Source organism: Mustelus asterias, chromosome 22 (assembly GCF_964213995.1).
Source record: "Mustelus asterias chromosome 22, sMusAst1.hap1.1, whole genome shotgun sequence".
Lineage (NCBI taxonomy): Eukaryota > Metazoa > Chordata > Chondrichthyes > Carcharhiniformes > Triakidae > Mustelus > Mustelus asterias.
Window position 1 is genome coordinate 7109536 of NC_135822.1, and position 72089 is coordinate 7181624.

A 72089-nucleotide genomic window follows, 5' to 3' on the forward strand; every position below is an offset into this window, starting at 1 on the left:
TTCCAAACCCATCACCACTTCCGTCTAGGAGGACCAGGGCAGCAGATACATGGGAACACCACTACCTGCAAGTTCCCCTCCAAGACACTCACCATCCTGACTTGGAAATATATCGCCGTTCCTTCACAGTCACTGGTCAAAATCCTGGAATTCCTTCCCTAATGGCATTGTGGGTCAACCCACAGCACGTGGACTGCAGCGATTCAAGAAGGCAGCTCACCACCACCTTCTCAAGAGCAACTTCTCAGTCCAAAGATGTGCGGGTTAGGTTGATTGGCCATGCTAAAAATTGCCCCTTAGTGTCCTGAGACGTGTAGGTTAGAGGGATTAGTGGGTAAATATGTAGGGATATGGGGGTAGGGCCTGGGTGGGATTGTGGTCGGTGCAGATTCGATGGGCCGAATGGCCTCTTTCTGTACTGTAGGGTTTCTATGATTTCTATGAACTAGGGATGGGCAATAAATGCTGGCCTAGCCAGCGACGCACATGCTGCTATTTATGCTCCTCCCACACCTCATCTAATCCAATCAGCAAAGCCTTCTTTTCCTTCCTCCTCATTTGCTTATCTAACTTCCTCTTGATACACCGATGTGATTTGTCTCATCCATTTCTTGTGGTTCCACATTCTCACCACTCGCTGGGTAGCATGGTTTCGCCTGAATTCACTGTTACTTATTGATTTATTAGTGATTATTTTCTACAACAACCGGACTGACTGCAGATGTGGTGCCACTGACATTCTTTCAAAGCATGAATCTTAGCTCTTCACAAGAAATGGCTGCATCGAAGGCGAAGATTTATCTTCATGTTGCTCCCCCCCCGACTCCCTGCATTGACTCAGGTCAACAGCATCAGACTGGGTGCTTTGCAACCATAGCAACATTGAAAGTTCAAAGCAGTCCCATTCTGCAGCCCTAAGCTGGTTTGTACAAAATACTAGAATGAAACTGTTATGTATTATGGGGGCATAGTCCCTTTAAGGGAATGGGTCACGTGACCCTGGGTGTGGGACCGCCTGGGAGGGCAGTTGTAGTTTGGAGTGAGGAGCGAGTAAGACCTGCAATAGATACTGTGCTCCCTGATCCCTGTCGCTGAGTGAGTTCCTGGGGATGCGCCACAGTTGCAGAGAATTCAGAAACCTCTCCGTAATCCAACACCAAGCCATGCTCCGTTGATGTCCAGGTGTGATAAATCGGATGTGAATTTTAATATCGACATGTTTTCACTTTCTCATGAGATGTGGGTGTTTGTTGCCCGTCCCTAATTGCCCTTGAACTGAGTTGGTCGGTCGGCCATTTCAGAGGGCAATTGTAGATAGGTGAAAAATGCATCAACAGCATTAGGCTGGGTGCTTTGTAACCATAGCAACATTGAAATTTCAAAGCTGCCCCATTCTATAAAGGGCCCTAAGCTGGTTTGTACAAAATACTAGAACAAAACTGTTATGTATTTTGGGGCTGTGGTCCCTTTAAGGGAATGGGTCACGTGACCCTGGGTGCAGGACTGCCCTCGGAGGGCAGGCCAGCATTTATTGCCCAACCCTAGTTGTCCTTGAGAAGGTGGTGGTGAGCTGCTCTGGAGTCACATGTAGTCATGATGTGGAGATGCCGGCGTTGGACTGGGGTAAACACAGTAAGAAGTTTAACAACACCAGGTTAAAGTCCAACAGGTTTATTTGGTAGCAAAAGCCACACAAGCTTTCGGAGCTCCAAGCCCCTTCTTCAGGTGAGTGGGAATTCTGTTCACAAACAGAGCTTATAAAGACACAAACTCAATTTACATGAATAATGGTTGGAATGCGAATACTTACAGCTAATCAAGTCTTTAAGAAACAAAACAATGTGAGTGGAGAGAGCATCAAGACAGGCTAAAAAAATGTGTATTGTCTCCAGACAAGACAGCCAGTGAAACTCGGCAGGTCCAGGCAACTGTGGGGGTTACAGATAGTGTGACATGAACCCAATATCCCGGTTGAGGCCGTCCTCGTGTGTGCGGAACTTGGCTATCAGTTTCTGCTCAGCGACTCTGCGCCGCCGTGTGTCGCGAAGGCCGCCTTGGAGAACGCTTACCCGAATATCAGAGGCCGAATGCCCGTGACCGCTGAAGTGCTCCCCAACAGGAAGAGAACAGTCTTGCCTGGTGATTGTCGAGCGGTGTTCATTCATCCATTGTCGCAGTGTCTGCATAGTTCCCACTCACCTGAAGAAGGGGCTTGGAGCTCCGAAAGCTTGTGTGGCTTTTGCTACCAAATAAACCTGTTGGACTTTAACCTGGTGTTGTTAAACTTCTTACTGTGTCACATGTAGGCCAGACCAGGTAAGGACAGCAGATTTCCTTCCCTAAAAGACATGAGTGAACCAGATGGGTTTTCCTGACAATCGATGTACTTGGTCACCATTGACTGAGACTAGCTTCAGTTCCAGATTTATCAATTGAATTTAAATTGGGATTTGAACCCGTGTTCCCAGAACACTAGTCTGAGCTTCTAGATTACCTGCCTCGTGATAGTACCATTACGCCACCATCTCCCTTTGCCCTGATACCTCATAATGATGTGTCAGTAGAATGTAAGCAGACACCAGTTCCTGGAGGATTTCTCCACGCTGTTTAAGCCAGCACATCTCAAGCTCCGGCTTCCCAGCCCTAACAGGAGATCCAGCTATCAGCAGTAAGATAAAATACTGCGGATGCTGGAATCTGAAACCAAAACAGAAAAATGCTGGAAAATCTCAGCCGGTCTGACAGCATCTGTGGGGAGAGAATAGAGCCTCGATGACCCTTCAAGAGTCATCTAGACTCGAAAGGTTGTCTCGGAAAATGAGAAAGAGATGTTTGAAACTCTAATGGAGACCTTTAATAAATGTTTTTCCAGCTCAACCTCTAGGCACTGATTGAAAGTATCCTTTACATTCCTCCTCATCTTGGTCCATCATCTTGTGACAAAAACACTGAGGAACAATCAAATAAAAATACAGGAACCTTAGGAGCAGCAACGAAAAGCTTGCACAAAGACAGGGGCTGGCGAGGCACAGGGTTTTTTCGGGAGGAGTGGGAGTTGGCGAGGCAGAGGGATTTAAAGAATTCCAGAATGTGGACAACTTTGACCAAATTATTATTACACATCTTAGCTTGCTGTCTTGCTATTGGTGCCCGGTGAAACATTTTGGAAAGTTTTTGAGATGGTGGTTTTTATGTAATTACCATATGTTTCTGCAAAATCAGATCCTTCAACAGCACGAGTGTGTGTTAAATGTTAACGGCCTGAGACTGCCTACAAGGGTCCCACAGTGCCTCATACACTGCCCCACACACACTGCCCCGCATACTGTCCCGCACACACTGTCCCACACACCCTGTCCCATATACACTGCCACACGCACACTGTCCCACACACACACTCTGTCCCAGATACACTGCCTGCCACACACACACTGCCACACACACACTGCCACACACACTGTCCCCGCATATTGTCTCGCACACACTGCCACACACACACTGTCCCACACATTGCCCCACAGTGCCTCACGCTGCATCACACTGCCCTACACACAACCCCCACACACTGCCCCACACACTGACCCACATGCTGTCCCGCACATGTCCCACACACACTGCCTCGCACACTACCCCACACACTGCCCCCACACTGTTGTACCTGAGTAAATATCTTGAGGTAAAATATGAACCTTGTTAAACACTCTCAGTATAAAGCTCTCCACAATTCATGTACAATCAGTTGCTGCAATTCAGCCAAGATGATAAACCTGTAAAGTCAGTAAATGTGCAGTCACATGCTGCATAAATAAGGAAGTGAATCAGGTTTATGACACTGTGCTGGGAATGTAAAATTGGGTGTGAAATTTCATTTGATTTTGGCAGATTTGCTCCCATTCTGCTCTCTCCCTTGAAGATGCTGACTCGCTTGTCAGAGAATATCACACCAGATATTATCGCACCAGGCAATATTACACCAGGCAATATCACACCAGGCAATACCACACCAGGTAATATCACACCAGGCAATATCACACCAGGCAATACCACACCAGGTAATATCACACCAGGAAAGGTCAGATCAAGCAATATCACACGAGGCAATATCACACCAGGTAATATCACACCAGACAATATCACACCAAGTAATATCACAGCAGGTAATATCACACCAGGCAATATCATACCAGGCAATATCACACCAGGAAATATCACACCAGGTAATATCACACCAGGCAATATCACACCAGGCAATATCACACCAGGTAATATCACACCAGGCAATATCATACCAGGCAATATCACACCAGGCAATACCACACCAGGTAATATCACACCAGGTAAGGTCAGATCAAGCAATATCACACGAGTCAATATCACACCAGGCAATATCACACCAGGTAATATCACACCAGGCAATACCACACCAGGTAATATCACACCAGGTAAGGTCAGATCAAGCAATATCACACGAGGCAATATCACACCAGGCAATACCACACCAGGTAATATCACACCAGGTAAGGTCAGATCAAGCAATATCACACGAGGCAATATCACACCAGGCAATATCACACCAGGTAATATCACACCAGGCAATATCACACCAAGTAATATCACAGCAGGTAATATCACACCAGGCAATATCACACCAGGCAATATCACACCAGGAAATATCACACCAGGTAATATCACACCAGGCAATATCACACCAGGCAATATCACACCAGGTAATATCACACCAGGAAATATCACGCCAGGTAATATCACACCGGGCAATATCACACCAGGCAATATCACACCGGGCAATATCACACCAGGCAATATCACACCAGGCAATATGACACCAGGCAATATGACACCAGGCAATATTACACCAGGCAATATCGCACCAGGTAATATCACACCAGGCAATATCACAACAGCCCATATCACACCAGGTAATATCACACCAGGCAATACCACACCAGCCAATATCACATCAGGCAATACCACACCAGGCAATATCACACCAGGCAATACCCCGCCAGGCAATATCACACCAGGTAATATCACACTGGTAATATCACACCAGGCAATACCACACCAGGCAATATCACACAAGGCAATATCACACTGGGCAATATCACACCAGGCAATATTACACCAGATAATACCACACCAGGCAATATCACACGAGATAATATCACACCAAGCAATATCACACCAGATGATATCACACCGGGCCATCTCACACCAGATAATATCACACCGGGTAATATCACACCAGATAATATCACACCAGGCAATATCACACCAGATAATACCACACCAGGCAATATCACACCAGGTAATATCACACCAGGCAATATCACACCAGGCAATATCACACCAGGCAATATCACACCAGATAATACCACACCAGGCAATATCACACCAGGTAATATCACACCAGACAATATCACACCAGGCAATATCACACCAGGCAATATCACGTCAGATAATATCACACCAGGCAATATCACACAAGGCAATATCACACCAGATAATGCCACACCAGGCAATATCACACCAGACAATATCACACCAGGCAATATCACACCAGGCAATATCACACCAGGCAATATCACACCAGATAATACCACACCAGGCAATATCACACAAGGCAATATCACACCAGGCAATATCACACCAGGCAATATCACACCAGATAATACCACACCAGGCAATATCACACAAGGCAATATCACACCAGGCAATATCACGTCAGATAATATCACACCAGGCAATATCACACAAGGCAATATCACACCAGATAATGCCACACCAGGCAATATCACACCAGGTAATATCACACCAGACAATATCACACCAGGCAATATCACACCAGGCAATATCACACCAGGCAATATCACACCAGATAATACCACACCAGGCAATATCACACAAGGCAATATCACACCAGGCAATATCACACCAGATAATATCACACCAGGCAATATCACACCAGGCAATATCATACCGGGCAATATCACACCAAATAATACCACACCAGGCAATACCACAACAGGTAATATCACACCAGGTGATATCACACCAGGCAATATCACACCAGATAATACCACACCAGCTAATATCACACCAGGCAATATCAAACCAGATAATACCACACCAGGCAATATCACACCAGGCAATATCACACCGGGCAATATCACACCAGGTAATATCACACCAGGTAATACAACACCTCGTGCTGGTTCCACTATTCAATAAAACCATAGCTGGGTGTGAAATTTCATTTGATTTTGGCTGATTTGCTCCCATTCTGCTCTCTCCCTTGAAGATGCTGACTCGCTTGTCAGAGAATATCACACCAGATATTATCGCACCAGGCAATATTACACCAGGCAATATCACACCAGGTAATATTACACCAGGCAATATCACACCAGGTAATATCACACCAGGCAATACCACACCAGGTAAAATCACTCCAGGCAATATCATACCAGGCAATATCACACCAGGCAATATCACACCAGGCAATATCACACCAGGCAATATCACACCAGGCAATATCACACCAGGCAATACCACACCAGGTAAAATCACTCCAGGCAATATCATACCAGGCAATATCATACCAGGCAATATCACACCAGGCAATATCACACCAGGCAATATCACACGAGGCAATATCACACCAGGCAATATCACACCAGGTAATATCACACCAGGCAATATCACACCAAGTAATATCACAGCAAGTAATATCACACCAGGCAATATCACACCAGGCAATATCACACCAGGAAATATCACACCAGGTAATATCACACCAGGCAATATCACACCAGGTAATATCACACCAGGTAATATCACACCAGGTGATATCACACCAGGCAATATCACACCAGATAATACCACACCAGGTAATATCACACCAGGTAATATCACACCAGGTAATATCACACCAGGCAATACCACACCAGGTAATATCACACCAGGCAATATCACACCAGATAATACCACACCAGGCAATATCACACCAGGCAATATCACACCAGATAATACCACACCAAATAATATCACACCAGGCAATACCACACCAGATAATACCACACCAGGCAATATCACACCGGGCAATATCACACCAGGTAATATCACACCAGGTAATACAACACCTCGTGCTGGTTCCACTATTCAATAAAACCATAGCTGACTTACCTTATTACACCTGTGATAATATATTGAATGTCAGGAGAGTCTCGAGGGCTGAGTGGAGTACTCCTCTTCCTATGTTCCTGGTCCATATGGTTTGATGCAGCATTTGGGAATGTTGTCTTCAACCAAAACCATATGAACATTACACAAGATGGGGGCTGAATCAGCTGGTGAACTATCTGGGTGCAGATAGTCTATGACTATACATAGGAGCAGGAGTAGGCCACTCAGCCCCTCGAGCCTGTTCTGCCATTCCATTTGATCATGGCTGATCACATTGTGGCGACTGGGGGATTTTCACAGTAACTTCATTGCAGTGTCAATGTAAGCTTACTTGTGACACAAACAAATAAACTAAACTAAAAATCCCCTAGTCGCCACACTCTGGCACCTTGTTCAGGTACACAGAGTGAGAATTTAGCATGGCCAATGCACCTAACCAGCACGTCTTTCGGACTGTGGGAGGAAACTGGAGCACCCGGAGGAAACCCATGCAGACATGGGGAGAACGTGCAGATTCCGCACAGACAGAGACCCAAGCCCCCCTAGGATGAAATAATCAAGTCCCGCTCAGCTCGCCATTCCAACATATTGCTCAGAACCACTTCCTTGGTGAGGGCAATTGTATTGGGTTCCTCCCTGCTTTCTATTTCCTGGGCTGGAAATCTCCCCTCCCGCCCGCCGTGGGAATTGTAGAAAATCCGGTGGACCATTTAAAGGTTTGTTGAGATCGGTCGGGAATTTCCAGTCTTTGGGGGGCCCGGGGCTGGAAAATCCTGACCTTGGTTTACAGCTTTTTCTGTATTTGTTACTTGTGTGTTCGATAATGAAGACTGATGCAAAATACCCGTTCAATTCATCTGCCATCTCCTTATTCATCGAATCCCTACAGTGCAGAAGGAGGCCATTCGGCCCATCGAGTCTGCACCGACCACAATCCCACCCAGGCCCTATCCACTTAACCCCACACATTTACCCTGCTAATCCCCCTGACACGAAGGGGCAATTTTAGCATGGCCAATCAACCTAACCCACACATCTTTGGATTCTCCATCATTAATTTCTCAGGAGTATAGACACACAGAGGGACCTGGGTGTACAAGTCCACAGATCCTTAAAGGTGGCAGCACAGGTGGAGAGGGTGGTGAAGAAGGCATATGGCATGCTTGCCTTTATTGGATGGGGCATAGAATATAAAAGTTGGCATATGATGTTGCAGCTGTATAGAACGATGGTTAGGCCACATTTGGAATACTGCGTCCAGTTCTGGTCGTCACACTACCAGAAGGGCGTGGAGGCTTTGGAGAGAGTACAGAGAAGGTTTACCAGGATGTTGCCTGATATGGAAGGTCTTAGCTATGAGGAGAGATTAGGTAAACTGGGGTTGTTCTCCCTGGAAAGACGGAGGATGAGGGGCGACCTAATAGAGGTGTATAAAATTATGAAGGGCATAGATAGAGTGAACAGTGGGAAGCTTTTTCCCAGGTCGGAGGTGACGAACACAAGGGGTCACGGGTTCAAGGTGAGGGGGGCAAGGTTCAACACAGATGTCAGGGGGACGTATTTTACACAGAGGGTGGTGAGGGCCTGGAATGCACTGCCAAGCAAGATGATTGAGGCGGACACGCTGGGATCATTTAAGACTTATCTAGATAACCACATGAACAGACTGGGAATGGAGGGATACAAAAGAATGGTCTAGTTGGACCAGGGAGCAGCGCGGGCTTGCAGGGCCGAAGATGTGCAGGTTAAGCGGATTGGCTGTGCTAAATTCTCCCTCTGTGTGCCCAAACAGGTGCCGGAGCGTGGCGACTAGGGGATTTTCACAGTAACTTCATTGCAGTGTTAATGTAAGCCTACTTGCGACTAATAAATAAGCTTTACTTTACTTCAGAAGATAGGAGCAGGAGGAGGCCATTCGGCCCTTTGAGCCATTCATCACGATCATGGCTGATCATTCAATTTTAATCCTTCTTTTTCCCTATAACCTTTGATCCCATTCACCCCAAGTGTTCCTGTGCTGTATTGTTCTTTGTTCTTTGTTCTTACTTTCTATCGTACCATGTTAACTCTTCTCTTTTTAAATTATCGAGAGCAACTCTTACTATTGGTATTCTGTACCGCCATGACACCTAGGCCCCTGTAAGATGACTGAGCGCACTTGGGGTGAATGGGATCAAAGGTTATAGGGAAAAAGAAGGATTAAAATTGAATGATCAGCCATGATCGTGATGAATGGCTCAAAGGGCCGAATGGCCTCCTCCTGCTCCTATCTTCTGAAGTAAAGTAAAGCTTATTTATTAGTCGCAAGTAGGCTTACATTAACACTGCAATGAAGTTACTGTGAAAATCCCCTAGTCGCCACGCTCCGGCACCTGTTTGGGCACACAGAGGGAGAATTTAGCACAGCCAATCCGCTTAACCTGCACATCTTTGGACTGTGGGAAGAAACCGGAGCACCCAGAGGAAACCCAAGCAGACATGGGGAGAATGTGCAAGCTCCACACAGACAGCAACCCAAGCCAGGAATCGAACCCGGGTCCCTGGCGCTGTGAGGCAGCAGCGCTAATCACTGTGCCACCGTGCCGCCCCTATGTTTCTGTGTTTCTAGAAGGCTGACATTGTCCCAAATTACAGGTGAGGTTACAGTCAGACTTCCATTGACTTTTACTTCCTCAACTTCCCCACGGCAGAAATAAAGATGACGCAGCCAGAGCTGTTGAAGAGGAGTGAGGGTGACGGGGCACTGCAGCTGTGGGTCGACTGTGCAACTTTCAATTCCTCCTGTCACTAAAAGCGAATCTCAATGCAGAATTGAAGCTCGCTGTACAATGAGCTGGCAGAATGTGCCAGGAAACTGGGTTGGGGGGGGAATTTAGATTTCCACAATGATTCACCCTAAAAGCAATAAGTGGAGTGTAAATTATGCTGGAAACTGCAATTGTCATGCCCGTTCTTGCCTGTCAGGAGGTGTGTTGCAGGAAGAACATCAAAATTTGCATTTTATAAAGACCGCGTAATGTACAGGGAAAATCCCCGTTGATTTTCCAGGATTTTGCCGAATGGAAAATTAATTGGAGACAGTACAACTCTTCCCAGCCCAGTGTTAGACAGAAATGGGCACATTAACCTCTTCTGCTTCTGTCACATGTGTTCAGAATCACTGACCCCAAGCAGCTCAGAAGTAAAGGCTTTAGTCCGAATAGTATTGGTCCGTGGGTGCAGATGAACCTGATGCTACAGGTAAACTAGGAACTCACGATCTCACAGCTGCAAGTGTCAAAGGACAGGACGCAGAACACTGGGTGAATTGTTTAGACTACTACAGCAAAAATGCCTGGTCTGCAGTGCCTGTGGAACTTGAAGGTACTGAGGTCCTGCTGGCGGTGGTTTAAAGGAAAGTGGTTTCCCCCCCCCACCCACTCCGCTAGCCAAAGAACTTGTGACAACCACATGTCTTCAACAAGCGGCACTGTAGCACAGTAGTTAGCACTGCTGCCTCACAGCGCCAGGGACACGGGTTCAATTCCGTTCTTGGGTGACTGTGTGGAGTTTGCACATTCTCCCTGTGTCTGCGTGGGTTTCCTCCGGGTGCTCCGGTTTCCTCCCACACTGCAAAGAGGTGCAGGTTAGGGTGGATTGGCCATGATAAGTTGTTCCTTAGTGTCCAAAGATGTGCAATTTAGGTGGATTGGATATGCTAAATTGCCCCTTAGTGTCAAAAGATGTGCAGATTAGGTAGGTTAGCCATGTTAAATTAAGAACATAAGAACGAGGAGCAGGAGTAGGCCACCTAGCCCCTCGAGCCTGCCCCGCCATTCAATAAGATCATGGCTGATCTGGAGTGGATCAGTTCCACTTACCCGCCTGATCCCCATAACCCCTAATTCCCTTACCGATCAGGAATCCATCTATCCATGATTTAAACATATTCAACGAGGTAGCCTCCACCACTTCAGTGGGCAGAGAATTCCAGAGATTCACCACCCTCTGAGAGAAGAAGTTCCTCCTCAACTCTGTCCTAAACTGACCCCCCTTTATTTTGAGGCTGTGCCCTCTAGTTCTAGCTTCCTTTCTAAGTGGAAAGAATCTCTCCACCTCTACCCTATCCAGCCCCTTCATCATCTCATCGGTCTCTATAAGATCCCCCCTCAGCCTTCTAAATTCCAACGAGTACAAACCCAATCTGCTCAGTCTCTCCTCATAATTAACACCCCTCATCAGTATCCAAAGATGTGCAGGTTAGGTGGATTAGCCATGCTAAATTGCCTCTTAGTGTCCAAAGATGTGCAGGTTAGGTGGATTGGCCATGGTAAGTGTGTGGGGTAACAGGGACAGGGTGGAGGGGAGGGACTAGGTAAGATACCCTGTCGGAGAGTCGGTGCAGACTTGATGGGCCAAATGGCCTCCTTTTGCACTATAGGGATTCCATGGAGCCAACTCATTCACACACGCACCCAAAACAACTCATCTCACCTGGGGCACACAGATAAATACACACACACAGAATCAATTACCTTTGTACATGAGCACACACTGAAACATGTAAACACGCAGTTAAAATCCTGCACACACACACACACATTTTTAAAACATAAAAACATACACAGGTACATGTAGTACATACATGTGGAAACACAAAAACACAGCCAGATATGTACACAAAGATACAGATTTTAAAAAACACCGAGATAATCAATTTTAACAGTTCACCAGATGGGGAACCGACAGAAACAGGTCGACCATCTGTTATCCTTTTTCTTTTTTTTCCCTTGCTTTTAAATAAGGAGTCTCCGTTTCAGATGGAAATGAGGAGGAATTTCTTCTCTCAGAAATACACTCCTCTTTCGGGCACCTTAGAATTTAGAAGAATGAGTGGAGATCAGATTGAGGTAAACAAGATGATAAAAGGTATGGATAAAGTAGACGTGGAGCGGATGCTTCCTCTTGTGGGGCATTCTAGGACGAGAGGTCATCGTCTTAGGATAAGGGGCAGCAAATTTAAAACAGAGTTGAGGAGAAACTACTTCTCCCGAAGGGTTGTGAATCTGGGGAATTCGCTACCCCAAAGTGTGGCGGATGCTGGGACAGTGAGTAAATTTAAGGAGGAGTTAGACAGATTTTTAATTGGTAATGTGTTGAAGGGTTATGGGGAGAAGGCAGGAAAATGGGGACGAGGGGCATATCAACCATGATCGAATGGTGGAGCAGACTCGATGGGCCGAATGGCCTAATTCTGCTCCTATATTTTATGAACTTATGAACCTTGCCCTAAGAGGGTGTTGGCAACCATGGGCTCCTATTGATTGGTCCCAAAGTCCTCCGGTGTTTTCGAACATCCAATGAAAGGCAGCAAGAACAGGAAGCACTCTGCTGCGGGAGGTACATGGCAAAGATTATTGGTCGTTGACTTGCCCTCAGCCAAAGCAAAGAAAGACTTGCATTTATATAGCGCTTTTCACTAACATTTCGAAATGCTGGAGCCAATGAAATAATTTGTGAAGTGGAGTCACTGTTTTAACACAGGAAACACAACACTCAATTTGTACACAGCAAGCTCCCTTAAACCGCAATACGACACTGAACTGATTACTTGTTTCTTGTGACGTCAATTAATGGATGAACGTTGGCCAGGATGCTTATCTGCTCTTATTCCAACTGGGCTCTTTAATACACCCCCCAGCAGCCAACTTGGTTTAACATTTCATCTGCAAAGCGACAGCTGTGACAGTGCAGCCCTCCCTCAGTACGGCAGGAGTGTCAGCCTTTGATTTTCGCGCTCAAGCTCGGGAGTGGGATGCGAACCTGGATCGTTGCGGTTCAGGGATGAGACTGTTAGCAACTGAGCCACGTCAGGCTGGCGCTGACAGAGGTTAAAGTGTGAATGGGCAGTTAACCTACTGAGTCACTGTGGCACAGTGGTTGGCACTGCTGCCTCACAGCGCCAGGGGTTTGGGTTTGATTCCCGCCTCGGGTCACTGTCTGTGTGGAGTTTGCACGTTCTTCCCGTGTCTGCGTGGGTTTCCTCCGGGTGCTCCAATTCCCTCCCACAGTCCAAAGATATGCAGATTAGATTGATTAGCCATGCTAAGTTGACTCTTATTTTCAGGGGGTTAGTAGGGTAAATACATAGTGTTATGGGGATAGGGCCTGGGTGGGATTGTGGTTGGTGCAGACTCGATGGGCCGAATGGCCTCCTCCTGCACTGTCGGATTCTATGATTCACCCATCTCCCATCCAGCAGAAACAATAAAGGTGGCCGTCACATACACGTGTTCCGTACACACAGATAGAAACATAAACACATTGCACCCAACACAGGTACAGGTGTGTGTGGTAAACCACTGTTAGCTTATTGCCTGTGTGTGTGTGTGACATGCCTGGACATGCCCCTGCCGGCCCTGCCTGGGACTCCTCCCCCCCTGGTCCAGGTATAAAGGTGACTGCTCCCCACCCCCTGCCTCAGTCTCTGGACCAGTTCATCGGCATGGGTGTGCTCCAAGTCTTTTGCTAATAAAAGCCTATTTGTTCTTGCATACAAACTAGTCTTTGCTTGATTGATAGTGCATCAGTGTGCACTCCGATTACACACATGCATAAATGTTCATTTACATGTAACACGCAAACGCATGTGGCGTTATGTCCATCTCCAGAGGAGTACCTCCATTTTATTTGCTTTCAACAATAACCAGAGTTATTATTTTTATGAATTAATTGGCAGAAAGGCCATTCAGCCCAATCCGAATTCCATTCTGAAATACCCATAAAAATGTGTGCAGTGAGTTGCCAGAGGTGGAGGGTGGTGGGAGGGCATCGGGCCCTGTGGAATTTTATGTGTTAAAATGCTTCCAGAAGGAAAAACAAGTGAAATATCTGGTCCGATCTGGAGTTCCACCTTAAGGTGTGGAAGCCTCTTTTTTATCTGCGGTCAGTGTCCACTTTAATTGCATCTCAGCAGAATGAAGGCTTGTGTGAATAAACAGCAAGAGCCTTCTTTACAACCTTGTCTACTTGAACTGCTGCCTTGAGGGACCTGTGTACTTGTCCACCAAGATCTCTCACTTCATCGACCCCTCTTAGTATAATTCCATTTATTGTTTTGACCTCCCTAAATGCATCACCTCACACTTCTCTGTGTTAAAATCCACCTGCCACTTTACTGTCCATTCCACTAACCCAGCGAGCTTGTTTTGTAGATTATAGCAATCCACTACATTACCCACTACACGGCCAATCTTTGTGTCGTCTGCAAATTTCTAATTCTCCAATTTTTTTTTCAAGAATCATAGAATCCCTACAATGCAGAAGGAGGCCATTCGGCCCATCGAGTCTGCACCGACCACAATCCCACCCAGGCCCTATCCCCGTAATCCCATGCATTTACTCTAGCTAGTCCTCCTGACACGAAGGGGCAATTTTAGCATGGCCAATCCACCTAACCTAAATTGGCATTCCACTGCCCCCCCACCCCCCCACTCCCCCTAACCCCACCCCCAACCCCCCGCACCCCCACCCCCCCACTCCCCCCCACCCCCCGCACCCCCACCCCACCCTCCCCCCCACCCTCCCCCCATCCCCGCTCTTCCAGGAACGATCACTGCTGCTGCAAAACACGCTCGCAAAGCAAAACTGAAGAAGTCAATTAATACTTCCATATTTTTCAGGACCTCCTGCAACCTTCTAGAGGCCGCTGTAATGTACAGCATCCTATTCTAGCTGCTTGTTATCATAGAAACCATCATAGAATCCCTACAGTGCAGAAGGAGGCCATTCAGCCCATCGAGCCTGCACCGACAACAATCCCACCCAGGCCCTATTCCCATCACCCCACTCATTTACCACACTAATCTCTCTAACCTACACATCCCGGGACACTAAGGGGCAACTTAGCATGGCCAATCAACCTAACCTACACGTCTTTGGACTGTGGGAGGAAACCGGAGCACCCAGAGGAAACCCACACAGACACGGGGAGAACGTGCAAACTCCGCACAGACAGTGACCCAAGCCGGGAATTGAACCCGGGTCCCTGGAGCTGTGAGGCAGCAATGCTAACTACTGTGCCACTGTCCCGCCCTTCTTGTTAGAGCTTGGCAAAGCAGAAAGTGCACCATAACATTCAATGTTGGCTGAATTCTGTGCATCATGTTCAAATCAATCGCAACAGCAAAGCAAGAAAGCAACGGCAATGGTTTTGTTTCCCTGCGTACCTCTGGTAGAATGGAGGTCTCCAACTGCTCAGACAGCACACCAAAGACCCGAATTCTATCACAAATCTGAAGAATGCTGCACGTGGAAGAGGAAGAGAAGAAATAAAAAGAAAAAGACAAAATAAAACAAGTGATAAAGGGAGAGAAAGAACGAAGATAGCAATAGCAAGATAAAGATATGAAGGTAAGTAAAGAGGATAGATGGACAGAGGGATGGATGCAGATGGATAGAGTTAAAGATAAGGATAGAGAAAGTGTAAACAAAGATAAGGAGGTCACACAGAAAGGGGATCATCTTAAAATTAGAACTAAAACACTTCCAAGTTAAATTGGAAAGCACAATAATGCAGAAATCAGGAACTCGCCCCCTCAAAACATAGAAACTAGAAGCAGGAGGAGGCCATTCGGCCCATCGAACCTGCTCCGCCACTCATCTTGATAATGGCTGATCATCAAATTCAATATCCTGACCCCCCCTTCCTCCACATATCCTTTGATCCCTTAAGCTCCAAGAGCTATATATTTTCAAGCTGCATCTTTCCAAGACTGAGTTTGATTGGGCAGAATTCTTCCATTTGGGACCAGGTTCCGTGGCAGGAACGAGATGTTGGTTGGTTTGTTGCTCTGCAGGCTGGCAGGAAAACACGCCAAACCGTCCGGTCAAATTACGCACCAGGATGTTTTGCGCCATATTCGTCATGGGGCGGGCCTGATTGGCGCTTAGTCCACCGTCGTATCTGGGCGCCATATTGAAAAGGTGTCTAACATCACTGACCCATTAAGAAAGAAGATGGAACTCCGGAACATTCTGAGGCTGGAAGATGGACCTCCTCCATGGTACTGGCTGGAAGTTTACCGCGAAGCGGGTGATGTTCACAGAACGGAATTCTCCATTGGCCTCGGGTGGGATATTACGAACCTCACCCAAGGGAAATCGCTAAATACCGAATCTGGAAGATCCATCTGTAGATGCTCCCCCCACCCACTGCTGTGGTGTTATGGGTCCAGGGTTGCCAACGGCCTCCATCTTGAATTCCGGAGGCAACCTCAGACATTGTTCAGGTAAGTCCTGACGTCTGCACGCACGTATGGTTCCGGCATACTATCCTGCTGGCACGTTGTAGAATCAGGCCCGTGTGATCGGGCCTTCATCTGCATTTCGTTAGTGGGATTCAAATCAGTTCCATGCCAGCCTCCAGCAGGTACCCCAGTCTGCCATGGTGGGCACCAGTGCAACGTCCTGTGGGAAATTCACGCCAACGCAAAAGTGTTTTTTGAGCTCCCTGCCAAATTCTGCCCCCCCCCCCCCACTCTCCCACCACCACCACCCCCCCCCCCCCCTCCCCCAACCATCGCCGATGGCCCTTCATTGCACCTGCCAGTGGGACATGGGTGAATTCAGCCCATAGATTATCATTAAGTCAGACACATGGAAATAATACAGTGAAATGGAGTTGTTATGGTTCAGGTTAGAAACTCCAAAGTGTTTAATGAAGCCCGCATGGATCATAAGATTTTTATGTTGAATTTGGCTAGGATAAGCATGAGATGTTCCACTTCAGGTATGAATCCAGTGACCCACCAGGGAGCTTTTATCAAACAAAGTTTATTTAAGAATATAGTTAACATGTATAGTAAGAAAATTAGCAAGAACTTTTATCAATTGCAACCCAAAAAAACCCATCACACTAATGTCTAACCCTTCATGCATATATCTAATGATGTTCCAATCAAAACCAAAACCTTCCATAGATAAAACCTTTCAAACAGTTTTAATGCAACATAGGTTAATGCTCATTCGATACAGGAATTGATTCTTTTCCTCATGAGGCTGCAGTCAAATGCTCCTGGGAATCAGAGCAGTTGGAAAACAGGGCAGGTCTCCAAGACACCTGAGAGACTCTGGTCCAGCCCCTCAAAAACAGCAGATTTTCACCCTTCAGATAAACAAGTTCTTGTTTTCAGCTAACTAATAAAACTTTCCAAATAAAAACAGAGAGAGACAAACTTCTTTCAGCTATGCTTCTAATACTGCAGCCAAAACGGAAGCTGTAAATGAGATCCCTATCACCTGAGCTACACACAATCTTTTTTTCCATCCAGCAATGACATCACCCAAGGCTGCGACCATAATTGAAAACATTATAAAGGTACACTAACATCACAGAGTTGAGGTACTAATTAGCTGTAATCTAACAGAATGGTGGAACAGGCTTGAGGGGCTGAATGACCCCTCCTGTTCCTACGTTTCTGGAATTGAGAAAGGGTTAAAGATTGCCACAGCAATGTGGTTGACTCTCAACTTCCCTCTGAACAAGGGCAACTCGTGATGGGTAATTAATACTGGCCAGTCAGCGATGCCCATGTCCCACAAATGAATAAAATAAAAGAAAGGAAGTATATCTATCTCTAGGGTGGCACGGTGGCACAGTGGTTAGTACTGCTGTCTCACAGTGCCAGAGACCCGGGTTCAATTCCAGTATCGGGTGACTATGTGGAGTTTGCATATTCTTCCCGTGTCTGCCTGGGTTTCCTCCCACACTCCAAAGGGTTAAGTTGGTTGGCCATGCAAAATTGCACCTTAGTGTCAGGGAGACTAGCGAGGTGGGTACTTAGAATCATAGAATCCCTACAGTACAGAAAGAGGCCATTCGGCCCATCGAGTCTGCACCGACCACAATCCCACCCAGGCCCTACCCCCATATCCCTACATATTTTACCCACTAATCCCTCTAACCTACGCATCTCAGGACACTAAGGGGCAATTTAGCATGGCCAATCATCCTAACCCGCACATCTTTGGACTGTGGGAGGAGCACACAGACACGAGGAGAATGTGCAAACTCCACACAGACAGTGACCCAAGCCGGGAATCGAACCCAGGTCCCTGGAGCTGTGAAGCAGCACTGCTAACCACTGTGCTACCACTGTGCTACCGTGCCACCCTCGAGATAGATATACTTCCTTTCTTTTTTTTAATTCATTTGTGGGACATGGGCATCGCTGGCTGGCCAGTATTAATTACCCATCCCGAGTTGCCCTTGTTCAGAGGGAAGTTGAGAGTTAGGGTTGCGGGGATGGGGCCTGGGTGGGCTTGATGGGCTGAATGGCCTCCTTCTGCACGATGGGGATTCTATGATTCTATGATTAAAACACATGTACAGATATATTAAGAAACTTAACTAATAGATCAAAAAATAGCACAGATGGACATCTTAATACAAAGGATGGAAACCATTAACTCAGGCACGGCGGCACAGTGGTTAGCACTGCTGCCTCACAGCACCAGGAACCCGGGTTCAATTCCCGGCTTTGGGTCTCTGTCTGTGCGGAGTCTGCACATTCTCCCCGTGTCTGCGTGGGTTTCCTCGGTGTGCTCCAGTTTCCTCCCACAGTCCAAAGATGTGTGGGTGAAGTGGATTGGTCATGATAGATTTCCCCTTGGTGTCAGGGAGATTAGCAGGGTAAATATGTGGGGTTACAGGGATAGGGCCCGGGTGGGATTGTGGTCGGTGCAGATTCGATGAGCCAAAATGCCTCCTTCTGCACTGTAGGGATTCTATGAATCTGTCCAAAGGATGGAATAAAAGATGACTGGGGATGCATTATTTGGTCTCAACACAGTTTGGGACTGACTTTGTTATCAAGTCAAAGAGGGAAGCTCACGCACTTACACTTCTCTGGGATTCCAGGAATGCATTTTGCTTTCAGTAGGAAGCTCTGATATAACCTTTCTTTTCTCATCTGCCAACTTCCCTGTTCGGGTTTCGCTGATGGAAATTGGAATTAGGGGTTTATGCCACCTTTACCATCAGATATCACATGACTCGAGCCACACAGCTGACCAGAAACCATGGCGAGGGCACAGAAGAGATTTAATCAAACGGTTGAGTTTCTCAGGAGGGTGGAAAGATTGTTCGTGAATGTCATCCGGAAAAGGCAGCAAGGTTGGACTGGCCACTTTCTAATGCGTAAAAGCTTGCAGAGGGTGGAGGTTGAGGAAAGATGAGAAGGATGCAGACCAAAGATGATGTTAGGCAACTTGAAATGAAATATGGGAAGCTCCTACAGGCAACTGTAGAGAAATGCGCATGACTTGGAGAACAACTGGTTTGATTTGATTTGATTTATTATTGTCGCGTGTGTTGGGATACAGTGAAAAGTATTGTTTCTTGCACATTATACAGACAAAGCATACCGTTCATAGAGAAGGAAAGGAGAGAGTGCAGAATGTAGTGTTACAGTCATAGCTAGGGTGTAGAGAAAGATCAACTTAGTGCGAGGTAGGTCCATTCAAAACTCTGATGGCAGCAGGGAAGAAGCTGTTCTTGAGTCAGTTCGTACGTAACCTCAGACTTTTGTATCTTTTTCCCGGCGGAAGAAGGTGGAAGAGAGAATGTCCGGGGTGCGTGAGGTCCTAGATTATGCTGGCTGCTTTTCTGAGGCAGCGGCAAGTGTAGACAGAGTCAATGGATGGGAGGCTGGTTTGCGTGATGGATTGGGCTACATTCATGACCTTTTGAAGTTTCTTGCAGCCTTGGGCAGAGCAGGAGCCATACCAAGCTGTGATACAACCAGAAAGAATGCTTTCTATGGGGCATCTGTAAAAGTTGGTGAGAGTTGTAATGGACATACCGAATTTCCTTAGTCTCCTGAGAAAGTAGAGGCGTTGGTGGGCTTTTTTAACTATAGCGTCAGTGTTTGACTCTGGTCATTTAACCTGCCTTGCACTTAAATATGAAAATACACGCACTTGAATCGAAACATTAAAACATTTTTAAAATTACATTTGTGTTTGGCTTAGCTGACATGCCAAATTTCCTTAATCTTCTGAGAAAGTAGAGACGATGGTGGGCTTTCTTAACTATAGAGTCAGCATGGGGGGACCAGGGCAGGTTGTTGGCGATCTGGACACCTAGAAACTTGAAGCTCTCGACCATTTCCACTTCATCCCCATTGATGTAGACAAGGGCATGTCCTCCACCAAGGTTCCTGAACTGGAGAAGCTGGAGTAGCTCTCCTTGGAGGACAGAAAGGTAAGGGGAGATTGGACAAGGACATTGAAAACCAGGAAAGGTTTTGATAGAGTCATCAAAGAAGGTGTCGCTTGAATACGTGCTGCCTCAAAAGAAATAATGCCAAAATCACCTGAGGGAAAATACGCCACAGCTTAACATGTTATAGCTTCTGACATCAACTTCTCCTGGCCAGTGGGGCAGCTTGGTTTTGCAAGCGTTTCAGGCACGCATCAATGTGGGAAATATTTCCACTTGATTTGATGGGACATTCTATCCAATTCGATTAATACGCATCGTAATTTTCAGTGCAACTTCAGAAGGCAGATGAACTGGAGAAACTTTAAAAAAAAGACGTATTTATATAACTAAATGTCAAAAATCAGTTTACAAATATCCTCAAAGCACAGACATTGGGAAAGGTGAGATTAAATGTTTATGACTTTAATTCCATTACTCTAAATTACTTCCCTTCAAAAATCTAGTCTAAAATAATGATATCCCATGAGCATGTTTCCCATGACATGGCATGGAAAATAAATAATAGTGTTGTGATTGCCATCGTCTGAGCAGAGAATGGTTACACAACACAAATCCTGTGCCTCTGATTAATCTCTGTTACTGACAGCAATGTGGTGCCTATCTCTGTCATCTCCTCAAGTCTAACATCCCTCTGAGATACCTACGTTCATCTGGCCTGATGAGCAATCCCGATGTCCATTGCTCCAGCACTGGTGGCCATGCCTTCAGCTGCCCTGAGTTCCGACATTCCCTCCCTGTACCCCACGGGTGGCACGGTGGCAGAATGGTTAGCACTGCTGCCTCACAGCGCCAGGGACCTGGGTTCCATTCCAACCTCGGGTGACTGTGTGGGGTTTGCACGTTCCCCCCCCCCCCCCTGTGTCTACATAGGTTTCCTCCGGGTGCTCCGGTTTCCTCCCCCAGTCCAAACACATGCGGGTTGGGTCGATTGGCCACGCTAAATTACCCCTTAGTGTCACTTGCACTGAGTTGATCTTTCTCTGCACCTTAGCTATGATTGTAGCACGACATTCTGCACTCTCTCCTTTCCTTCTCTATGAACGGTATGCCTTGTCTGTATAGTGTGCAAGAAACAATACTTTTCACTTTATACTAATGCATGTGGCAATAATAAATCAAATCAAATCAGAATGTTTGGTTAGATGGGTTAGCTATCATAAGTGTGTGGGGTTACCAAAATAGGGTGGGGGGTGAGGGCCTGAGTAAAATACTCTGTCAGAGAGTCAGTGCAGGCTCGATGGGCCGAAAAGCCTCTCCTGCACTGTCGGGATTCTATTATTCTATGATAAGAAGAACAAACAGTGAAGGTTCGAAAGTGTATTGGTGAGCAGTGATCTTCACCTGCAATAACATTCAGCCGTTATTTTATATTCCAGTTAGATAACAAAACACTTATACTCATTTCCTGCATTACAACAAAGACTACACTGTCGTAAATACTTTCTTCACTGTAAAAGAGAGACATCCGGTAGTCATAAAAAGTGCCACAGAAATGCAAACCTTTCCTTTCGCTCTTTTAAAATAAACAAGAGTGGATTTGATTTGAAACACGTTGCTGACATTGGTAACTCACCAAGTCTTTCAACCCAAACGTTGCGTAAAGCTAGGACATGCCATGGTTTTTAGGGTAACATTAGTTTTCGAATCATTCTGCCTTTACTTAAAGATGGAGCCTGAATGTACAGACTGACCGTCACTGCAAATAGCCACTACCCTCATCTTAAAGTCTTGATGAAAGTTGTCCGTGAAAAACAACGGTGGATCAAATTGGACATGCGAATAGCGACCAGCCATTCCGAGCCGATTTACAGGCATCACGGTGGCACAGTGGTTAGCCCTGCTGCCTCACAGCGCCAGGGACCCGGGTTCAATTCTGGCCTCAGGTCACTGTCTGTGTGGAGTTTGCACGTTCTCCCCGTGTCGGCGTGGATTTCCTCCGGGTGCTCCGGTTTCCTCCCACAATCCAAAGATGTGCAGGTTAGGTGGGTTGGCCATGCTAAATTGGCCCTGGTGTTGGGGGGAGTGGCAGGGTAAATATGTGGGGTTACGGGACTAGGGTGTGGGTGGGATTGTGGTCGGTGCAGACTCGATGGGCCGAATGGCCTCCTTCTGCACTGTAGGGATTCTATGATTCTATGATCCTACTGCGTTGCAGATTTGAACAGGATTCCTTGCCTCAGAAATCACTCCCAGTGCTCAGATCCGTAACAACTTTCAGCGGGAAAATGTACACTTTTTGCCCACATGAAAACATGCCTTCGATAAAAGAATGTTAAATGGTTTATTTTTTTGTGGACTGTGTAAATGTAATCAAGAAGATCGGCAGTAATTCTGTAAATGCAGACCACCTCTTCCCTTGCAAAGTTTTTAAATGTGTTATCAGAAATGCTGGCAAGTGATAAAAGCCCAAGCTTTGATTTGTGACAGCTTTGAAGATTTGCCTTTGTAGCTTAAACGTAAGCTTATTAAAGCAAAATAAAAAAAAGTCAAGAATTCTTTTTTTAAGTAAACCTGCCCCGTCAAAAATACCTCAGCTGAAGGTCAAGTCATTGGAGCAATTCAGACAGGAATGCCATGAGGATTGTATTCACTCACTAGAATGCAAGATTCTAGTTGTAAGAATGCTATAAATTCCATTGAAATATCATCTCAAAAAGACATTCAGACAGTTGAAATGAGGATAATCTTTTTTATTTGTCCATGGGTTGTGGGCGTCGCTGGCTGGGCCAGCATTTACTGTCCATCCCTGAGGGGGTTTAAGAGTCAACCACTTGCAGTGGCTCTGGAGTCACATGTAGGCCAGACCAGGTAAGGACGGCAGATTTCCTTCCCTAAAGGACATTAGTGACCAGATGGGTTTCTACGACAATCAACGATGGTTTCATGTCATCATTAGACTTTTAATTCCAAATTCCCTTCCAACTCGATTTGCAAGTTTGCTGACAACACCACCGCAGTGGGTTGGATCTCAAACAATGGCGAGACAGAGTACAGGAATGAGATAGAGAATTTGGTGAACTGGTGCGGCAACAATAATCTCTCCCTCAATGTCAACAAAACAAAAAAGATTGTCATCGACTTCAGGAAGCGTGAAGGAGAACATGCCCCTGTCTACATCAACAGGAGCGAAGTAGAAATGGTCGAGAGCTTCAAGCTTTTAGGTGTCCAGATCACCAACAACCTGTCCTGGTCCCCCCATGCTGACACTATAGTTAAGAAAGCCCACCAACGCCTCTACTTTCTCAGAAGACTAAGAAAATTTGGCATGTCAGCTACGACTCTCACCAACTTTTACAGATGCGCCATAGAAAACATTCTTTCTGGTTATATCACAGCTTGGTATGGCTCCTGCTCTGCCCAAGACTGCAAGGAACTACAAAAGGTCGTGAATGTAGCCCAATCCATCACGCAAACCAGCCTCCCACCCATTGACTCTGTCTACACTTCCCACTGCCTCGGCAAAGCAGCCAGCATAATTGAAGACCTCAGCACCCCGGACATACCCTCTTCCACCTTCTTCCGTTGGGAAAAAGATACAAAAGCGTGAGGTCACGTACCAACCGACTCAAGAACAGCTTCTTCCCTGCTGCCGTCAGACTTTTGAATGGACCAACCTCACATTAAGTTGAGCTTTCTCTACACCCTAGCTATGACTGTCACACTACATTTTGCATTTTCTCCTTTCTTCCTCTATGAACGGTATGCTTTGTCTCTATGGTGTGCAAGAAACAATACTTTTTACTGCATACTAATACATGTGACAATAATAAATAAATCAAATTTTTAGTGAATTCAAATTTCACCATCTGCCTTGGTGGGATTTGAACCCAGGTCCCCTGATTACTTGTCCAATGATAATGCCACTAGGCCACTGCCTCCCCTTAATTATTTTGACATGTGTGTTACTTGTGAAAATTGGCCAGCTATATTTTTCTGGCTGTCATAAAAAAAATTACTCACTAAATGAACGGTAAGGGTGGAAAAGACTATGTTGCTACAACAGTTATGATTTTGAGGTATATAGGACCCAAATGCTACTTCAATGGGCAGCAGGCTCCAGGGGCTGAATCGAGGGACCACTTCTTGTTCCTCCAATTCCGATGTCTTCTCTTCCTCTCCCATTGGAAAGTCCACTTCATTGGTGAGTTGGGACGTTTCAATTCCTTCTTGGTGTATTATCTCAGTTAAAATGGCTAGCAGGGCGAGTTGCTTAGTGGTACAGCGTGTTGCTGTCAAAGCTTTTCAACTTGCGACAGGTGCAAGAATGCCAAATTTTCAAAGGGAGAGACAATTTATGCTACATGAGAAAAGGGTGCTGATTTATTGGCAAGACATCCCTAACTGTAGTGTTGCTGTGGAGAATGCACCAACTGCTGTCTCCCTTTGAAATTTGGTATTCTTGAATCTGCCCTGATCTGATGAGTACAAGATGAAAAGCTTTGACACCATGTCTCTTTTTTTCTACAATACTCAAGTTAGCAGAATAGTCAGTCATATATCAATGCCACATTGGGTGTTGCAATAGGCAAGACTTCCTCATGAGGTTGCAATCAGATAATAGGAACAGAAGTAGGCCATTCAGCCCCTCGAGCCCACTCCTCCATTCAATACGATCATGGCTGATCTATGGTCTAACTCCATGTACTTGCCCTAGACCCATATCCCTTGATCCCCGCTCAAAATAAATTTGTCTACCTCAGACTTAAACCTAACGATTGAACCAGCATCCAGCACTGTCCGAGGAACAGAATTCCAAACCTCCACCACCCTCTGGGTATAGTATTCTTACATTTTTCCTGAATGGCTTAGCCCTAATTTTTATATTATGGCCCCTGGTTTAAAGTTTATTTATTAGTGTCACAAGTAGGCTTACATTAACACGGCAATGAAGTTACTGTGAAAATCCCCTAGTTGCCACACTCTGGCGCCTGTTTGGGTTACACTGAGGGAGAATTTAGCGCGGCCAGTGCACCTAACCAGCGCGTCTTTCGGACCGTGGGAGGAAATCGGAGCACCCGGAGGAAACCCATGCAGATACAGGGGAGAACATGCAGACTCCACACAGACAGTGACCCAAGCTGAGAATCGAACCCAGCTCCCTGGCGCTGTGAGGCAGCAGTGCTAACCACTCTGCCGCCCCGTTTTAAAGCCTTCAACTAGTGGAAACAGTTTACCCTTATCCATCCTGTTTATACTTTATACTTCGACAAAGGGTCATCTGGACTCGAAACGTCAGCTCTTTTCTCTCCTTACAGATGCTGCCCAGACCTGCTGAGATTTTCCAGCGTTTTCTCTTTTGGTTCCAGATTCCAGCATCTGCAGTAATTTGCTTTTATCCAGTGTTTATATTTCTATTAACCTTGTCTGTCCTCTCCCTGTCCTGTAACTCCGTAGGCCTGACAACCCTCCGAGAACTCTTCATCCCTCCAATTCTCATGTGTACCCCTCACATCCTGCACGCCATCAGCGGAGATCATGGCAGCAGTCATTTAGGTCTTAAGTTTGGAATTTTCTCTCTAAACATCTCTCTTTATGATCTCCTTAAAACCTACTTCTCTGGCGAAGCTTTTGTTAGTAAGAAGTTTAACAACACCAGTTAAACTTTAACCTGGTGTTTTTAAACTTCTTACTGTGTTTACCCCAATCCAACGCCGGCATCTCCACATCGAAGCTTTTGTTCACAGGTTCTGCCATCTCCTTCTTTGGCTGAGTGTTGGATGACGTTGCCGTGAAGTGCTTGGGGATGTTTACCGAAGTTATAAAGGGGTTGTTGACACATTGCGTCTATATTTGCCTGGTGTTCCCTGTGTACAAAGGGAGAAGGTTATCATGAAGCATTGTGTTGTAATCAGAGTGCAATTATTCAGCAATAACTAAGGCATTCAGCCGAATCAGCTCCTACTCTTCAAAAACGTTTCACTGAATGAAGGACCTCAATTCACTTTTATTGGGATTTTACATAAATGCAAGTTAAATTGTGCTCACACTCTCACAGGTACCACTGAGTTCCGCTGTGAATCGCTGGACTACTAATGCAGTTTAAATTTGGGGATTTTTTTAACACCAATCTAGAATAAAACCTAGCCAAGATCTGAACATTGACACCTGGATTGTGAAGGCGGCATCAGCAAAGTATAAAGAACGATACAGCACAGGAACAGGCCCTTTGGCCTGCCAGTCCTGTGTCGATACACGGTTTCTATCCCTCTGTTCACCTTCCATTCATGTGTCTATCAAGATACACCTTGAATGTTGCTATCGTACCCGCTTCCACCACCTCCACTGGCAGTGCATTCCAGGCACCCACCACCCTCTGTGTGAAAAACTTTCATAGAATAGAATCTCTACAGTGCAAAAGGAGGCCATTCGGCCCATCGAGCCTGCACCTACCACAATTCCACCCAGGCCCTATTCCCATAACCTCACGTATTTACCCTACTGATCCCCCTAGCACTAAGGAGCAATTTAGCATGGCCAATCAGCCTAACCGGCACATCTTTGGATGGGAGGAAACCGGAGCACCCGGAGGAAACCACACACACACACACACAGGGAGAACGTGCAAACTCCACACAGTCACCCAAGACAGGAATCAAACCCGGGTCCCTGGAACTGTGAGGCTGCAGTGCTATCCACCATGCCACCCTGCACATCACCCCTAAACTTACCCCCTCTCACCTTAAACCTGTGCCCTCTTGTAGTCGAATCTTTCACCCTGGGGAAAAAGCCTCTGACTATCCACCCTGTCTGTGCCTCTCATAATTTTGTCACCTCTATCAGGTCTCCCCTCAGCCTCTGTCTTTCCAGTGAAAACAATCCGAGTTTATCCAACCTCAACTTGTACCTAAAACCATCCAGACCAGGCAACATCCAGGTGAACCTGGCAGAAAAAGGAGCCTGCCTATTATGGGCTAGAAGTTCTACCCCTTGATGCTGAATAGCCCTGTAATCCAGACCATATTGGAAATACAGTGGATGGCATAGTGGCACCGTGGTTAGCACTGCTGCCTCTCAGCGCCAGGAACCTGGGTTCGATTTCCTGCTTAGGTCACTGTCTGTGCGGAGTCTGCACGTTCTCCTTGTGTCTGCGTGGGTTTCCTCTAGGTGCTCCGGTTTCCTCCCACAGTCCGAATGACAAAGAACAAAGAACAAAGAAAATTACAGCACAAGAACAGGCCCTTCGGCCCTCCAAGCCTGCACCGACCATGCTGCCTGATTGAACTAAAACCCCCTACCCTTCCGGGGACCATATCCCTCTATTCCCATCTCATTCATGTGCTTGTCAAGACATCCCTTAAAAGTCACTACCCTATCCGCTTCCACTATCTCCCCCGGCAACGAGTTCCAGGCACCCACCACCCTCTGTGTAAAAAATCTGCCTCATACATCTCCTTTAAACCTTGCCCCTCGCACCTTAAACCTGTGCCCCCTAGTAATTGACTCTTCCACCCTGGTAAAAAGCTTCTGACTATCCACTCTGTCCATGCCTCTCATAATCTTGTAGACTTCTATCAGGTCAACCCTTCAACCTCCGTCGCTCCAGTGAGAACAAACCAAGTTTCTCCAACCTCTCCAGCCTGACGTGCAGGTTAGGTGCATTGGCTGTGCTAAATTCTCCCTCAGTGTACCCGAACAGGCGCTGGAGTGTGCCGACTAGGAGATTTTCACAGTAACTTCATTGCAGTGTTAATGTAAGCCTACTTGTGACAATAATAAATAAACTTCATTAAAAAAATCCCATCTCCTTCCCGAAAATAGTTCAGTAGGTCAGACAGGGACAAAGCAGATTTTTGCGAAATGCAGATCTGATTCCAATTATATCCCCTCGAAACAGAAACCTCTTGCTGATCATGAAGAAATTTCAATCTGTAACTATTTAAAATAACTAAGGTGTTCAGCCAAATAAGTTCCTGAAACAACAGCTACTGCTCTTCAGAAGTATTCCATTGCATAAAGGAGCCTCGAGCCACTTTAACGAGATGTTTTGTAAATGCAAAAAGTATAAATTCTTTATAAGCGGGGGCCCCTCAGGTTGGTCAGTGGAATTCTGTCTCAGAGTTTGAAAAGACGAAGAAAGTGTAGCTTCGATTGAACGGACAGAAAAACACAAATGTAGTTTTGTTTGTTCAGCTTCACCGCACTAACATTGACTTCTATTCTAGCTCTTAGCCTGCGGATCAGGGGAATAAGCATTGCACCTGTAACAATAGCCTGCATTTTTATAGCATCTTTAAAAAGGTCAACTGCTTCAACTTGGAAGAGTCCATAGAATCCCTACAGTGCAGAAGGAGGCCATTCGGCCCATCGAGTTTGCACCGACTCTCCGAAACAGGATTTTACCCAAGCCCTACCCCTGCTCTATCCCCATAACCCCATACGCATTTACTGTGGCTAATCCTAGAAACCTACACATCTTTGGACACAAAGTGGCAATTTACCATGGCCAATCCACCTACCCTGCACATCTTTGGACACTAAAGGGCAATGTAGCATGGCCAGTCCCCCTAATCTGCACATCTTTGGACACTAAGGAACAATTTAGCATGGCCAATCCACTTAACTTACATATCTTTGACACTAAGGGGCAATTTAGCATGGCCAATCCACCTAACCTACACATCTTTGGACTGTGGGAGGAAACCGGAGCGCCCGGAGGAAACCCACGCAGACTCGGGGAGAACATGTAAATTTCCACCCAGTCTGTGTTGCCCCATCGACAGAGAGAGCAGGGACCAGCAGAGTATGTGAGGGTTTGCCCCCATTGCGCGGTGGAAGATTCCAGGCAGATTCAGATTCCACTCCCAAGGGTTGAGCACAAAACAATATCAAGGCTGCCATTTTGGTGCAGTGCTCAGGGATTCCTGCACTGATGGAGGTGCCATCTATCAAGGCCCCATCTGCCCCCTCAGGTGAAAGTAAGAGATCCCATGAGCAACAGTGCCATCCTCAGCATCCTGGTCATTATTCATTCTTCAGGCATCACATAAACAGATGAATCAGTCAGTGTGTGCGAGCTGTCTGCAAACACTTCCAGTTTCCCAGATTAGAATAATGACTACACTTCAAAACAGAGCTTAATGGACTTAGGGCACTTTACACATCCAGTGATCATGGAAGTTGCTATATAAATGCCATATTTTAAGAAAAAAGTTACAGAACAATGGAAAGTAGATGGAGGGAACGTGCAGATCCACGACGTGCCAACTCCGTGGTCTCCAAACGGTCGGTCACAATCGACAGGTCGATCGTGAAGTCTCGAAAAGTCAATTCTCATTGGCTGTCCAACCCCTGCCGAAACGTGCTTCCCATGGCAATGAGCGAATCAGCTCATTGGCTGCCGAATCACACCAAAAATGCGCGCAACCCAGGCTTCTCGTGATGACGAGCGAATCAGCTGTGTCCTCAGCCCCCTGTTATACTCCTTATACGCCTATGACTGTGCGGAAAATTCCCATCCAACTCGATTTTCAAGTTTGCTGACAATGCCACCGTAGTGGGTCGGATCTCAAACAATGACGAGACAGAGTACAGGAATGAGATAGAGAATCTGGTGAACTGGTGCGGCAACAATAATCTCTCCCTCAATGTCAACAAAACGAAGGAGATTGTCATTGACTTCAGGAAGCGTAGTGGAGAACATGCCCCTGTCTACATCAATGAGGCCTAAGTGGAAATGGTCGAGGGCTGATCACCAACAACCAGTCCTGGTCCACCCCTCCCCCCCTCCCCAGATCACCAACAACCTGTCCTGGTGTCCCCCCCCCCCCCCACCTCCCCCAACTCCCCATGCCGACACTATAGTTAAGAGAGTCCAGCAATGCCTCTATTTTCTCAGAAGGCTAAGGAAATTTGGCATGTCAGCTATGACTCTCACCAATTTTACAGATGCACCATAGAACGCATTCTTTCTGGTTGTATCACAGCTTGGTCTGGCTCCTGCTCTGCCCAAGACCGCAAGGAACTACAAAAGGTCGTGAATGTAACCCAATCCATCACAAACCAGCCTCCCATCCATCGATTCTCTACACTTCCCACTGCCTCGGCAAAGCAGGCAGCGTAATTAAGGACCCCACACACCCCCGGACATTCTCTCTTCCATCTTTTCTAACCAGAGAAAGATACAAAAGTCTGAGGTCACCTACCAACCGACTCAAGAACAGCTTCTTCCCTGCTGCCATCAGACTTTTGAATGGACCTACCTTGCATTAAGTTGATCTTTCTCTGTTCCCTCGCTATGACTGTAACACTACATTCTGCACTCTCTCCTTTCCTTCTCTATGAACAGTATGCTTTGCCTGTAGAGCGTGCAAGAAATAATACTTTTCACTGTATGTTAATACATGTGACAATAATAAATCAAATCAAATCAAATCAAATCAAATGAAATAAAGCTCATTGGCTGCCGAACCGCAGGTGGCAAACGTGGGTGAAGACAAAATAATGATTGAGGAGCCAGTGCCCTCCAAGTGGGCAAAAACCTACCACTTCCGCCAGAAATGGGTAAGTGAATTTCTTTTACGAACGTCAAAGGCAAGACCATGGCCAGTATTCTCCAGCTGTTCACGGCAGTGGGATTCTCCTGTCCCGCTGCAGTGAACAGAGATTTGGCTGAGTGCCAAATTCTCCATCCTTGCTGGCAGCAACAGCGGGGTGAGAACAGCTGGAGAATTCTGGCCCATTCATCCCATTTGTCCATGGAGTGTAGCCTTGAGTAGAAGAGGTCATTCGGAATGGCTTCACACGACAATGCAGGCAACATTTCAAGAAAACTCCCCTTTAAACAGCGCCATTCAGACAAAGAGAGTTGGGGAGTTAAAGGGAATGATGCAAGCCCAGTATTCACTCTTCCAAAACCCCCAGCTGAAGGCAAGGCAGCAAAGAGGCGTCTTTTCACTTTAGCCATCTCATAGAATCCCTACAATGCAGAAAGAGGCCATTCGGCCCATCGAGTCTGCACCAACCACAATCCCACCTGGGCCCTATTCCCACAACCCCAAACATTTACCCAGCTAGTCCCCCTGACACTAAGGGGCGATTTAGCATGGCCAATCCCGCACATCTTTGGACTGTGGGAGGAAACCGGAGCACCCGGAGGAAACCCACGCAGACACGGGGAGAACGTGCAGACTCCACACAGACAGTGGCCCACGCCGGAAATCGAAAGGAGGTTATGATGGTCGCTGCCAACAAACGTCGTGTTCAAAGACTTAAGAAGAAATGAAATAATGAGAGCCATCAAGAGAGTGCCACTTGGTGCTTTAACCGCAGTCGGAAGGGTGGAACTGTTGTTCGAGGGTGTGGTGAGTGTTACACATAAGTACATTTTTGGGGGGTTTTAGTAAAGTCGAATTTTTAAAGAGTGGATCTCATGGTGCATTTTGATGCTAAAAGTGATCTTGTTTTTATAAAGGTTGGCAAGCACTGATCTAACTGGGTTAGGCACCAAATGTCCCACTCCTGTTCCCATGAGTAGCAACAATGGGAGAACGCATCTGAATGAAAGAACTAGTTAGAATCATAGAATCCCTACAGTGCAGAAGGAAGCCATTCGGCCCATCGAGCCTGCACCAATAATAATCCCACTCAAGCCCCTATCCCTGTAACCCCACCTATTTACCCTGCCAGTCCCCTAGTGCAATTTAGTGTGGCCTATTGTATTAAGTCTATGGGGACAACCGTCCCGTCACCAAAATCCCTTTATTTACAAACTCGAACAGGAGTACGCAGAGTGCTCGCAGTCAGCAGTCTACCCCCTGAGGGTGCCAGAGGAACTGGCACTCCCAGTTAAATACAAGGCAAAGACTCCCTGATTGGCCCATCAATTGGATCCTTAATCAGGGACATCTTTTCGTGGTGAACCAAATAAACAAAATCAAATTAACTTAGGGACAACCCAAAAGGAGCAGCTCCCTAAAAGGAGGGGAACCGCCCACAACAAAAACCTAAGCAGAAAGGAAACTTAAAACATCAAATTAAGATGTGATTAAAGGGGTCAATAATGCACTCCCATCCCTGCGGTACCCAGCGGGCATGGAAGGCATCAACTGTGCCCTCGGACACCGCGTGTTCCCTCTCCAGGGACACCCGGCTGTGAATATAGCCACAGTAGAGGGGCAGACAGATTGGACGATCCTCTTAATTGCCCGCTGCCTGGACCTGTAGATGGCATGCCTTGCGGTAAAGTTTATTTATTAGTGTCACAAGCAGGCAATGAAATTATTGTGAAATTCCCCTGGTCACCACACTCCGGCGCCTGTTCGGGTCAATGTACCAGCACGTCTTTCAGAATGTGGGAGGAAACCCACGCAGATACAGGGAGAAGGTGCAAACTCTACACAGACAAGTCACCCAAGGCCAGAATTGAACCCGGGTCCGTGGTGGCTGCGAGGCAGCAGTGCTAACCACTGTGCTACCGTGCCGCCCATTGCTACAAGATCAAGGCAGAAGAGAAGAAAAACACATGGCACCAAGTTCAGTAAATGCTGCCTTTGACTCAGACACGATCGCATTGACCTGGTGTTCATCAGAATCAAACCTTTGGCTAAACGTGGACCCCGTCACGCTCATTAGAAAGTGATGCCGGGATCTAATTCGAGGGGTCAGAGTCATGGTCCATTATTCAGCCTGGAGACTCAGTCTGAGCTGAAGTAAATGATCTATTATCAGCAAAATGAAGGAAGTCTTGTTCTTCTGTTCAGCAAGGCATCAAGCGGAGTTATTTGACTTTTATTGTTGAGAGTAAAAGCAAACCTAGTTTAATTTATTGCAATGTCAATGTGTCTGACCCAGTCTAGACAGCTGGTGTTACTACTTGTAGCCATACTGGATTCTTGAAGTCAGTTTTTATGGCAACATAGTGTGAGAGAGAACAGCTCATAAAATGGAAAGCCACAAACTGACAGTCAGAAACTGAGAGTTAGGTAATAGTGTCTCGTTCTATTAGATTCTATTTCTGTACAGGATGAAACTACAATTAACCAATACCATCTAGAAGTGAGTTTTTCCAGACAGATAGGGAAGGTGATGGCCTAGAGGTATCATCGCTAGACAATTTATCCAGAACTTCAGCTAATGTTCTGGGGACCTGGGTTCGAATCCCACTACGGCAGATGGTGGAATTTGAATTCAGTAAAGTTTATTTATTAGTCATAAGTAAGGCTTAGATTAACATTGCAATGAAGTTACTGTGAAATTCCCCTAGTCGCCACAGTCCGGCGCGTGTTCGGGTCAATCCACCTAACCAGCACATCTTTCAGAATGTGGGAGGAAACCGGAGCATCTGAAGGAAACCCACACAGACACGGGGAGAACATGCAAACTCCACACAGACAGTGACCCAAGTCGGGAATCGAACCCAGGCCCCTGGCGCTGTGCGGCAGCAGTGCTAATCATTGTGCCACCGTGCCACCCGAGTAAAAAAATACCTGGAATTAAGAATCTACTGATGACAATGAAACCATTGTCGATTGTCAGAAAAACTCATCTGGTTCACTGATGTCCTTTAGGGAAGGAAATCTGCTGTCTTTACCCGGTCTGGCCTACATGTGACTCCAGAGTCACAGCAATGTGGTTGAATCTCAACTGCCCTCTGAAATGGCCCAGCAAGCCACTCAGTTCAAGGGCAACTAGGGATGGGCAATAAATGCTGGCCAGCCAGCGATGCCCATGTCCCACGAATGAATAAAAAAAAATTGTTGTTAGATATCTCTGGATTAACCTCATGTAACTTTTCAGAGTTCTCTGTTCAGGCAGTGGACTGAAGGATAATATAACCCACTTTGCCTTCTGTACTGACTTCCTACCATTATTTTTACTGGTCTTTCAGTAACTGGGCAAGACAGCCAATAGGTTTTGGGCGTACCATGCACACATTATGCTTGGTTTTCCTAACTTTGCTCTCTACAGACTTATTTCATCTTTATTTTATTCATTCCAGGGATGTGGGTGTCTTTGGCTAGGCCAGCATTTATTGCCCACCCCTAATGAGAAGGTAGTGCCTTCTTGAATCGCTCCAATCCATGCGATGTAGATAGACCCACAATATTGTTAGGGAGGGAGTTCCAGGATTTTGACCCAGCGACAGCGAATGAACAGCGATATATTTCCAAGTTGACATGGTGAGTGGCTTGAAGGGGAACTCATGTGCCTGCTGCCCTTTTCTTCTAGGCGATAGCAATCATGGGCTTGGGAGGTGCTGCCTAAGGACCTGGGTGAGTTGCTGCAGTGCATTTTGTAGATGGTACACACGGCTGCCACTGCACGTTGGTGGTGGAGGGAGGGTCTGCAGAGAGATTTGGACAGGCTGAGTGAGTGGGCGAGGATCTGGCAGATGGAGTATAACGTTAACAAATGTGAGGTTATTCACTTTGGAGGAAATGATAGCAAATTGGATTATTATCTAAATGGAAAAAAATCACAACATGCTACTGTGCAAAGGGACCTGGGGGTCCTTGTGCATGAGTCGCAAAAACCCAGTCTGCAGGTGCACAGGTGATCAAGAAGGCAAATGGGATGTTGGCGTATATCGCAAGGGGGATAGAATATAAAAGCAGAGATGTCTTGCTGCATCTGTACAGGGCATTGGTGAGGCCGCAGCTGGAATACTGTGTGCAGTATTGGTCCCCTTATTTGCGGAAGGATATATTGGCCTTGGAGGGAGTGCAGAGAAGGTTCACCATTTTGATGCCAGAGATGAGGGGTGTTGATTATGAGGAGAGACTGAGCAGATTGGGTTTGTACTCGTTGAAATTTAGAAGGCTGAGGAGGGATCTTATAGAGACCTATAAGATAATGAAGGGGCTGGATAGGGTAGAGGTGGAGAGATTCTTTCCACTTAGAAAGGAAGCTAGAACTAGAGGGCACAGCCTCAAAATAAAGGGGGGTCAGTTTAGGACAGAGTTGAGGAGGAACTTCTTCTCTCAGAGGGTGGTGAATCTCTGGAATTCTCTGCCCACCGAAGTGGTGGAGGCTACCTCGCTGAATATGTTTAAATCACGGATAGATGGATTCCTGATCGGTAAGGGAATTAGGGGTTATAGGGATCAGGCGGGTAAGTGGAACTGATCCACTTCAGATCAGCCATGATCTTATTGAATGGCGGGGCAGGCTCGAGGGGCCAGATGGCCACTCCTGCTCCTATTTCTTATGTTCTTATCTTATGTTCTTATGAATGTTTGTGAAAGGGGTAGCAGTCAAGCGGGGCTGCTTTGTCCTGGATGGTGTTAAGCTTCTTGAGTGTTGTTGGAGCTGCACCCATCCAGGCAATGGAGAGTATTCCATCACACTCCTGACTTGTGCCTTGTGGATGATGGACAGGCTTTGGGGAGTCAGGAGGTGAGTTACTCGCCACAGGATTCTCAGCCTCTGACCTGCCCTTGTAGCCGCAGTATTTATATTGCTAATCCATATTCATTCTGTGACCACAAGAGCAGGTCACTGGCTAGGAATCCTGCGGCGAGTAACAGTCTTATTAACCGATTTGGATTTCTCGGACACTGCCCCCCTTTTCATTCCACCGAGTTACTCTCGCCACACAACTCAAGTCGACGTTTCCTTGGCCACTGTGCTCATTCAGTGCCATTGCAATGCTCGATTTTATGACAGTTTGGAAGCTTTGACCCTTTCCTCCCTTTGACCTTTGCCCTGCTCAATTCAGGTGTCCCACTACAGGAGTGCGTGATTTCCACTCTCTGCAGTCAGGGACTCTGCTGGTAGGGGGGAATTTAATGGCCTCTCCCAAAATGGGTTTGGAGGCAGGGGGAGGTCAAATGGGGCAGGAGGGTGGAAATCCGGCCTACCTGTATCTGCCTCGATTAATTCTTGCCGATTAGTTCTTGGACGGTCTTCGGGGAGGGGGTGGGAGTTCCCTTGTTCAAAGATACTCAAGCCTAACCAAGGGATGAAAAGGAGGGATCCACTGAGAGCTTTTGCTGTCAATCTTCCTTCCCCCCCAACTCTTCCAACCCCTCCCCTCCAAACCTTCCCCTCCAACCCCCCCCCTCCCACCCCTCCCATACAACCCCTCCCCTCCAACCCCTCCCCTCCAACCCTTCCCCTCCAACTCTTCCTCCCCCACTCCTCCCCTCCAACCCCTCCCCTCCAACCCCTCCCCCTCACCCCTCCCCTCCAACCTCTCCCCTCCAACCCCTCCCTCCCTCACTCACCTCTTGTGGATCCTAGGCCTCTCCCAGAATGCATTGCTGGCCGCTGCCACCGCTCTCCCAGTGGCGCAGCACACAGTGGACAGCAGCCCCCCTCTGATTGGCCAGCAGCTCCTGGGGCGGGGGCAGGGTGGGATTTCTGCTCCATGATCCTCAATTCGGGGGAAAGCCACCATTGGCCAGAGACGTTTCATTCAACGGGCCTTCCCCGAAGGAGGTGATGGAGCTTTTGATGGCTCTCAGTTCAGTGGATAAGGTCACTGTTGCAAACATTAAATATTATCCACAGAGTGGGGATCTGCTTGATTAAACTCGAAATGGGACAGGGTCAAACCGGCAAACGCGAAGCCTAGTGACCTCCTCCAGCAGAGATTTCCATGAAGGAAAATCCTCTCTCCCCATATTTCTTTCTATCAGTCAATTATTGATTTGATTTGATTTGATTTATTATTGTCACATATATTAACATACAGTGAAAAGTATTGTTTCTTGCGCGCTATACAGACAAAGCATACCGTTCATAGAGAAGGAAAGGAGAGAGTGCAGAGTGTAGTGTTACAGTCACAGCTAGGGTGTAGAGAAAGATCAACTTAGTGTGAGGTAGGTCCATTCAAAAGTCTGATGGCAGCAGGGAAGAAGCTGTTTTTGAGTCAGTTGGTACGTGACCTCAGACTTCTGTATCTTTTTCCCGACGGAAGAGAGGATGTCCGGGGTGCGTGGGGTCCTTAATTATGCCGGCTGCTTTGCCGAGGCAGCGGGAAGTGTAGACAGAGTCAATGGATGGGAGGCTGGTTTGAGTGAAGGACTGGGCTTCATTCATACTTGGCATCATGCAGGCATTGAAATTCATACATGGTGTTGCTACATTGTTTGGTAAGCAGGATATGTTTTTTTGGACTGAAGACAGTATCATGTTAGTGAAATAGCCACTGCATAACAGCAGCATAAAGCAGCTTACCTAACTCTGTGTTGTTCAAATTCAGACACTTTTGCCTTTCTGGGGTAATTCAAGGGTAAATCAAGCAGTGTGTTCTTTTGGCTCTTTGCGATTGGAAGAGTACAGGCTGTACTCAACCAGCTCGTGCTTGTAAAGCCCAAAACAAAACATCCATTAGCTGTGATTCCGCCATTGGGCAGCACTTGTTGAACAATGCTGAGTGTGCTAATAAGTACACTAACAACCAATTTAAGGTGATCAGTCAAGCTCGTAACGTGGTTTCTTTACATTTTCTAGAAGCGACATACATTTGTAAAGAGGGACTGATTCGCTGCCAAAACATGAATATGTTCCAGCCTTGCGTCTTTTTAGAATTACCTGGGAACTTGGGGAGCTTATCATTCCCCGTTTTTTTCTCCGCACTAACACCTCAGCCACAGTCAATTTGCCAACCAGTCAGCACTCTTACCCTGTAGTACAAATTGTTGTGATCGTTTGAAACTTGGCATTCTTGTGTTTGTCCTGATGAGTGTAAGATGAAAAGTTTCTGCAATGTGTCTTGTTTCTACTTATATATTTACAGAATTTTGATCCGTATCTTTGATAATCAAGCAATTCCGTCCATTTTTCATGAAAATTTTGGACTTGGTTACGTTCGTCAATGGTTTCCCGAGTGATATATTGATTTTGGTGGATTAACAACATTGGCTATTATTTTTGGACTGCAGGTACACAGCTGGTTTCTGACCCAGTTCAGACTTCACTCAGCATGAACAGTTAGTTATTACTTATCACCCAGAACCAATTAAACAGAGATTGAACAGTGGGGGAAATGCTTCACTGAAACTTCCAGCCATGTTTTACAACAGGAACCTCACTCTGGGCTAAATAGAAGATTTGCATTGTTTTTTGCCTCCAGATCAGAAGATTTGGGGTCAGCGGCCAAAGTCGCCACCAGAATCGAGGCTGACACCCACTGTAATATCGGACGGTGTTTCGCTTTTCAGATCAGATTCGAAATTAAGATATTTCAACAAACTCAGATGGATCTCTGTTGGTGCACAAACATTCGCAAACCATTCCCACTTAAACAAATGATTCGTCGAGATATACAGCACGAGAACAGGCCCTTTGGCCCAACTCGTCCATGCCAACCAGGTTTCCTAAACTGAACTAGTCCCATTTAATTTGATTTGATTTATTATTGTCACATGTATTAGTATACAGTGAAAAGTATTGTTTCTTTCATGCTAATCAGACAAAGCATACCGTTCATAGAGAAGGAAAAGAGAGAGTGCAGAATGTAGTGTTACAGTCATAGCTAGGGTGTAGAGAAAGATCAACTCAATGCAAGGTAAGTCCATTCAAAAGTCTGACAGCAGCAGGGAAGAAGTTGTTCTTGAGTCAGTTGGTACGTGACCTCAGACTTTTGTATCTTTTTGCCGATGGAAGGTGGAGGAGAGAATGTCCGGGGTGCGTGGGGTCCTTAATTATGCTGGCTGCTTTGCCGAGGCAGCGGGAAGTGTAGACAGAGTCAATGGATGGGCGGCTGGTTTGTGTGATTTTGCATTGTGTGATGATTTGCCTGTGTTCGGCCCATATCCCTCAAAACCTTTCCCATCCATGTACCTGTCCAAATGTACTTTAAATGTTGTAATTGTACCCGCCTCTACCACCTCCTTTGGCAACTCATTCCATACACACACCACCCTCGATGTGAAAAAGTTACCCCTTGAGTCCCTTTTAAATCTTTCCCCTCACATCTTAAACCTATGCCTTCTAATTCTGACTCCCGTACCCTAGGAAAAAGTCCTTGGCTATTGACCTTAGCTACACTCCTCAGGATTTGATAAACCTCTATAAGGAGGTGAGTCATTGGTCACCTATCTTAATACTTTATGTGTGATGTTGACTGAATGGTTGTTTTATGGGCGACAAGGTGGCACAGTTGTTAGCACTGCTGCCTCACAGCGCCAGAGGCCCGGGTTCAATTCCGGCCTCAGGTCACTTTCTCCCCGTGTCTGCGTGGGTTTCCTCCGGGTGCTCCGGTTTCCTCCCACACTCCAAAGATGTGCGGGTTAGGTTGATTGGCCATGCTAAATTGCCTCTTAATGTCAGAGGGATTAGCAGGGTAAATGTATGGGGCGATGGGATTAGGGCCTGGGTGGGATTGTGGTCGGCACTGACTCGATGGGCCAAATGGCCTCCTTTTGTACTGTAGGGATTCTATGATTTATGTGCAGGACAGTCACTGCACTCAAAAAGTAATTCAACGTACTAGTTTACGCCCATCTAAAGGAATAAAATACACAATTTTATACATCAAACACAGATACATGCCTAGGCATTTTCTGTATATGGCACCTGTTCCTCGTTCCTTTGGCAATGAGGTTGGTGACTGGGGGCCATAGCTTTAAAGTGATTGAGAGAAGGATTAGAGGGGAGGCGAGGAAATTGCTTTTCCCCAGAGGGTTGGGGGGGGGTCTGGAACTCACTGCCTGAAAGGGTAGCAGAGGCAGAAACCCTCAACTCACCTAAAAGGTATCTGGATTGTACCTTGAGCCTTGTAACTTGCAGACCAAGTGCTGGAAAAGGGGATTAGGCTTGCTGACGGGGTGGAGGGGGCTGCGGGGGGTGGGGGGGGGGGGGGTGCTTGTGTTTTGGCCAATGCAGACCCGATGGGCAGAGTGGCCTCCTTCTGTGCCATGAATCTTTCTAAATTTGTCAAAATGCTCTAAATATCTGGAAAGGAGGAATGTGCAAGAATGCAAAGAAAGGGCGGGGGAGTGACATTACGTGTATTGTTCCTTAGTAGAGCCAGCACAGACAGCATGGGCTGAATGGCCTTCTTCACTGCTGGAACAATTCTATGATTTCACTCACTCATTCACTCACTCACTCACTCACACACTCACTCACTCACACATCTTGCTTCAATCTGACGTCACATTATGTGCCTGTGCACTGACAGTCTGAACAACTTTCTAGAAATTTCTTCGAGACTGGTGCCTTTCATTCCAACCAGAAACTAGAGACATAGAGGTTTACAGCACGGAAACTGGCTCTTTGGCCTAACTTGTCCATGCCACCCTTTAAGAAGAACTCTTGTTCTTCCTTTTCTGTCTCTAAAATGACGAAGTGGACCACCTTTTCCTTTTTGGGAATCGAGGAACTTTGTTCCTCGATCCCTTCATGAAAGTAAGAGTTCCCTGGACCAGACATGCAGCAAAGAAGGAAACTACACCTCAGCAGCAACTTCTCTCAATTATCCCAAAACACTTGTTGTACAAAGAATGATGTTGAACTGTCCGAACGTTGAGAATGTGAGAGATTTTTTATTCTTCTTTATTCATTTTACAGGATGTGGGTGTCGCTGGCTGGGCCAGCATTTATTACCCATCCCTAGTTGCCCTTGGTCAGAGGGCAATTGAGAGTCAACCACCTTGCTGTGAGTCTGGAGTCACATGTAGGTCAGACCAGGTAAGGACGGCAGATTTAACATAAGAACTAGGAGCAGGAGTAGGCCATCTGGCCCCTCGAGCCTGCTCCGCCATTCAATAAGATCATGGCTGATCTTTTCGTGGACTCAGCTCCACTTACCCACCCGCTCACCGTAACCCTTAATTCCATTACTGTTCAAAAATTTATCTATCCTTACCTTAACTTTCCTACCCTAAAGGACATTAGTGAACCAGATGGGTTTTTATGACAATCATGATTGGGTTCATGGTCATCATTTGACTTTTAATTCCAGGTTTTTATTGAATTCAATGCTGTGGTGGGATTCGAACCCAGGTCCCCGGAGCATTACCCTGGGTCTCTGGATATCAAGTCCTGTGACAATGCCACTATGCTACTCCCTCCCTTGAACCAGACAACACAAAGAGCAATGAGTTATGTTGCCCGTTACTGGGTATTTGGCATTGTTGATTAAGAGTAGAACATTGGAACACCAAGAGAATTGGGTGGCACGGTGGCACAGTGGTTATCACTGCTGCCTCACAGCTCCAGGAACCTGGGTCTGATTCCCGGCTTGGGTCACTGTCTGTGTGGAGTTTGCACGTTCTCCCCGTGTCTGGGTGGGTTTCCTCCGGGTGCTCTGGTTTCCTCCCACAGACCAAAGATGTGCGGGTTAGGTTGATTGACCATGCTAAATTGCCCCTTAGTGCCCTGGGATGCGTAGGTTAGAGGGAATATCAGGGCAAATATGTGGGATTGCAGGGATAGGGCCTGGGTGGGATTGTTGTCAGTGCAGACTCGATGGGCTGAATGGCCTCCTTCTGCGCTGTAGAGTTTCTATGATTCTATTGCAGAGTAGGAGGTCTGATTCATCCATACTCAACTCTGTGAATACTTTGATGAGTAGTTTCCCCCCTCCCTCCCTCGCTCTATTCCGATATTTTTTCCAGATCTTACAGGGACGATGATTGAGTGATTCATTTCCAGGGCACTTGCTCCCGTTATTATTTGGGTGACTGAACATACCAGCGGATGATTTGCTCGTGACAAGTCAGTGAATTATGGATTGCCTGCGCAAGGAATGAAAATAAACCCGTGCCACCCACGAGGGGGACGTCTGGCTGATGAAGTGATTTATGTGATGCTTCCGAGGGCAGCTGAAGATCACAGCAAGGATACGTGAAGATCAAAAGGGCTTACATCAAATCGCATTGCTACGCCATGCTGTATAAGATCCTTCTCCAATAACACCACAACAATTAGTTCACGTCTCCCAAACATCTCATTGTAATTATAATTCAAATGTTTGTGATTAGTTGAGGCCCAATAAAAGTAGTTTCTCCAAGATGTGGAATCACAGAATGGTTACAGTACCAAACAGTCATAGAAACCATAGAATCCCCACAGTGCAGAAGGAGGCCATTCGGCCCATCGAGTCTGCACCAACAACAATCCCACCCAGGCCTTATCCCCGTAACCCCGCATATTTATCCCACTAATCCCTCTAACCTACGCATCCCAGGACACGAAGGGGCAATTTAGCATGGCCAGTGCACCTAACCTGCACATCTTTGGACTGTGGGAGGAAACCGGAGCACCCGGAGGAAACCCGCGCAGACACGGAGAGAACGTGCAAACTCCACACAGTCACCCAAGCCAGGAATTGAACCCAGGTCCTTGGAGGTGTGAGGCAGGAGTGCTAACCACTGTGCTGCCGTACCACCCAAGGTCAGCTTGTCAAATATTGCGCTGGCTCACTGCAAGAGAAACTCACCTCGTCCCACTCCCCAGTTCTTCCCCCTTTCTGCCACCCACCCCCACCCAGCCCTGCAAACATTTTTTAACCATTGAATAGAACAAAGAACAATACGGCACAGGAACCGGCCCTTCGGCCCTCCAAGCCCGCGCCGCTGCCTGGTCCAAACTAGACCATTCTTTTGTATCCCTCCATTCCCACTCCGTTCATGTGGCTATCGAGATAAGTCTTAAACGTTCCCAGTGTGTCCGCCTCCACCACCTTGCCCGGCAGCGCATTCCAGGCCCCCACCACCCTCTGCATAAAATACGTCCTTCTGATATCCGTATTAAACCTCCCCCGAACCTTAGAACCTCTACAGTGCAGAAAGAGACCCCATTTGCCCATCAAGTCTACACCGACCCTCAGGTAGAGCATCCCACCCTGGCCTTCCCCTCCGTCCTATCCCCCTATCCCCATGCATTGACCATGGCCAATCCACCTAACCTGCGCATCTCTTCAAATAACTTCTCTTTGAAGCACTCGATTGAAACCTATCTCTGTTAAAGTTTAAAGTTTATTTTATTAGTGCGTGGGGTCCTTAATTATGCTGGCTACTTTTCCGAGGCAGCAGGAAGTGTAGACGGAGTCAATGGATGGGAGGCTGGTTTGTATGATTGCGTAATCAAGGACCCCATGTACCCCGGACATTCTCTCTTCCACCTTCTTCCGTCGGGAAAAAGATACAAAAGTCTGAGGTCACGTACCAACCGACTGAAGAACAGCTTCTTCCCTGCTACCATCAGACTTTTGAATGGACTTACCTATTTTTTTGTTGATCTTTCTCTACACCCTAGCTATGACTGTAACACTACATTCTGCACCCTCTCCTTTCCTTCTCTATGAACGGTATGCTTTCTCTGTATAGCGCGCAAGAAACAATACTTTTCTCTATATACTAACACAAGTGACAATAATAAATCAAATCAAAGGTTCACCAGGTTGATACCGGAGATGAAGGTTCACCAGGTTGATACCAGAGATGAGGGGTGTTGATTATGAGGAGAGACTGAGCAGATTGGGTTTGTACTCGTTGGAATTTAGAAGGCTGAGGGGGGATCTTATAGAGACCTATAAGATAATGAAGGGGCTGGATAGGGTAGAGGTGGAGAGATTCTTTCCACTTAGAAAGGAAGCTAGAACTAGAGGGCACAGCCTCAAAATAAAGGGGGGTCAGTTTAGGACAGAGTTGAGGAGGAACTTCTTCTCTCAGAGGGTGGTGAATCTCTGGAATTCTCTGCCCACTGAAGTGGTGGAGGCTACCTCGTTGAATATGTTTAAATCACGGATAGATGGATTCCTGATCGGTAAGGGAATTAGGGGTTATGGGGATCAGGCGGGTAAGTGGAACTGATCCACTTCAGATCAGCCATGATCTTATTGAATGGCGGGGCAGGCTAGATGGCCTACTCCTGCTCCTATTTCTTATGTTCTTATGTTCTTAAATAACCAGAGCTCCCAGAGGAAACCCACGCAGACAATTAGAAATCAAATCAAAATCAGCACTGCCTTTCCCATACAGATCAGCTATGATTAGCCATTGATCAGTGGAGCAGACTCGAGAGGCTGAATGGCCTCTTCCTGTTTCCCATTTCAAGCGATCATCCTTTCCCCTGCCTCTGGTGTGTAAATAACACGGACTCCAAAAACAACCGTTGTAAAAAAACTACCTGCAGCAGTAATCCAGCAAGAGATGGGGGGGGGGGGGGGGGGGGTTCAAACAGGGGTCAGGACTATTGCCAGTTGAGCTGTTCACTCACTAGACTCGGTGACAGCCAAGAAAGAGGTTCCAGCAGGCTGCTGGCTCAGTCTCTGTACTCGAACCCACGTCCAAAGTCTGTAACAACATCCTAAACTGAAAAAGAGATGACACATTCCACCCCCAACCCACCCACGGGGATCGAGTCTATTCTGATGATGGTGGAATGAGACTTTGCTCGAATGATTTAAACACGTGTCGTGTTTTAGCACACGGAGTCAGATGTCCGCAGCATCACTGAGGATCTTCCAGAGGGTAACCCCCAGGTACCTCCCTCCAACCTTCTAATTATGTAAAATAATATTTTGAACGCACGCGTGTATTTTTATAGTCAGGCTGTGACGTACATTCCGCAGTGCAGGCGAGACAGAATTCGTGTAGCTCCTAATCCAGTCCTCAGGACGTCCTGGTGTGCTCTGTGACCAACTAATTACTTGTGAAAATTAAGCGCAGTCCAAAGTGCAGCGGCCAATATGCAACAGCAAGATCCCACAACAGCAACTTGCGTTTATGAGAACCTTACAAGTGGGTATAGATAGGTAAGGGGAGTGGGCCAAAATGTGGCAGATGGAGTTTAACGTGGATAAGTGTGAGGTCATGCATTTGGTCGGGAAAATGGGAAGGCGACTTATTATCTAAATGGGGAGAAACTTCGGGGTGCCCCGGTGCAGAGGGGTCTGGGTGTCCTGGGTTCATGAGTCACAGAAAACAAGCATGCAGATACAGCAGATAATGAAGAAAGCAAATGGAATGTTGGCATTTATAGCTAAAGGAATAGAATATAAAGGTGAGGAAGTATTGTTGCAACTATACAAGGCATTGGTGAGACTGCACCTGGAGTATTGCGCACAGTTTTGGCCCCCCGTATTTGGGAAAGATGTAGTGGCATTGGAGGCAGTTCAGAGGAGGTTCACTAGATTGATTCCAGAGATGAGGGGTTTGCCGTTTGAAGAGAGATTGAACAGTTTAGGCCGATACCCTCTGGGATTTAGAAGAATGAGGGGAGATCAAATTGAGGTATACAAGATGATAAAAGGTATGGATAAAGTAGACGGGGAGCAGATGCTTCCTCTTGTGGAGCATTCTAGGTCGAGAGGTCATAGTCTTAGGATAAGGAGCAACAAATTTAAAACAGAGTTGAGGAGAAACTACTTCTCCCGAAGGGTTGTGAATCTGTGGGATTCACTACCCCAAAGTGCAGTGGATGCTGGGACCGTGAGTACATTTAAGGAGGAGTTAGACAGATTTTTAATTGGTAATGGATTGAAGGGTTATGGGGAGAAGGCAGGAAAATGGGGATGAGGAGCAGATCAGCCATGATCGAATGGCGGAGCAGACTCGATGGGCCGAATGGCCTACTTCTGCTCCTATATGTTATGAACTTTAATGTGGTTAAAAAACTCTCAATGGGTTATCCCCATAACCCTACTTATTTACCCCGACACTAAGAGGCTTCACAGGAGCCTAGCAAACAAAATCAGACACCTTGGCTACAGAAGGAGCTGTTTAGGCAAATGATCAAATGCTTAGTTAAGGAGGTCAATTTTAAAGGAACATTTTAAAAGATGGAGAGGGCAGAGGGCAGAATGGTTTAGGGAGTGAATTCTAGAGCGTAGGGCCCAAGCAGCACGACCAGCAATGGTGGCGAGATGGGCGGCATGGTGGCACAGTGGTTAGCACTGCTGCCTCACAGCTCCAGGGACCCGGGTTCAATTCCAGCCTTGGGTCACTGTCTGTGTGGAGTTTGTACGTTCTCCCCGTGTCTGCGTGGGTTTCCTCCGGGTGCTCTGGTTTCCTCCCACAGTCTGAAAGACGAGCTGTTTAGGTGCTTTGGCCATGCTAAATTCTCTCTAAGTGTACCCGAACACTGTGACCAACTAATTACTTGTGAAAATTAATCGCAGTCCAAAGTGCAGTGGCCAATATGCAACAGCAAGGTCCCACAACAGCAACTTGCGTTTATAAGAACCTTACAAGTGGATATAGTTAGGTTAGGAGAGTGGGCCAAAATGTGGCAGATGGAGTGTGGCGACTAGGGGATTTTCACAGTAACTTTATTGCAGTGTTAATGTAAGCCTACTTGTGACACTAATAAAAAAACTTTAACTTTACTTTGAGATCAAAACTGAGGTTGTTCCTCAGGCCGAAATGACCTCTATGGAGATGGATGAATGACCCAGATAACCAGTCTTCTACACATTCTTAAGAAGCAAAGTACTTTCAGCAATTTTCTATACAAACCTGACAAAGTTCTAGCTCAAACATCACATCAAGAACCATCTGCACTGGAAAACCTGATTGAAGGAAGAATGTTGGGCAGAACACAGGCACTCCTTCTAACAGTACCATGGGATGTTTTACACCAACTGAGAAGGCAAATGGGTGCCTGAGTTCAAATTGATTACCGGAGCTATAACCGACAAATGCAGCATTCCCTTGGTGCTGCACCTAGAATAGGAGAATCATAGAATCCCTACAGTGCAGAAGGAGGCCATTCGGCCCATTGAGTCTGCACCAACCACAATCCCACCCAGATCCTATCCCCATAACCCTACTTATTTATCCTGACACTAAGGGGCACTTTACCCCAATCAACCTAACCCACACATCTTTGGACTGTGGGAGGAAACCGGAGCACCCGGAGGAAACCCACACAGACATGGGGAGAACATGCAAACTCCACACAGACAGTGACCCAAGCCGGGAATCGAACCCAAGTCCCTGGCGCTGTGAGGCAGCAGTGCTAACCACTGTGCCATCATGCCGCCTTAATTGCCAACTTAGATTGTTCATTCAAGTCACTGCTGCAATTTGAACCCAGAATTGGTTTTTTGATTTGATTTGTTGTCACATGTATTGGGATACAGTGAAAAGTATTGTTTCTTGCGTGCTTATACAGACAAAGCATACCATTCATAGAGTACATAGAGAAGGAAAGGAGAGGGTGCAGAATGTAGAGTTACAGTCATAGCTAGGGTGTAACGAAAGATCAACTTAATACCAGGTAGGTCCATTCAAAAGCAGGGAAGAAGCTGTTCTTGAGTTGGTTGGTACGTGTCCTCAGACTTTTGTATCTTTTTCCCGATGGAAGAAGGTAGAAGAGAGAATGTCCAGGATGCGTGGGGTCCTTGATTATGCTGGCTGCTTTTCCAAGGCAGTGGGAAGTGTAAACAGAGTCAATGGATGGGAGGCTGGTTTGAGTGATGGACTGGGCTACGTTCACAACCCTTTGTAGTTTCTTGCGGTCTTGGGCAGAGCAGCACCCAGACTAAGCTGTGATACGTCTGGAAAGAATGCTTTCTAGGGTGCATCTGTAAAAGTTGGTGAGAGTTGTAGCTGACATGAAAATTTCCTTAGTCTCCTGAGAAAGTAGAGGCGTTGGTGGGGCTTTCTTAACTATAGGTCAGTGTTTGACTCTGGCCATTTCTAAAAATGAAAATACACGCACTTGAATTGAAATATAAAAACACTTTATAAATTACGTTTGTGTTTAGCGAGACAGATAATTACAGTGAGTTACCAATGGCAACTCTTCAACTTTTTGACTTTTTTTAATATGCAGGGCTCCTCTGTGTATTCTTCCCCCATGTAGAGCTGTGGGATGGGTCTGTATTACAGAACTCTACGTGACTGGACTCTAATCAAAGCCAACAGAGGGTAGAGGTCAAAGAAGACAAGACACCTCGTCAGAAAAATAAATAAGCAAGTTGATGGATCACTTTCATGTCACGTCGCCAAGTGACAACAGCACCTGACTCAATGATCACGAGACTGTTTATTTAAGGAGGTGCAAACCACAAGCTGTGTCCACATTGCGTGTTTAAGCGGACATTGGCCTCAGCAACTAATGAGTTTCCTGCACAAAATTTCAGTCGCATAAAGCAGGCACCTGACTCACTGATCGCTCGCCAAGATAACGAGGAGCCGAAAGGGTATCTCTGTCTTGCCATATAAAGCATTCTCAGACTGAGGGCAGCAAGTTGCTGACCTGAACACTGTGATATTTTTAATGTTTACCCCCAGTCAGTCTCAGATTGGATTGGAATCGAAACATGGCCATGTTCAAAATCATCTTCTGGAAGAATTGCACTATTCAAACTGTAAATTTTTAAAAATTCATTCGTGGGACATGGGCGTCGCTGGCTGGGCCAGTATTTATTGCCCATCCCTAGTTGCCCGAGGGCAGTTGAGATTCAACCGCATTTCTGTGGCTCTGGAGTCACATGTAGGCCAGACCGGGTAAGGACGGCAGATTTCCTTCCCTAAAGGATATTCGAACAAAGAACAAAGAACAGCGCAGGAACAGGTCATCCAGCCCTACAAGTGTGCACTAATCATGATGCCTGCCCAAAGTAAAATTGTATGCACTTATGGAATCCATATCCTTTCATTCCCATCCTATTTATGTATTTGTCTAGATGCCCCTTAAATGCCACTATTGTACCCGCTCCCACCACCTCCCTGGGCAGCGCGTTCCAGACATTCACCACCCTCTGTGTAAAAAAATTGCCTCGCACATCTCCTCTAAACTTTTCCCCACGCGCCTTAAACCTATGTCCCTAGTATTTGACTTTTCTACCCTAGGAAAGAGCATCTCACTGCCCACTCTGTCCATGCCACTCATAATCATGTAAACTTCTAGCAGGTCACCCCTCAACCTCCATCATTCCAGTGAGAACAAACCAAGTTTATCCAACCTCTCCTCATAGCTAATGCCCTCCAGACCAGGCAACATCCTGGTAAACTTCTTCTGTACCCTCTCCAAAGCCTCCCCATCCTTCTGGCAGCGTAGCGACCAGAATTGTACACAATATTCCAAATGAGGCCTAACTAAGGTTCTGAACCAGATGGGTTTTTCTGACAATCGACAATGGTTTCATGGCCATCAGTAGATTCTTAATTCCAGATATTTGTATTGGATTCAAATTCCATCATCTGCCATGACAGGATTCGAACCTGGATCCCCAGAATATTAGCTGAGTTTCTGGATTAATAGTCTAGCGATAATACCACGAGGCCATCACCTCTCCCTGGTCATAGTGCCCGAGGCTTCAACCTGAGGCTACACTATTCTTCAGCTCAACACTTGGAGCTGTGAGAGAATGTCTCAGGTTGGCCTCTCCCAGGAATTTTCTCTCTCATTCCGTTGCAGAGTTCTGGAATTTTCTTGGTGTGGGGTCACAAGGAATGAACCTTTGACAATCCACACAGCAAGTTAGTATGTTAAATGTGCCATACCACCCACCAAGACTTTATTATAACTGCAGCCCTCCTGGCAAAGGGTAAATACTCAGGTATTGACAATATTCCTCATGATGTAGTTTTGGGGTCATAAAATCATTCAATCCCTACAGTGCAGAAGAGGCCATTCGGCCCATTGACGTCTGCACTGACTCTCTGAAAGAGTATTCTAGCCAGGCCCTCTCCGCCACCCAATCCCTGTACCCTAGGGAGGCGATGGCCTAGTGGTATTACCACCAGACTATTAATCCAGAAACTCAGCTAACGTTCTGGGGAATCAGCTTCGAATCCCGCCACGGCAGATGGTGGAATTTGAATTTAATAAAATATATCTGGAATTAAGAATCTACTGATAGCTATTGTCAATTGTCCAGAACCACAGCAACTGTCCTCCAAGGGCAACTAGGGTTGGGCAATAAATGCTGGCCAGCCAGCCACGCCCATGTCCCATGAATAAAAAAGATATACATTTACCATGGCTAACCCATCCAACCTACACATCTTGGGACACTAAAGGGCAATTTAGCATGGTCAATCCACCTAACCTGCACACCTGCTTTGGGGAGAAACCGGAGCACCCGGAGGAAACCCACGCAGACACAGGGGGAACATGCAAACTCTGACCCGAGGCCGGAATTGAACCCGGGTCCCTAGTGCTGTGAGGCAGCAGTGCTGACCACTGTGCCACCATGTCTCCCTGTCATACAAGATGCAAGGATCCAGATGTTTTGACAGGGCAGCCAATCCCAGATTTTGTTTCAATATTTAGAGGGACAACTTGAATTCTGTGCCTTGGTTAGCTCCTCCAAGGTCTTCAGTGTAACTAGCTGCACTCATTTGGAGATTGAGAAGCCCATATTCATCCTGACAAAAGAGTGAGAATGTGGAACTTGCTACCACAGGAATAACAGAGGTGAAGAACGTAGATACATTGAAGAGGAAGCTCGTGAGTGAGAAGAGAATGTTGGTAAGAGTTAAATGGGGAAGGAAATACCAGCAAAGGCTGAGAGGGGCCGAATGGCCGCTTTCTGTCTTGTACACTCTACACTATTGCATCTGTTGAACGGTAGGCTTCAAAATACCACGGCAAGATTGGTGCTTGCTAAACAGGATTAGGACAGGACAGGGCCCCTGTGCAGCCAATCTCCACCGCTGGGGCCCAGAGTACAAAGCCCTGATGCACTTGTGGATAGACACAAAGAGTGGCGCAAAGAGTGATCCTCTCTGCAGACTCTGAGGGTGGAAATTTCCTGTCCCACCTGCTCTGGGAATCGTAGCGGGCGTGGTGTGGACCATGGAAAATTCCATTGACCTCGGGCAGGATTTTCTGACCTTGTGGCGAGCGTGGGGCTGGACAATTGCACCCTGAGCGGTGGGACTGATCACTATCGACTCAGGAAATGAGGAGACTGTCGCTCGGCGACAGGGATTTGCGTTCGCTAAATAACAAACAACACTGAGTCCGCAATAACCGAGAGCGGGATTTTCCTGCCCTTCCCACTGCTGGGATATCCGGTTCCGCTGAAGGCGGCGGAATGGGCAAGCCACACAGAACGCCATAGGGGCGGCACTGCAGCACAGTGGTTAGCGCTGCTGCCTCACAGCGCCAGGGACCCGGGTTCGATTCCAGCCTCGGGTCACTGTCTGTGTGGAGTTTGCACGTTCTCCCCATGTCTGTGTGGGTTTCCTCCGGGTGCTCCGGTTTCCTCCCACAGTCCAATAGACGTGCGGGTTAGGTGGATTGGCCGTGCTAAATTGCCCCTTATTGTCAGGGGGACTAGCTAGGGTAAATGCATGGGGTTACAGGGATAGGGTCAGGGTGGGATTGTGTTTGATGCAGACTCGATGGGCCGAGTGGCCTCCTTCTGCACTGTAGGGATTCTGTGATTCTATGACATTGGCGGGACCGGATGATCCTGCCAGCCGCCAAAGGCCTCCACTGCAAAGCACGCCACAGGGAGGGTTGTGGGGGGCTGATCCCACCCTGAGGGTCACACGACTGGAATCAGTAAACAATGTGAAGTAGCCTCTTTTCATTTCTCAGTTAAATGTGCTTTACATCTGCTGCCTAACTGCAGCCAAACTGGGACTAGTGTTGTTGTAATTAAAGGTTTCCTGTTGTGTTCAGTGCCAGCACAAGAGATCCTAATGAAGCCAATTTCTTAGCTGCAGGACTGGATAACACTGTTCATCAAGCCAAGAAGTTAAAAAGGCCTCAAAACAAAGCTTTGCTTTTTACCTACATGTTCATGCACGCAATGAAAAAGCAGCTGAGGATCTCCGTGTCTGCGCGGGTTTCCTCCGGGTGCTCCGGTTTCCTCCCACACGCCAAAGATTTGTGGGTTAGGTTGATTGGCCATGCTAAATTGTCCCATAGTGTCAGGTGGACGAGCAAGGTAAATATGTGGGGTTACGGGAATAGGGGCTGGGTGGGATTGTGGTCGGTGCAGACTCGATGGGCCGAATGGCCTCTTTCTGTACTGTATGGTTTCTTCCGGGTGCTCTGGTTTCCTCCCACAGTCCGAAAGACGTGCTGGTTAGGGTGCATTGGCCGTGCTAAATTCTCACTCAGTGTACCCGAACAGGCGCCGGAGTGTGAATTTCACAGTAACTTCATTGTCGTGTTAATGTAAGCCTTACTTCTGACATTAGTAAATACATTCTGGGCCTGATTTTACCATTTTCATTCTAAGTGCTGAATCTGGGCGCAGTTCAGATCCGACTCGGAAATCTGCTTTCAGGCGCCCCCATTCGCACTTAGCCTGAAAAAAAAATCGTGGGTCTGAATCGCGCTGTGGGCGGGGCTTAGCACGGCCGAAACGATCGGAGCTCTGAACTGCGCATGTGCAGTTAGAAAAAAATTTGAAAAAAGTGCGCTCGTGTCAGATCACTTCCCGGGCCGCTTTCTCCGCTTTCTGTGGCCCGAAAAACGGGAGCGATGGCCCCCAAAGACATCACTGTCCCCCTTATCCATCCACCTCCCCGCTACCCAGGCCAATCCCGACGCCCTTCCCCCCCCCACCGATCGCCCGCAGAGTGGCAGCAGACCCCCTGTCCCCCCACCAGTGAGCAATCGGGCCTCCCCCACCGCACCAGAGATACATCTTACCCACCTCCCTCCTCCCCCCCAAGGGAATGATGTGGCCTCACTGCCCACCCTGAAGAGAATGATGTGACCTCACTCCCCCCACCCCCGCCAAGAGAATGATCTGGCCTCACTCTCCCTCCCCCCCCCCCCCCCCCCCCCCCGAGAGGAACATCTGACCCGCCTCCTCCTCCCTCCCCACCCCCTCACCAGAGAATGACCTGGCCCGCCTCCCTCCACCCCAACCAGACAACGACCGGCCCTACCCACCACCCCAACCCCCCTCCCCCCCACCCCCACCAGACAACGATCGGCCCTTCCCATCCCCAACCAGACAACAGTCTGGCCTCACTCTCCCCCCCCACCTCCAGCCAGAGAATGGTCAGGTCTCCCTCCCCCCCGCACCACTGATCTGAGTCAGGGAGCCGTTGGAAGCTCTGAACTCACCTCTTCAGCAGATGGAGCGCCCAATTCAGACTTTTATTTAGCAGGTCCATTACGGCGCGGTTCCAGATCGGCGAACGCGATGGTAAAGGGGGAAATGCTGATAAAGTTGGGCGGGCAGTTCATTAATTCAATTTAATGCCACCTTTGCCTCCAAAGCAAATGTGACCAATGTCAAAATAAATCGGATCGCGGCCATTCCCGGGTCTCAGTAAAGTGGCCATCTGCGCGGATGCGGGCGCGAATTTCGTTAATGGCCTCACACCCGACTTTACCACGTTTTCGCGTCTGAAAACAGGCGTGACCCAATGGTAAAATAGGGCCCTTTAACTTTAGACACTGCCCTTTCGAAGCTGTATCCGGGGAATATTTTTGGATTGCGAAGCCAGAAATTCCTTTTGATGGAAGGACATTGGCATGAAGCTGCAAAAGATGCAGAAATTAACACTGAATTTCCATCAGTTACCTATTACTTCGCTCAGCACCTTTCCACTGAAGGACACCGGCTTTAAAAAGAATTGACTTTCTATGATGTGCCCAGTGCATTTTACTCAAATATTTGCCTCACATTTATTCGTACTCCAGTTATGAAAGGAGTTCAGTGTGCAGCATTGCTGACATTCCCCAGAAACTGTTCACAATCAAATTCTTGCATTCAGTGGGGTCTGGCGGCTTCTCTCTTTCCAATTATTGAAGTATATTGGGTGGCACGGTGGTACAGTGGTTAGCACTGCTGCCTCACAGCTCCAGGGACCCGGGTTCAATTCCAGCCTTGGGTGGCTGTCTGTAGGGAGTTTGCACATTCTCCCCGTGTCTGCGTGGGTTTCCTCCGGGTGCTCCGGTTTCCTCCCACAGTCCAAAGATGTGCGGGTTAGGTTGATTGGCCGTGCTAAATTGCCCCTTAGTGTCCTGGGGTGTGGAGGTTGAGAGATTAGCAGGGTGGGATGGAATTGTTGTTGGTGTCGACTTGATGGGCCGAATGGCTTCCTTCTGCACGATAGGGATTCTATGGACTCTACATCAGAAATAGTCACATGCATACACCCTTTGGGGTGAATTTTCTCATCCCGCCCAGCATGGGAATCGTAGTGGGCAGCGGGGGGGAGGGGGAGGGGGGGGGCACCATACCTCAGGCGGGATTTTACGCAGCCAGAAACTCCCACCCTTCATATCAACTACAGTAGCTAAAAATCTGGTCTTCAATTGACATTTCAATGGAGTACCCAGGGTGTGCTGCGTTGTTGAAGGGACTATGGGGCAGACATTGTAGAACCAAGAGCTAGGGATCTTCTATTGAGTGAATACTAGGGATCTCTTATGGCACAATTCAGAGAATAGGTTGAAATTCTCCTCCCTTAATCAACACCACCGAAAGTATTAATAGGCCATTTACTTCAGTTACTCTTTGTGGGATCTTGCTGTGCATCAAGGGAATGCCACCTTTGCCTCCAAAGCAAAAGTGACCAACGTCAAAATAATTCACTGGCTGAAGAGTACATCCGGATGTGATAGCGTGTCCGTATGAATGCTCAGGAGTGGGATTTTCCAGCCCGCTCACCCCAAGGCCGGAAATTTCCACCCGAAGAAGGGTAGCAAGAATAATCCAGGTAATTACAGGCCGGTGAGCCTTATGTCAGTTGTAGGGGAAACTATTGGAGAGGATTCTTCAAGACAGGATTTATTCCCACTTGGAAATAAGTGGACGTATTAGCGAGAGGCAACATGGTTTTGTGAAGGGGAGGTCGTGTCTCACTAGCTTGATTTAATTTTTCAAGGAAGTGACGAAGATGCTTGATGAGGGTAGGGCAGTGGATGTTGTCTACGTGGACTTCTGTAAGGCCTTTGACAAGGTCCCTCATGGCAGACTGGTGCAGAAGGTGAAGTCGCACGGGATCAGAGGTGAGCTGGCAAGATGGATACAGAACTGGCTCGGTCAAAGACAGAGGGTAGCAGTGGGAGAGTGTGTTTCTGAATGGAGGCTGTGACAAGTGGCCTTCCTCAGGGATCAATGCTGGGACCTTTGCTGTTTGTAATATATATAAATGATTTGGAGGAAAATGTAACTGGTTTGATTAGTAAGTGTGTGGAGGACACAAAGGTTGGTGGATTTGCGGATAGTGATGGGGAACATCAGAGGATACAGCAGGATATAGATCGGTTGGAGACTTGGGCGGAGAGGTGGCAGATGGAGTTTAATCCAGACAAATGTAAGGTAATGCATTTTGGAAGGTCCAATAAAGATAGAAAATATACAGTAAATGGCAGAACCCTTAAGTGTATTGATAGGCAAAGGGATCTGGGTGTACAGGTACACAGGTCACTGAAAGTGGCAGGTGGAGAAGGTAGTCAAGAAGGCATACGGCATGCTTGCCTTCATCGGCCAGGGCATTGAGTTTAAAAATTGGCAAGTCATGTTGCAGCTTTATAGAACCTTAGTTAGGCTGCACTTGGAATATAGTGTTCAATTCTGGTCGCCACACTACCAGAAGGATGTGGAGGCTTTGGAGAGGGTACAGAAAAGATTTACCAGGATGTTGCCTGGTATGGAGGGCATTAGCTATGAGGAGAGGTTGAAGAAACTTGGTTTGTTCTCACTGGAACGAAGGAGGTTGAGGGGCAACCTGATAGAAGTCTACAAGATGACGAGGAGCATGGACAGAGTGGATAGTCAGAAGTTTTTCCCCACGGTGGAAGAGTCAATTACTAGGGGGCACAGGTTTAAGGTGCGAGGGACAAGGTTTAAAGGAAATGTACGAGGCAAGCTTTTTACACAGAGAATGTTGGGTGCCTGGAACTCACTGCTGGGGGAGGTAGTGGAAGTAGATATGATAGCGACTTTTAAGGGGCGTCTGGACAAATACATGAATTGGATGGAATGGAGAGATATGGTCCCCAGAAGGGTAGGGGGTTTTAGTTCAGTTGGGCAGCATGGTCAGTGCAGGCTTGGAGGCCTGAAGGGCCTGTTCCTGTGCTGTAATTTTCTTTGTTCTTTGAGGTCAAAGGACCTTTGCATGGTCCGGCCCAAAATTCCACCCCAGATGAGCCAGCACTTTCCTATATCCTGCTCAGGTCAACATGAAAATCATATGTCTAAGATGAGCTCAGATTCTTTGATATTTATCCTCGTCACTCCTCCATCCCATATAGCGGCTGTTTTTTTTATTCGTTCATGGGATGTGGGCATCGCTGGCTGGGCCAACATTTATTGCCCATCCTTGAGGGTGTTTAAGAGTCAACCACGTTGCTGTGGCTCCGAAGTCATACGTAGGCCAGGCCAGGTAAGGACGGCAGATTTCCTTCCCTAAAGGACATTAGAGAACCAGATGGGTTTTTACAACAATCGACAATAGTTTCATGATCATGATTCTTAATTCCAGATATTTTTATTGAATTCTAATTTCACCATCTGCCGTGGTGGGATTCGAACCCGGGTCCTCAGAGAATTACCCTGGGTCGTTGGATTATGAGTCTATTGAAACAAGATTGGAAGGGAATAGAGGGTTACAATTAAATGAGAAAAATAAGGAGTGCCTCAAACGGACCATAACAAGCATGGACCTGTTGGGCCGAATAGCTGTGTCATATATTCTATATAATGCTATGCACAGGAAGAGGTGGATGAGATATTATCTTATTCTACATTTGTTAGAATAATGTTCCCAGTACAGTCAAGAGGACATGAACAGACCAAGCATAATATTCCACGCCCTCATCCATCCAAACGAGCGTGACCCACCCTGTTTCTATTTGTTCACCAAACTCCATTAACGAAACGGTGACCTCACCAAACCAACATCCCGAGTTTAAATACAATTAAAAGTGGGCGTGTACGCTAACCCGCTGTGTGAGTTCTAAGTTCCGTCGGTGCAAGTGATGACTTGTGTTACACATCAAGCAGCAGTTTTCAATGTTGGGATGCCATTTTTGTTTAAACTTTCTTTTCAAAGGGAAAGTTCCGGAAATGTTTCGGTCAGGCACAGCGTCCCTGAGCTAAAGATCCAATAGAAAAAATAGTCAGCTGGCGTTCTCATCCTGATCCCCGCTGGAAATATGCATTGGTGAGGATTGGAGAGAAAACTGGGAGAATGATTTATTTTCAAGTTGCCCCTTTATATTGGTAGATTTCCCCTATTGCAATGTTCACCTGCTCCATTCCTGACAGACTTGGGTAAAATTGTGGCCAATTGTGCATGCTGTATCCATAATGTAGAAGTAGCCACGGTCAAATAGAAAGCCCTGCTACTGTAATTCACTCACTGCAACTGACAAGAGTCCAAGCCTTCAGGGAGTGCAAGAACACATGGTCAATCAGCAATGTGTTGCAGGCTTAAAGTATCAGTGGAATTTATTAAAATATAAAGATTACAGAGAAGCAGAAAATCAGATTTTACTTTCACGATTTTTAAATTACACTTTCTCATTAGATATAAAAGTTAAAATACACAACACATAGCCAACTCTTTAAATACCATCAAATCTGGGCCAGAATCGGGATAGAAATTTATACAGGAGCTCTTATCTCCCTTCCTACGGGCTCTGGATATTCGTATTTTTTCTGCCCAGAAGAATTAAATAGTTGCTGTTGGCAAGGAATTTTGCACTGTTTGAAATTCAAACAAAATTATCAAATTAAAATAAGGTTCCCTGAAGTTCACTCATTCGCCAGATACAAACCATTTTTATTGTGGCTCCTACGATCCTCATTCTACATTGATCAGTTTGAGGACACAGTTCAGTTAAATTTGCAGTTTTGATGGGTTTTGCAGTTAAGCCATGTCTGCACAATGAGAACAATCTGTCTTTGTGAAGTGGCTTCCTCATAAAAACAATATCTCTGCACCCTATCTATAAGATTGGCACAGTGGTTAGCATTGCTAGCTCACAGCGCCAGGGACCCGGGTTCAATTCCGGCCTTGGGTCACTGTCTGTGTGGAGTTTGCACATTCTCCCCGTGTCTGCATGGTTTCCTCCCACAGTCTGAAAGACGTGCTGGTTAGGTGCATTGACCCGAACAGGTGCCAGACTGTGGGGACTTGGGGAATTTCACAGTAACTTCATTGCAGTGTTAATGTAAGCCTTATTTGTGACTAATAAATAAACGTTAAATATGTGGGGTTGCAGGGATAGGGCCTGGGTGGGATTGTTGTCAGTGCAGGCTCGATGGGCCGAATGGCCTCCTTCTGTAGTGCAGGGATTCTATGATTAGGATCTGGAAGGCAAGTGTCGTGGAGGCAGGTTCAATAAGCTTCTCAAATGATAATTGGATTATCATTTGAACAGGAGCAATTTTCAGGGACAAGATCCAGGACAGGAGGTGGCGCAGTGCTTATTGTCACTGGACTAGTAATCCAGAGGCTCAGGGTAATGTTCCGGGCACCTGGGTTCAAATCCCACCACAGCAGATGGTGGAATTTAAACTCAATGAAACATCTGGAATTAAATGCCGACTGATGACCATGAAACCATTGTCAATTGTCAAAAAAACCCATCTGGTTCACTAATATCCTATAAGGAAAGAAATCTGCCATCCTTATCTGGTCTGGCCTCCACGTGACTCCAGAGCCACTGCAACGTGGGTTGACTCTTAAATGACCCCCTCAAGGACAATTAGGGCAATAAATGCTGGCCCACCAGCAATGTTCACATCCCGTGGAAGAATAGAAAGACAGAAAAATGGCATTAGGAGAATTGCTCTCTCGGAAGACCGGCACAAATATGATCGGCTGAATGGTCTCCTTCTGTGCTGTAACCATTCTATGGCTCCATGTCCAATTATCCTATACAGAATACAGTTCGAACCTTATTGACTGCTGGATATTGGAAAATTCACTGTTAAGTTATGTTTTTCATATTTTGCCAGTGGTATGGTTGATGCTATTTAACCTTCCAAGGGCTCACAGACTAAGTGTTGGTTTTCAGCGAGAAACTAAGATTGAGTGGCCTTACGCCCATTAAATACCTTTCAATATTTTTATTCAAAACACCTTAGAAGGAAGATTCGAGCCAGAATGGGTGTGTGTGTGAGTGCACTTCCAACTTAGAAGTATTTTCCAACATTGAAAGCTTTTATGAAATGGGGACTCGGCAAACAATCAGCCCCACTCTCAAATGGAGAGAGGAAGAGTAACAGGTCTATTGCTTAAAAAAAAACCAAGGAAGGCAACAATAAAGTTCTAGTTACCCAATGCTTTCTCCCCCTAACATGAGCCCACAGAACAAGTTACAAACACGTGTAAAATATCGGACAGTAAAATGTCCACTGGTCCATTCAACTGGTCTCACCTAGTTGTGTTGTCCTGTTTCAGAATCTTTCTTTCATGTAATGTTTAATGTGATTCTATGATTAGGATCTGGAATGCAAATGTGGCGGAGGCACCTTCTTAAAGAGAATTGGATTGTTATCTGAACAGGAGCAATTTTGAGGGACAAGATCCAGGGCAGGAGGTGGTGCAGTGCTTATTGTCACTGGGCTAGTAATCCAGAGACCAAGGGCACCTGGTCCCACCACGGCAGATCATGGAATTTAAATTCAATAAAACATCTGTAGAACTGTATAAGATAATTGGACATAGAATCATAGAAAGGTTACAGCACAGAAGGAGACCACTCAGCCTATCATATTCATACTGATCCTGAGAGAGAGCAATTCACCTATTGCCATTATTCTGCCTTTATATTCTTTCATGGGATGTGAATCTTGCTGGTGGGCCAGCATGGGCACAGGCAAAAACAAGTCTCATTGTGTTGGATATTGAGTAGAAACTTCAGTTGCCACCAATGTTGATTCACCACGTGCTGCCTTGAACATCCAAATCTGGTGAACTGGTGCGGCGACAATAATCTCTCCCTCAATGTCTGAGAAAACAAAGGAAATAGTCATTGACTTCAGGAAGCGTAAAGGAGAACATGCCCCTGTCTATATCAATGGGGATGAAATAGAAATCATCGAGAGCTTCAAGTTACTAGGTGTCCAGATCACCAACAACCTGTCCTGGTCCCCCCATGCCGACACTATAGTTCAGAAATCTCACCAACACCTCTACTTTCTCAAACGACTAAGGAAATTTGGCATGTCAACTATGACTCTCACCAACTTCTAAAGATGCACCATAGAAAGCATTCTTTCTGGTTGTTCACAGCTTGGTATGGCTCCTGCTCTGCCCAAGACCGCAAGGAACTACAAAGGGTCATGAATGAAGCCCAATATATCACACAAACCAGCCTCCCATCCATTGACTCTGTCAACACTTCCTGCTGCCTCGGAAAAGCAGCCAGCGTAATCAAGGACCCCCACGCACCCCAGACATTCTCTCTTCCACCTTCTTCTGTTGGGAAAAAGATATAAAAGTCTGAGGACACGTACCAACCGACTCAAGAACAGCTTCTTCCCTGCTGCCATCAGAGTTTTGAATGGATCTACCTTATATTAAGTTGATCTTTCTCTACACCCTAGCTATGAGTGTAACACTAGAAACTTAGAACTTAGAAAGTTCTAAGTTTCTTATTCTACATTCCGCACTCTCTCGTTTCCTTTCCTATGTGCTCTATGAACAGTATGCTTTGCCTGTATAGCGTGCAAGAAATAATACTTTTCACTGTATACTAAGACATGTGACAATAATAAATCAAATCAAATCAAAATCTCCCCAGGTTAACATAGATTTTTGTGCCCAAGCCTTTGGAATGTTATATGAACCCACAACGTTCTGACTCAGAGGGTGAGTGCTGTCCACTGAGCCACAGCCTGACACATCAGGTGCAAAACTCATTCAATCGAGATTTCAGCAATGCGAGAGACAAATGTGTCTGAGAAACACTGACAGTTACTTTATAATGAAACAGTTGACAGAGTGAGTCTTTGGTTTTGTGGTAACATGCTTGCCTCTTGAGTCAGATGGTGCAAGGTTCCAGACACTCCCATGAGTGGAGACAGGTGCCCATGTTCCCGCGTTAACATCCAGTGGGAATAGTTGTGACCAGTGAGTGGGATTGGCGGTGGGTGGGGGGGGGGGGGGGGGGGGGGGTGACACCTTCCCCCATTGTACAGGTTGTGAGAGACTTTAGGACTAACTTATTGGCTGACAAAATAGTTATCATGGAAGGAGCTCCTTCACAATATAGAATCATAGAATCCCGACAGTGCAGAAGGAAGGAGGCCATTCGGCCCATCGAGTCTGCACCGACCACAATCCCACCCAGGCCCTAAGGGGTGACACGAACACTAAGGGGCAATTTAGCATGGCCAATTTGCCTACCCCACATATATTTCGGACTGTGGGAGGAAACCAGAGCACCCGGAGGAAACCCACGCAGACACGGGGAGAACGTGCAAACTCCACACAGACAGTGATCCAAGCCGGGAATCGAACCCAGGCCCCTGGCGCTGTGAGACAGCAGCGCTAACCACTGTGCCGCCGTGTTGCCCAGGAAGAAACAATGAGGGGATACAAAAACAAGGCAATGAATACTTTATGAGTTGAATCTGGTTAAAAAAGAGCTGAATGACGATCTGATTGGACACGGGGTTCGGGTTAAACCCTATCACTCACAAGTGCTAACTGCTGCCAGATGTGGAACAATTGTTGTCAACTCAAATGATCACACAAATCACTTTCTGGTGAGTACTTGATGCTTTGAAAATAAAGGTGGAGACTTTACTGCTAATTTGCTGATCATCTATTTGTGTAATGGTACGGAGAGCATCTATCACACACACACACAATCACACAAGCACAATTACACACATGCACACATGTGCACACACACAATTACACACACATGTGATTACAAACACACACAATTACACACATGCGCACATGTGTGCACGCACACACACACGCAAGTGCACATGCATACAATTAGACACACACACATGCACACACACACATACACACAATCACACATACATGTATGTGCACATACACACACAATTACACATATGCGCACATGCGCATGCACACATAATTATATGGGCACGGACACGATTACACATGCACACACACACGATTATACATGCGTGCGCATGATTACATGCGCACACACACACACACACGTACAATTATGCGTGTGCACGCACACAGAATTACGCACAAATTGTCACTTGATGAGACGACACTCATCTCTCTTTATGTCCCATTTTCTCTCCCGGATGGTGATTAGTTTCTGTATGTTTTCAAAGCATCTGGCTGGAATTCTCCCAAAATAATTCTAAGTGTCAAATTTGTGTGAAAACTGGAGTAATTCACGCTGTTTTCTTCAGTGGGAGTTTGGAGAAGAATCTCCCAAACTCTGCAGTGCGTGAATATCATTAAATTTCAGGGGGCGGGGCCTATTCCCGCTGGAGAGGCTGAAACCAGCGCACTGAGGGAGCCACTGTGCGTGCGCCGATCTGTTAGTGCCAAGATCTGTTAGTGCTGAGATTGGTGTATGTGCAGTGGTCCCACATTGCTGACCTCCTGATTGCTGGCCACCTCGATCGCTGGCCAGCCCCACGACCCCCGCAACGCCGGTTCACCACTCCCCCACGGCCCGATCGCTGGCCCCTTGACCATTATGTGGAGATGCCGGCGTTGGACTGGGGTAAGCACAGTAAGAAGTCCCACAACACCAGGTTAAAGTCCAACAGGTTTATTTGGTAGCACAAGCAACAAGCTTTCGGAGCACTGCTCCTTCATCAGGTGAGTGGGAGTTGTGTTCACAAACAGGGTATATATTGACACGAGCTCAATTTACAAAATAATAGTTGGAATGCGAATCTTTACAGGTAATCAAGTCTTAAAGGTACAGACAATGTGAGTGGAGAGAGGGTTAAGCACAGGTTATTGTGTATTGTGTATTGTCCCCAGCCAGGACAGTTAGTGAGATTTTGCAAGTCCAGGCAAGTCGTAGGGGTTACAGATAGTGTGACAAGAACCCAAGATCCCGGTTGAGGCCGTCCTCATGTGTGCGGAACTTGGCTATCAGTCTGTGCTCAGCGACTCTGCGCTGTCGTGTGTCGTGAAGGCTGCCTTGGAGAACGCTTACCCGAAGATCAGAGGCTGAATGCTTGTGACTGCTGAAGTGCTCCCCGACTGGAAGAGAACACTCCTGCCTGGTGATTGTCGAACGGTGTTCATTCATCCGTTGTTGTAGCGTCTGCATGGTCTCCCCAATGTACCATGCCTCGGGACATCCTTTCCTGCAGCGTATCAGGTAGACAATGTTGGCCGAGTTGCAAGAGTAGGTACCGTGTACCTGGTGGATGGTGTTCTCACATGAGATGATGGCATCCGTGTCGATGGTCCGGCACGTCTTGCAGAGGTTGCTGTGGCAGGGTTGTGTGGTGTCGTGGTCACTGTTCTCCTGAAGGCTGGGTAGTTTGCTACGGACAATGGTGTGTTTGAGGTTGTGCGGTTGTTTGAAGGCAAGAAGTGGGGGTGTGGGGATGGCTTTGGCAAGATGTTCATCTTCATCAATGACATGTTGAAGGCTCTGGAGACGATGTCGTAGCTTCTCCGCTCCGGGGAAGTACTGGACGACGAAGGGTACTCTGTCCGCCGTGTCCCGTGTTTGTCTTCTGAGGAGGTCGGTGTGGTTTTTCGCTGTGGCGTGTCTGAACTGTGCGAGAACCTCTCTGGCTATGTCGAGGGCATCTTGAAACCCATTGTACAAAGAACCCCCAGCTTTTGTTGCGACACTGTGGACTTCCTACAGAAACTCAGCACACATGGAGCAGTTGAACCAGGAGCACTCCTCATCACAATGGATGTCTCGGCACTCTACACCAGCATCCCCCACGACGACGGCATTGCTGCAACTGCCTCAGTACTCAACGCTGACAACTGCCAGTTTCCAGATGCAATTTTACAACTCATCCGCTTCATCCTGGACCACAATGTCTTCACCTTCAACAACCAGTTCTTCATCCAGACATACAGAACAGCCATGGGGACCAAATTCGCACTCAACATGCCAACATTGTCATGCACAGGTTTGAGATGCTCGCAGGCCCAGAGACCTCAGTCCCGGGCCCGCTAATCACATTTAAAATATATTTAAATGAGTATTTAAATTACTCCCACACCTCCCCCCCGATTTCCGACAGGGAGCAGACACCTCCGGAAATCCAGTGCTGTGAGATGTTATTGGGGCAGAAACACACACACAAACCCCGTGCACCGTCCGCCGTGAGATTCTCCCGGCCCCCTGCGCTAAAAAATGGGAGAATCGCAGCCCTTTGTCTGGAAACGGGGTGGTTTCATTGTCTCCTGAGTATCACCCCCCACCCTCCCCCCACTCCCCTCACCCTTCAGCAATCAGCCAATGAATGATTGTAGATCCTCAGCTATCTTTGGACTTGTGCATCTATTTTTTTTAAAACTCCCCCCGGGTCTTATTTAAAGTCCAATTTTTCCAGATGTTTTTTATTCATTATTCTGACAGTATCAATACTTGATTGCCTGTAAAGTTGTCAGGAACGGTGCCGTATAAATGCAAATCTTTTTTTAAAAGCTTTGGCCTAACCTGGAAAGGCAGTAATTCTATTCTAACTCCTGTCTTGTTATGTTAATTTACTGGCACTTCCATCATCTTTGGTAAGTCCACGCATTTTCCCAGAGGCAAACTAGCTCTGGAAGGTGAGTCATGTGAGCTGCCGATTGGATGGGTAGGTGCTTGCTCTCAAGACAACTGCCCACACACTCGGTCAGAGGGCGAGCTGTGCCGATGGGTGGTGGAGAATGAGATGGAGCTCTGACAGGCGGGGAAGAAAATGTTGATGTACCCAAGAGAGCTCCTTCAACACTGAAGAATTCCTTTCAGAAAGAAACACCACATTGTTGATCTTTTGTGCTCCTGTTTACAGTACGGACGGCACTGTGAAGAAACCGGAATGCCCTGCAGATTAGAGTTGCCAACTCCTGAGTTCACAAATTCAAAGATGGAGAGCAGAAACAATGCAGGAAGTGATTGCTTTTCTTTATTTTGTTCATACTTCTGACACTTGAATGTGACAAAAATGCATTGTACACGTCACATCGTATTGCTTACAGCTGATTGCATGTGTGTGTGTGTGTGCGATTGTGCGTAATTGTGTGTGTGTGTGTGCGATTGTGCGTAATTGTGTGTGTGTGTGTGCGATTGTGCGTAATTGTGTGTGTACATGTGTGTAATTGTGTGTATTTGTGTGTGTATGTGAGTGTGTGTGTAATTGTGCGTGTGCATGCGTGTGCAATGGGTGGCAGGGTAGCGCAGTGGTTAGCACTGCTGCCTCACAGTGCCAGGGACCCGGGTTCGATTCCCGGCTTGGGTCACTGTCTGTGTGGAGTCTGCACGTTCTCCCCGTGTCTGCGTGGGTTTCCCCCGGGTGCTCCGGTTTCCTCCCACAGTCCGAAAGATGTGCTGGTTAGGGTGCATTGGCCATGCTAAATTCTCCCTCAGTGTACCCGAACAGGCGCCGAAGTGTGACGATTAGGGGAATTTCACAGTAACTTCATTGCAGCGTTAATGTAAGCCGACTTGTGACACTAATATAAAAATAAATAAATATGATTCAAAGAGCACCATTCATCACATCACTACTTTGACATTTATTAGAATAATGTTTTCATGCTGTGAACCACCGGTAACCAGCGGTAACCATTAGTAACCAGCGGTAACACCCAATCCAAATGTTCTGATTACAGGCATGTACAGCAATGGTCTGTCTGGATCTGCTGGTGCCGTGCTGGGCCCCAACTAACTCTGGCCAATCACTGAGGCACTTTGAGTTAAATCAGAATGGGAAAAAGAACAAAATGAATAAGAGATTCATCATTCCTTCTTCCTCGCCAGGTCACATCCTCGAATATTTAATGGTCACCAAACCACGGTTTACACTGTGGTTTTATTGTGGGGGAAGGGCACAGAGGCAGGAACTGGGATCAAATCCCACACTGTTGGCATTATCCTGAACCACACATTCGCTGTCTGGCCAACTGAGCTAACCAGATCACCTGGATGAGTCATTAAACTTTTAAAAAACCCGAGATGTGCAGTAACGCAGCTCATTTACCGCTGCTGTGTTACTGGACAATGGTCTTTGCTTCAATATTTTGATTTGATTTGATTTATTATTGTCACATGTATTGGGATACAGTGAAAAGTATTGTTTCTTGCGCGCTATACAGACAAAGCATACCGTTCACAGAGCACATAGGGCAGAAGGAAAGGAGAGGGTGTAGAATGTAGTGTTACAGTCATAGCTAGGGTGTAGAGAAAGATCAACTTAATGCAAGGTAGGTCCATTCAAATGTCTGACAGCAGCAGGGAAGAAGCTGTTCTTGAGTCAGTTGGTGCGTGACCTCAGACTTTTGTATCTTTTTCCCGGTGGAAGAGAGAATGTCCAGGGTGCGTGAGGTCCTTAATTATGCTGGCTGCGAGGCAACGAGAAGTGTAGACAGAGTGAATGGATGGGAGGCTGGTTTGCGTGGTGGACTGGGCTATATTCACAACCCTTTGTTGTTTCTTGTGGTCTTGGGCAGAGCAGGCGCCATACCAATCTGTGATACAACCAGAAAGAATGCTTTCTATAGTGTATCTGTAAAAGTTGGTGAGAGTCATAGTTGAAATGCCAAATTTCCTTAGCCTCCTGAGAAAGTGGAAGCGTTGGTGGGCTTTCTTAACTATACCGTCAGCTTGGAGGGACCAGGGCAGGTTGTTGGTGATCTAGACATCTAAAAACTTGAAACTCTCGACCATTAACACTTAGAATCATAAAATCCCTACAGTGCAGAAGGAGGCCAATTGGCCCATCGAGTCTAGTTACAGGAAGGATGTAAATAAGGTTGAAAGAGTGCAGAGAAGGTTCACAAGGATGTTGCCGGGACTTGAGAAGCTGAGTTACAGAGAGAGATTGAATAGGTTGGGACTTTATTCCCTGGAGCGTAGAAGATTGAGGGGAGATTTGATAGAGGTGTATAAGATTTTGATGGGTATAGATAGAGTGAATGCAAGCAGGCTTTTTCCGCTGAGGCTAGGGGAGAAAAAAACCAGAGGGCATGGGTTAAGGGTGAAAGGAGAAAAGTTTAAGGGGAATATTAGGGGGGGCTTCTTCACGCAGAGAGTGGTGGGAGTGTGGAATGAGCTGCCAGATAAAGTGGTAAATGCGGGGTCACTTTTAACATTTAAGAAAAACTTGGACGGGTTCATGGATGAGAGGGGTGTGGAGGGATATGGTCCAAGTGCAGGTCAGTGGGACTAGGCATAAAATGGTTCGGCACAGACAAGAAGGGCCAAAAGGCCTGTTTCTGAGCTGTAATTTTCTATGGTTTCTACACCGACCACAAGTCCACCCGGACCCTATCCCAGTAGCCTGATGCATTTACCCGATGCTAGTCCCCCTGACACTAAGGGTCAATTTAGCATGGCTAATCCACCAAACCTGCACATCTTTAAAGTGTGGGAGGAACCCGGAGCACCCAAAGGAAACCCACACAGACACGGGGAGAACGTGTAGACTCCACGCAGACAGTGAGTCAAGGCCAGATTCGAACCCGGGTCTCCGGTCCTGTGAGGCAGCAATGCTAAATACTGTGCCACCGTGCCGTCCCATTGATCCCCAGTGATGTAGACAGGGGCATGTCCTCCTCTACACCTCCTGAAGTTGATGACTATCGCCTTTCTTTTCTTAATTTCACAAGTCTAATGCACATGTTGAGATGGCTCATTCATCCACCAAGAATCCACAGCCCTCCTGTAACAACATTAATTCAGGCCCTAAGTGAATCCAGACCAGTTTCCTCCCGTTGTAGCTGAGAGGCCATTTGCGTGTTGATCACTCTGCGAAGGAAGTTCCTCACATCCGTGGTCAGGCTGCTCGTTACTGCTTTGAGTCAGAATCTCCATTCATGTTTGAAGTCTTGCCCCTGCCTTTCCCATATTGTTAACCACTTACATCAAACTCTTCTGTCTACATGAATTGTCCACTGGACTTATAGTCTGATTTAGATCACCTTACCGTCAACATTTTTCGCTCATGATAAATTTCTATGCTTACATTGAGAATGGATTTTGTCCCATTTGGAGTAAATGCATGGGGTTACGGAGATAGGATGGGTGTAGGCCTCGGTAAGATGCTCTGTCAGAGAGTTGGTGCAGACTCGATGGGCCGAATGTCCTCCATCTGCACTGTGGGGATTCTATGTGAACCGACCACTCTGGTGTTGCAATCTGACCAAAAAGTTCCTACAAATAGTTTATAAAAGTCTTGCTTCTTTAGAAATTTTTTACTCAGGTAAAATAATTTTATTTCCCAAAAGGGTTTAATCAAAATAAATTAAAGCAGCTAACATAATCAAGGATCCCACACAAACCGGACATTCTCTCTTCCACCTTCTTCTGTGGGGAAAAAGGTACAAAAGTCTGAGGTCACGGACCAACCGACTCAAGAACAGCTTCTTCCCTGCTGCTGTCAGACTTTTGAATGGATCTACCTCGCATTAAGTTGATCTTTCTCTACACCCTAGCTATGACTGTAACGCTACAATCACCACTCTCTCCTTTCCTTCTCTATGAATGGTATGCTTTGTCTGTACAGCGCGCAAGAAACAATACTTCTCACTGTATGTTAATACATGTGACAATAATAAATCAAAAATCAAAATTAAGTTTAACGATTATATTTATTCATCCCATTGTCTTTTGTGTGGAGCTTAGAAACAGGAAGGGCGCAGTCACTATGTTGGGGGTATACTACAGGCCCCCCAACAGCCCAAGGGAAGTGGAAGAATGGATATGTCAGGAGATACTGGATAGGTGCAGGAAAAATAGGGTTGTTGTAGTGGGAGACGTCAATTTCCCTGGTATAGACTGGAAATCGCTGAGAGCTAGGACTCTGAATGGGGAGGAATTTGTAAAATGCGTACAGGAGGGTTCTTTGGAACAATATGTAGATAGCCCGACTAGAGAGGGGGCTCTACTGGACCTAGTACTGGGGAATGAGCCCAGTCAGGTCTTCAAAGTTTCGGTAGGGGAACATGTGGCAAATAGTGACCACAATTCTGTTAGCTTTAGGATAGTGATGGAAAAGGATGAGTGGTGCCCCAAGGGTAAGGTGTTGGATTGGGGGAAGGCTAACTTTAGTGGGATTAGGCAGAAATTGGCAGCTCTTGATTGGGAGAGGCTGTTTGAGGGTAAATCCACATCTGGCATGTGGGAGTCTTGTAAGAAACAGTTGTTAGGGCTGCAGGACAGGCATGTGCCTGTAAAAAAGAAGGATAGGAAGGGTAGGATTCGAGAACCGTGGATAACCAGGGAAATTGAGGGACTGGTCAAAAAGAAAAGAGAGGTGTATGTTAGGTCCAGGTAGCTAAAAACAGAGGGAGCTCTGGAGGAGTACAAAGAAAGTAGGAAAGAACTCAAACGGGGAATTAGAAGGGCAAAAAGGGGTCACAAAATGTCCTTGGCAGACAGGATTAAGGAGAATCCCGAGGCATTTTATTCATACGTTAGGAACAAAAGGGTTGTCAGGGAAAAAATCGGACCTCTCAGGGACAAAAGTGGGGAATTATGCTTGGAGCCCAAAGAAGTAGGGGAGATCCTAAATGAATACTTTGCGTCGGTATTCACAAAGGAGAGGGATGTGTTGAATGGGAGTGTCTTGGAGGGGAGTGTTGAACCGTTGGAGAAAATCTCCATTACAAGGGAGGAAGTGTTAGGTTTGTTAGAGAATATAAAGACTGACAAATCCCCAGGGCCTGATGGAATCTATCCAAGGCTGCTCAGGGAAACGAGAGATGAAATCTTTGTCTCGTCACTGGACGCAGGTGAGGTCCCAGAGGATTGGAGGATAGCTAATGTGGTCCCGTTATTTAAGAAGGGTAGGAAGGATGACCCGGGAAATTATAGGCCGGTGAGCTTGACATCCGTGGTGGGGAAGTTGTTGGAGAAGATTCTTAGAGATAGGATGTATGCGCATTTAGAAAGGAATAAACTCATTAACGATAGTCAGCATGGTTTTGTGAGAGGGAGGTCATGCCTCACTAACCTGGTGGAGTTCTTTGAAGAAGTGACTACAATGGTTGACGAGGGAAGGGCCGTGGATGTCGTCTATATGGACTTTAGTAAAGCGTTTGACAAAGTCCCTCATAGTAGGCTGGTGAAAAAGGTTGGATCTCATGGGATAAAGTGGGAGGTGGCTAGATGGGTGGAGAACTGGCTTGGTCACAGAAGACAGAGGGTGGTAGTGGAAGGGTCTTTTTCCGGCTGGAGGCCTGTGACTAGTGGTGTTCCGCAGGGCTCTGTATTGGGACCTCTGCTGTTTGTGATTTATATAAACGATCTGGAAGAAGGTGTAACTGGGGTGATCAGTAAGTTTGCGGACGACACAAAATTGGCAGGACTTGCAGATAGTGAGGAGCATTGTCAGAGGCTACAGAAGGATATAGATAGGCTGGAAATTTGGGCAAGAAATGGCAGATGGAGTTCAGTCCTGATAAATGTGAAGTGATGCATTTTGGTAGAAATAATGTAGGGAGGAGCTATACGATAAATGGCAGAACCATAAAGGGTGTAGATACGCAGAGGGGCCTGGGTGTGCAAGTCCACAGATCCTTGAAGGTGACGACACAGGTGGAGAAGGCGGTGAAGAAGGCATATGGCATGCTTGCCTTTATAGGACGGGGCATTGAGTATAAAAGTTGGGGTCTGGTGTTGCAGATGTATAGAACGTTGGTTCGACCGCATTTGGAATACTGCGTCCAGTTCTGGTCGCCACACTACCAGAAGGACGTGGAGGCTTTGGAGAGAGTACAGAGGAGGTTTACCAGGATGGAGGGGCTTAGTTATGAGGAGAGATTGGGTAAACTGGGGTTGTTCTCCCTGGAAAGACAGAGGATGAGGGGAGACTTAATAGAGGTGTATAAAATTATGAAAGGCATAGATAGGGTGAATGGTGGGAAGCTTTTCCCCAGGTCGGTGGTGACGTTCACGAGGGGTCATAGGTTCAAGGTGAAGGGGGGGAGGTTTAACACAGATATCAGAAGGACATATTTTACACAGAGGGTGGTGGGGGCCTGGAATGCGCTGCCAGGCAAGGTGGTGGAGGCGGACACACTGGGAACATTTAAGACTTATCTAGATAGCCATATGAACGGAGTGGGAATGGAGGGATACAAAAGAATGGTCTAGTTTGGACCAGGGAGCGGCACGGGCTTGGAGGGCTGAAGGGCCTGTTCCTGTGCTGTATTGTTCTTTGTTCTTTGTGTCCTTTGTAATGTCTTCAACATTTGAAGGCCTCCTACTTACGAGAAAGCCTGGGCTTAGACTTGATTTTTTGACCAGAGCTAGTGGCTTCAAGCTGAATATATGAACTGAGCGAGTCTTCAGGCATGGCCGCGGCTGGAAGCAAAGCTTCAGGTGCAGTTTTGAAACAACTTCAATATAAATATTCCATTGCAATCAAGCATTCGGTTCAAATAAAACCAAAATAAACAGGTTGGAATGTTGAATTCCTCACAAATTTCAATCAAATTAACAATTTGTACTGGATAAAAGATACCACTTTACAATAAAACATATGCTTTAAAAATAATTAGTATTCCTACAATTGGAATATTTGGTTAGTGGGATAAAGAATTATGTTGCAAAACAAAGAGACGTGGAAAAGGATCAGGAAAGAAGCCCAAAGTTGGCCTGATGTCCATCGGCCATTGGTCCAGTCTAAAGTCACCAACATTTCATAGAATCCCTACAGTATAGTAGGAGGCCATTCAGTCCAGTGAGCCTG